At 49.6% G+C, this 71,246-nt stretch overlaps 3 protein-coding genes across 3 annotated transcripts in view; 2 read left to right on the top strand and 1 right to left on the bottom strand.

Annotated features, from left to right (window-relative positions):
- The window catches only part of MYH9 (myosin heavy chain 9), a 91,859-nt gene extending 87,356 nt beyond the window's left edge, over positions 1 to 4,503 (top strand). The window contains exons 36-41 of the mRNA XM_082849444.1: positions 229 to 317; positions 400 to 523; positions 821 to 1,029; positions 1,671 to 1,779; positions 1,885 to 2,057; positions 3,343 to 4,503. Coding sequence (XP_082705570.1) covers positions 229 to 317; positions 400 to 523; positions 821 to 1,029; positions 1,671 to 1,779; positions 1,885 to 2,057; positions 3,343 to 3,460 — 822 coding nt within the window. The 3' untranslated portion in view covers positions 3,461 to 4,503. The remainder of the gene's footprint in view (positions 1 to 228; positions 318 to 399; positions 524 to 820; positions 1,030 to 1,670; positions 1,780 to 1,884; positions 2,058 to 3,342) is intronic.
- Positions 4,504 to 19,695: 15,192 nt separating this feature from the next.
- On the bottom strand, positions 19,696 to 37,594 carry LOC309968962 (apolipoprotein L2-like; the record flags this gene model as incomplete). Its single annotated transcript, XM_082850462.1, has 4 exons — positions 19,696 to 20,899; positions 31,160 to 31,277; positions 37,291 to 37,409; positions 37,560 to 37,594. The coding sequence occupies 4 exons, from the start codon at positions 37,592 to 37,594 to the stop codon at positions 20,038 to 20,040; spliced, it is 1,134 nt and encodes a 377-aa protein (XP_082706588.1). The 3' UTR covers positions 19,696 to 20,037.
- Positions 37,595 to 45,347: 7,753 nt separating this feature from the next.
- LOC309968961 (apolipoprotein L3-like) lies at positions 45,348 to 46,197 on the top strand (the record flags this gene model as incomplete). The annotated part of the gene is given in 3 exon segments (XM_082850461.1): positions 45,348 to 45,485; positions 45,489 to 45,792; positions 45,911 to 46,197. Coding segments are annotated over 3 exon segments (729 nt in total), but the record flags the coding sequence as incomplete, so codon positions are not given.
- Positions 46,198 to 71,246: the final 25,049 nt, after the last annotated feature.

Here is a 71,246-nt window from a genome sequence, read left to right as displayed (position 1 = left end):
CACCAGGGAAGCCCTGGCTTAGTTCTTAGCGCTTAGGTATGGGGGCTGTGTGATCATACGGCGCCTAAGCTGTGGCCTCAGAGGGGCTCCTGGGAACGGGCTTCGTGGAGGAGGCAGGCCTGGGAAGGGGTTTGGGAAGAGGGGGCCAGGGGCTCAGAGTGCCGGGAACAGAGGAGGGCTGTTGGCTGCGGGCGGCCCCGGCGGGTCACATTCGGGTTCCCGTGGCAGGACCTGGCAGCTGCCGAGCGTGCCAAGCGCCAGGCCCAGCAGGAGCGGGATGAGCTGGCCGACGAGATGGCCAACAGCAGCGGCAAAGGGTGAGCCGGCGCGAGCGCGAGCGGGTGCGGGGTTCCCCGCTCTGGTTCGGCCCCTCTCACCTCCCCCCCCCCCACTCCCCAGTGCCCTGGCGCTGGAGGAGAAGCGGCGCCTGGAGGCCCGCATCGCACAGCTGGAGGAGGAACTGGAGGAGGAGCAGGGCAACACGGAGCTGGTGAACGACAGGCTGAAGAAGGCCAACCTGCAGGTGAGCGGCGGGGCTCTCTGCGCACCAGGGCGCCCTCGGTGACGCGGGTGGGCCTCCCCAGTGGCAAAGGCAGAGGCGGCCGCCCCCTGATGCTTAGGGGACGATGTCCTGGTGCCTGCACTGGCTCCTTGGTTCCTCTCTCTCGGGCGCTGAGCTGCTTCTGGACCCTTTACGCTGGGCAGCTCCCTCTTGTGGGAAGGCCTAGTGATCAGGGGCCCTGCAGGGTCCAGCTGCCCCTCCTCTGCCCCCGGCCGGGATCCCCGCCTTCCTCAAGGTCACCAGCCCTTCTTCCCACAGATCGACCAGATCAACACCGACCTGAACCTGGAGCGCAGTCACGCCCAGAAGAACGAGAACGCGCGGCAGCAGCTGGAGCGCCAGAACAAGGAGCTCAAGGTCAAGCTGCAGGAGATGGAGGGCACTGTCAAGTCCAAGTACAAGGCCTCCATCACCGCCCTCGAGGCCAAGATCGCACAGCTGGAGGAGCAGCTGGACAACGAGACCAAGTGGGTGCCCCTCGCCCGTCACCTGGCACCGTCTGCCGGCTCCTCTGTGTGCCCGTCCCTGAGACTGTTTCCCCCCATCCTGACGGGGCCTTTTGCCGGGGCTTGTGGAGTTTGAATAGGACCCACAGCCCACTTCTAAAGTTGGGGAGCCTGATGACTCTGTGAGGGCTGAATCCGAGAGGTGGGGTTCCCACCCACCTGGGCAGCCCATCTGTGGGCTCAACAAGACGGAGACCTCTTTGGGGGTAATGGGGGTCGGTCTTCCTTTTTGCTAGCTTTTTCTTTGGCTGCACTGGGCAGCATGTGCGATCTTAGTTCCCTTGACCAGGGATCGAACCCGTGCCCCCTGCACTGGAAGTGCAGAGTCTTTAACCACTGGATCGCCAGGGAAGTCCTCTTTTTCCTCGCTTTATATGTGCTCTCTGAGATGTGTCAGTTCCCTTCCCTGAACCTCAGTTTCCTTATCTGTGAAATGGGGGTAATCCCAGTGCCTTCATAAGAGTGTTCAGTAAAGGCGGTCTACCTTAGCATCAGGGGAAGTACCAGTGAGGCCCGGGAATGGGTGGCCCGGCCTGTGCATTTGTCGGCCAGACCTTCCGAAAGAGGGTGCCCCCCTGAGCCTCTGTGTTCATGCCTTTCAGGGAGCGCCAGGCGGCTTCCAAGCAGGTGCGTCGGGCCGAGAAGAAGCTGAAGGATGTGTTGCTGCAGGTGGATGATGAGCGGAGAAGCGCCGAGCAGTACAAGGACCAGGTGTGTTGGCGGCGGAGCGGGGCCCTGCCCCTTGGCGGCTGAGGGCGGGGAGGGCCACAGGCATGTGGGGTCGTGACCGGGGCCCCTGGCCACGCGTCTCCGCAGGCGGACAAGGCGTCTACCCGCCTGAAGCAGCTCAAGCGGCAGCTGGAGGAGGCCGAGGAAGAGGCCCAGCGGGCTAATGCCTCCCGCCGGAAACTGCAGCGTGAGCTGGAGGATGCCACGGAGACCGCGGATGCCATGAACCGCGAGGTCAGCTCCCTCAAGAACAAGCTCAGGTGAGCCCCGCCGGCCCCACCCGCCCCTTCACAGGACCCTTTCTCCTTCAAAAAGTTAGTTTGTCCTGAAGAGCAGAATTTGGAACATGAGGCTCCTATAAACTCAGTCACCTTTCTCAGCTAGATGTCAACGAGCAGGTGCTTAATGACGCCGAGAAAGTGCCGGTCAGAGAGCCCTTCCTCGTTCTCCTTGCCTCCTGGGCTGTAGCCCGGCCTTTTTTTTTTCTTCTTAAACTTACTTATTTATTTATTTATGGCTGTGCCGGGTCTTTGTTGCTGTGTGCGGGCTTTCTCTAGTTGTGGTGCGCGGGCTTTTCATTGCGGTGGCTTCACTTGTTGCAGAGCACGGGCTCTAGGCACGTGGGCTCAGTAGTTGTGGCACGTGGACTCAGTAGTTGTGGCGCACGGGCTTAGTTACTCCGCAGCATGTGGGATCTTCCCGGACCAGGGATCGAACCCGTGTCCCCTACATGGGTAGGTGGATTCTCAACCACTGTGCCACCAGGGAGGTCCTAGCCCTGGCTTTTAAATGAACTCTCCGGGTGATTTCTTCCCGTCCTGCCTGAAGAGTCTGTTCCTGTCGCAGCGCTAAACCTGCTGAGAACGTTTTCAGGTTTTGTCAACTGGAAGTTGCTTGAGGCAACCGGCCGGTCCCTGGCGCAGCTTTAGGCGCCGGGTGAATACGGGCATCTTCTAGCTCTGAACTAATGGAAAGGGCTGCTTGGCAATTCTCAAAGGAACATCACATTCAGGCAGCATGAAATGGTTGAGGCAGAGGGTCGTCTTGGTCGAGATTCTCACTGCTTCCCTCCTTTTCCCAGGGATCGTTTTTTAAAGCATAAAAGCAACAAGAGCAGACAGTCTGGTCAGTGTGTGATACCGATTTTCTTAGCGGGGACTGGAAGGAGACGCTTGTCCTTGTGCACTGTACACAGTCATTGTGTGTCTCTTGGTTTCGCCTGTTTGGTACTAAGTGTGGTCAGAGGGTGGCATCTTGCAGGGGCAGCTTCATCTGCTCTTTTGCCTCCCCGCTTTGAATCAGCCCCCATTACCTGACGGATTTTTGTTAGTGTTTTGGGTGAAAGTGGGAAGCTTCAGGCCGGGGGGGCAGGAGCGGACAGCCCTCCTGTCCCCGCTGGAGGCTGTGTCCCCGGAGGCCCCCCTCCCGCCGTTGCTTCTCCCCGTGGGATGTCAGGAGCCAGTTTCCTCTAAAGATCACTTTGAAACACATGAGCTGTACTGCGGCCGCCTGGCCAGCACTGCTGACCGCTGCCTCTGCCCCCAGGCGTGGGGACCTGCCGTTCGTCGTGCCCCGCCGAATGGCCCGGAAGGGTGCCGGCGACTGCTCGGACGAGGAGGTGGACGGCAAAGCCGACGCGGCTGAGGCCAAAGCTGCCGAGTAACAACCTCTTCTTCTGCCCGAGACGGACGACAGCACCGACTCCACTTCCCCTTCCCAGCCCCTGCAGCACCCCTCCTCCCTCCTGGGACTGCTGTGACCGTGACCCCACCTCGTCCCCCCAGGCCAGGGGACCTCAGGCCTCACCTCCCCGCCCATCCCGCCAGGCCTCCTTGAAGGGCTTCCGGCTTCCTCTGCTGCAGCCTGCTCCCCTCCCACCCCCCACCCCCCGCCCCCCGGAATCTAATACCAAAGAGTCAGGGTCCTGGGCCCTGGCCCGGGAACAGAGCGACCAGCAGTATCCCCCCCACCCCTTCCCTTGCCGAAAAGCACAAGATGGTGAGGTGAGGAGGGCGGGCCTCCGGGGATGGGCAAGAGAGTTTTCTACGAATCTATTTTTCTTCAGACTAAGGAGTTTTGCTAGCCCGACGCCCCAGAAGAGTTGTCACCTTCCCCCGCCTCCGCCACCCTCTCCCTTCTTTGCTGTTGGCAATCACACGCGGTGACCTCACACCCTCTGCCCCAGCGGCTCCCCACTCCCGTGGGCTCTGGGTGGTCCGGCATGAGCAGGCCCAGGGGGTCCACTTCTGTGCAGGGCACGGGAAGCTGGCGCGGGGAAGGAGGGGCGTTCCTCCCCACCCCTGCCGGGCAGCGCCACCACCACCTTCCTGATTCTGAAATGTCTCAAGTGCAATGATGACCCCTTTCCCTCCTTTGCCGAGGGCAGCCCACCCCTGCTGCAGCAGGGCTTCTGGGCTGAGAAGACAGGGCCCAGGGGCCAAGCTGGAGAGGCCAGCAGTGGCCTCTCCCAACACTCTTGGGGACCAAATATATTTAATGGTTAAGGGACGTGTCCCGAGCCTGACAGCCAGAGCAGTGGAAAGGGCCAGGTGATCTCGAACCTACTCCAGGACTGGGGCCCGAGGGTAGCTGACCTGCACCGTTGACTCAGTATAATTCAAGACTCTGCCATCTGCACAGATATTTTTAAAAGAAAAAAAAAGTTGTCTTTTCTCCCTCTAACTGTAATAAATGGTAAAATTCCAAGTCTTTATCACTGCCTTTCCTTTGGAACCACGTCTAGAAGAGAGTAGCTTGTCCTACACTGGTCTACACTGGTGGCTGATCCCTGTATTCCTAACTGTTCTGTATATGCTGCATTTAGACTTACTTATGGCAAAAAAGGCATTTTTTTTTTTTAAGGAAACAAACTCTCAAGAAATCATGAAGATATATAAAAGCTACATATGCCTAAAAAGCTCTGAATTCAGGTCCCAGTTGCTGTCACAAAGGAGTGAACAGAACTCCCACCCCTGCCCTTTTTTTATATAATGGAAGTGCCTTAGCATGGTTGCAGCCGCCACCACTACAGTGAGCTGGTTTACAGATGTTTTCCACTGAGCATCACAATAAAGACAACCTTGTGCTATGAGCCATGTGTCTGGGGGTGTCTCTGCGCCGGAGCAGGTGGCCTAGAAGGGACTGTACCTGGGCCACTGAGAAGGGACTGTACCTGGGCCACCTAGAAGGGACTGTACCTGGGCCACCTAGAAGGAACTGTACCTGGGCCACCTAGAAGGGACTGTACCTGGGCCACCTAGAAGGGACTGTACCTGGGCCACCTAGAAGCAACTGTACCTGGGCCACCTAGAAGGGACTGTACCTGGGCCACCTGGAAGGGACTGTGCTTTGCTTCTGCAGCAGGCACCTACTTTGTGCAATTTCTGGAAGCTTCCAGGAATGCAGCTCTGCTGGGGCACAGGCTCCAGTAGGGAGTGACCGTCACGCAGAAAGGCAGGCAGGCTGGCCAGATTCAAGGATGCTAAGAGTGTCTCATAAATCTTGGTTCCTTTCAGTTACTGAGTACCTACTATGTGATGGACACTGAGCTGGCCTGGGGGATAGAGATACAAGGCCCAGGCGCTGACTTCCAGAAGCTTTCTTAGTCATCAGACGATGCAAAGCCTGCCCTATGGAGGTTCATCCCAGGTACCATAGAAGGGGGAATGAGGGAGTCGGTGCCGAGGCCTGTGGGTACTGGGGCAGGGGCTCTTCACAGGACCGTCAGAGCCTTTGTTCCTTCCTTCTTCATGCTTTGAACAAAGGCTGAGCATAGACCAGGCCCCTTGCCAAGCGCTGGGAGTGCGAGGGCAGGGGAGACAGATGTCCCTGCAGTTGCAGGCAGGAGGGGGGGCAGGCAAAGACTCTCCTTAGAGAAGGGGTTTGGTGCCCACTTGATCCAAGGTGTGGACTCAGGCAGCAGGTCTGCATGCGGGCCCTCGGGGCCACTGTGTGGCTGGTCCGATTGCTAAGGAGAGCTGCAGGCTCCTGGACAGGGCACCCACCAGGCCTCCAGCAGCCGACCCATCCAGCCTCCAAGCAGGTGCACTTTCAGGCCCTGGGAAGGGAGCTGCAGGAGGTGATGGGAGAGGCGGGTGGGCGCCAGCGCTGGAGCCTGGGGTGCCACTTCCCTTAGAGACTCTGGGCGGGGGGCCTTCCTCGCCGCTCCCAGCTTGCGGTGTCTCCAGCCTTCCTTGGCTCGTGGCCACATCCCTCCGATCTCTGCCTCTGTCTGTTCGTGGCCTTCTCCCCCTACGCTGCTGTCTCTCTGTGTGTCTCTTATAAGGATGCTAGTCGTTGGATTTAGTGCCCACTTAGAGAATCATTGTTGATCTCAAGATGTTTAACTTAAAGGATTTCCAAACACCCTTTTCCACATAAGGTCACATTCACAGGTTGCAGAGATTAGGTCACGGACATACATTTTTTTTGGGGGGAAGCATCCATTGAACCCACTACAGGACCCAACAAATATCGGTTCTCCCCCCGTAAGGTCCTCTGGCTTGACGGTTCACCTTGTGCAGGGGAAGTACTGGACCAGGTGCCAGCCTCTGCCCACCAAGGGGGTGTAGTCCCCAGGGTTGCCTGACCACCCATCATGCATGAGCATGAGAGCCCAGGGGCTACTGATTCCAAAGTCCCCTGTGGAAGGGAGGGGTCTTTGCTCCGTCTCCAGCTGTCCACGTGCTCTCTGTGGAGGCTAAAGCTTGCTAATGCCCCTCCTCCTCCCAGCCTCTCTCTCATTACTCTTGGTCATCCCTCCTCACTGCTGGGCCCTAAGGTGGACCGTTCACCCTGGTCCCAGCATGTTCTCACCTCTTCACTTGCTTCCACTGTGCTGTCAACTTCCCCACTGGTCTTCGACTGGTGGCATTAGAGACCTCCTCATCCCTAATTCTGACCAGTTGCTTATTTTTCCAAACAATTCCAAATCTTCCACCCAGACTATGGTTATGAACACAAAAGCTGGCTTCTGCACATGGCCGGCCAGTGTCTGGCACAGTGGTTCTGTGCTGAGAACGTTAATCCTATGTGGTCAGTGCCAGGTCATTGCACAGGGCCATGTATAGGCAAGTGAAACTAGACTAATCACAAAGGAAGAGGGTAGAACTTATCACCTAGATTCCATCTTATTTCTCCTGGGGACCCCAGTGGGCTTTGCCAGTGACACCACTTTGACTTTTGGTATTGGAAGAGTCAGGGGTTTTTTTTGGGTTTTTTTGCAGTCCGCGGGCTTCTCACTGTTGTGGCCTCTACTGTTGTGGAGCACAGGCTCCGGACACGCAGGCTCAGCGGCCATGGCTCACGGGCCCAGCCGCTCCGCGGCATGTGGGATCTTCCCGGACCAGGGCACGAACCCGCGTCCCCTGCATCGGTGGACTCTCAACCACTGCGCCACCAGGGAAGCCCGGAAGAGTCAGTTTTTTAAAATAAGTTTATCAGTTAAATCTTGATTACTAATGGAAATGAAAGGGCGGGCATATGGATAATTAAAAATCGACGAACCGATGGAAGGGAGACAAAGTGGTGAAATAGAACGACCTTGAGCTCACTTCTCCTCATGAGCACACCAAAAATCACAACTAACTGCTGAACAACTATCAATAAAAAAGACTGCGATTGGGCTTCCCTGGTGGCGCAGTGGTTGAGAGTCCACCTGCCGATGCAGGGGACACGGGTTCATGCCCCGGTCCGGGAAGATCCTGAACATGAACTCTGGCTGGAGGCAGACATCTTGGGTCCTTGGCCCCGAGACCTGGCCTCACCCCAGTGCTGGGATGCCTTAGGCCAAACAGCAAACAGGGCAGGAATACAGAACCACCTTGTCTTTAGACGGGCTACCTAAGGAATTCCTGAGCCCACAGCCCTCTCTAGACACACCCCTTGATACAGCCCTGCTCACCAGAGGTCCAAGACCCAGCTCCACTCACCAGTGGGCAGGTACCAGCCCCTCCCACCAGGAAGCCTGCACAAGGATCTAGACCAGCCTCACCCACCCAGGGGCAGACACCAGAAGCAAGAAACTACAGTCCTGCAGCCTGTGGAACTGAGTGCACATACACACTCGGAACCTACCCTAGGACCAGCTGGTTCCTGGCCCTTGGGTGATGAGAGGGGAGTATACTGCTGGGACACAGAGGGCATCCCCTATAGAGGGCCACTTCTCCAAGGTCAAGAACCATAACTCACCCACTACATACATAAAAATATAAACAGAAATTTAAACAAAATGAGACAGCAAAGAAATATCTTCCAGATGAAGGAAGAAGATAAAATCCCAGAAGAACTAAGTGACGTGGAGATAGGCAATCTACCCAAGAAAGAGTTCAGAGTGATGATCATATAGATGATCCAAGAACTTGGGAAAAGAATGGATGAGCAGCGAGAAGTTACAAGGAATTTTTAGGAATGATAAAGAACAACCAGAGTTGAAGAATACAATAACTGAAATGAAAAATACACTAGAAGGAATCAATAGCAGAATAAATGAGGCAAAAGAATGAATCGGTAATCTGGAAGACAGAGTGGTAGAAATCACTGCTGTGGAACAGAATAAAGGAAAAAGGATGAAAAGAAATGAGGACCGTTTAAGAGACCTCTGGGACAATGTCAGAGGCACCAACACTTGCATTAGAGGGGTCCCAGAAGGAGAAGAGAGGGAAAGGGCCTCAGAAAATATTTGACGAGATAATAGCTGAAAACTTCCCTAACATGGGAAAGAAAAGAGTCACCCAAGTTCAGGAAGTGCATAGAGTCCCATACAGGGTTAACCCAGGGAGGAAAACGCTGAGACATGTAGTAATCAAATTGACAAAAATGAAAGACAAAATATTAAAAGCAACAAGGGAAAAGCAACAAATAATATACAAGGGAATCCTCATAAGACTATCAGCTGATTTTTCAGCAGAAACTCTGCAGGCCAGATGGGAGTGGCACAATATATTTAAAGTGATGAAAGGGAAAAACCTACAACCAAGAATACTCTTCCTAGCAAGACTCTCGTTTGGATTTGATGGAGAAATAAAAAGCTTTACAGATGAGCAAAAGCTAAAAGAATTCAGCACCAACAATCCATCTTTACAACAAATGCTAAAGGAACTTTTCTAAGGGAAGAGAAAAGGCCACAACTAGAAACAAGAAAATTATGAATGGAAAAGTTCACCAGTAAAGGCAAACATATATTAAAGGTAGGAAATCATTCACATACAAATATGATATCAAAGCCAGTAATCGTGATAGGAGGAGAGTACAAATGCAGGATATTTAAAATGCATTTGAAATTAAGAGCTCAGCAACTTAAAATGATTTTATGCTATACCAAAACCTCAGGGTAACGACAAACCAAAAATCTATAATAGATATGCACACAAAAAAGGAATCCAAACACAACACTAAAGATAGTTATCAAATCCTAAGAGAACAAAAGAGGGAAGAGGAAAAGAAAGACCTATAAAAACAAATCCAAAACAATTAACAAAATGGCAATGAGAACATACATATTGATAGTTACCTTAAATGTAAACAGATTAATTGCTCCAACCAATAGACATAGACTGGCTGAATGGATACAAAAACAAGACCCATATATATGCTGTCTAAAAGAGACCCACTTCAGATCTAGAGACATACAGACTGAAAATGAGGGGATGGAAGAAGGTATTCCATGCAAATGGAAATCAAAAGAAAGCTGGAGTAGCAATACTTATATCAGACAAAATAGACTTTATTTTATTTTTTTAAATTTTATTTATTTATTTATTGGCTGTGTCGGGTTTTAGTTGTGGCACATGGGATCTTCGTTGCAGCATGTGGGATATTTTGTTGTGGTGCATGGGCTCTTTGTTGTGGCACACAGGCTTCTCTCTAGTTGTGGCACGCGGGCTTAGTTGCACTGCGGCATGTGGGCTCTTAGTTTCTCAACCAGGGATCGAACCCACATCCCCTGCATTGGAAGGCAGATACTTAACCACTGGACCACCAGGGAAGTCCCAAAATAGACTTTAAAATAAAGACTGTTACAAGAGACAAAGAAGGACACTACATATGATCAAGGGATCAATGCAAGAAGAAGATATAACAATGGTAAATTTATATGCACCCAAGATAGCAGCACCTCAATACATAAGGCAAATGTTATCAGACATAAAAGGAGACATTGACAGTAACACAGTAATAGTGGGGGACTTTGAGTCCCCAGTTATGCCAATGGACAGATCATCCAGTGACAGAAAATTCATAAGGAAACACAGGCCTTAAATGACACATTAGTCCAGACGGACTTAACTGATATTTATAGAGCATTCCATCTGAAAGCAGCAGAATACACATTCTTTTTTTTTTTTTTTTTTTTTTTTTTGCTGTACGTGGGTCTCTCACTGTTGCGGCCTCTCCCGCTGTGGAGCACAGGCTCCAGACATGCCGGCCCAGCAGCCACGGTTCATGGGCCCAGCCACTCTGCGGCACGTGGGATCCTCCCAGACCGGGGCATGAACCCGTGTCCCCTGCATCGGCAGGCGGACTCTCAACCACTGCGCCACCAGGGAAGCCCAGAACACACATTCTTTTCAGGTGTTCATGCAACTTTCTCCAGGATAGATCACATGCTGTGTCACAAAGCAAGCCTTGGTAAATTTTAGAAAACTGAAATCATATCAAGCATCTTTTCCAACCACAATGCTGTGATATTAGAAATCAACTACAAGAAATAAACTGCAAAAAACACAAACATCTGGAAGCTAAACAATATGCTATTAAACGACCAATGGATCATTGAGGAAATCAAAAAATACCTAGAGACAAATGAAAGTGAAAACACAATGATCCAAAACCTAAGGACACAGCAAAACAGTTCTCAGAGGGAAGTTTATAGCAATACAAATTTACCTCAGGAAACAAGAGACGTCTTAAATAAATAACCTTACACCTAAAGCAGCTACAGAGAGAAGAACAAACAAAACTCAAAGTTAGTAAAAGGAAAGAAATCATAAAGATCGGAGCAGAAATAAATGAAATAGATACTAAAAAAACAATAGAAAAGTTCAGTGAAACTAAAACCTGGTTCTTGGAAAAGGTAAAGAAAATTGATAACCCTTTAGCCAGACTCATCAAGAAAAAAAGGGAGATCAATCAAATCAAAATCAAATTAATAAAGTCAGAAACGAAAAAGGAGAAGTTACAACCAACACCACAGAAATACAAAGGACCATAAGAGACTACTACAAGCAACTATATGCCAATAAAATGGACAACCAAGAAGAAATGGACAGTTCTTAGAAAGGTATAATCTCCCAAGACTGAACTGGGAAGAAATAGAAAATATGAACAGACCAATTACGAGAACTGAAATTGAATCACTAATTTAAAAATTCCCAACAAACAAAAGTCCAGGACTAGATGGCTTCACAGGTAAATTCTACCAAACATTTAGAGGCACCATAACACCTATCCTTCTGAAACTATTCCAAAAAATTGCAGAGGAAGGAACACTTCCAAACTCACTTTATGAGGCTACCATCATCCTGGAAGCAGACAAAGATAGCACCAAAAAAGAAAATTACAGGTCAATATCACTGATGAACATAGATGCAAAAATCCTCAACAAAAGACTAGCAAATCCAATGATACATTAGAAGGATCATACACCATGATCAAGTGGGATTTATCCCAGGCATGCAAGGATTTTTCAATATCCTTGCATTGAAAAATCAATCAGTGTGCTATACCACATCAACAAATTGAAGAGTAAAAACCATATGATCATCTCAATAGATGCAGGAAAATCTTTCGATAAAATTCAACATCCATGTATGATAAAAACTCTTCAGAAAGTGGGCATAAAGGGAAGCTACCTCAACATAATAAAGGCCATATATGACAAACCCACAGCTAACATCATACTCAATGGTAAAAAGCTGAAAGCGTTTCCTCTAAGATCCAGTCTTAAATGTAAGACCGATACTAGAAAAGTTCTAGATGAAAACATAGGCAGAACAACTCAGACATAAATTGCAGCAATATTTTTTGGTTCTGTCTCCTAGAGTAAAGGAAATAAAAACAAAAATAAACAAATGGGACATAATTAAACTTAAAAGATTTTGCACAGCAAAGGAAACCATAAATAAAACAAAAAGACAACCTACAAAATGGGAGAAAATATTTGCAAACGATGGGACCAACAAGGGATTAATTTCCAAAATGTACAAGCAGCTAATACAACTCAATATAAAAAAAAACAAAGAACACAATCAAAAAATGGGCAGAGGATCTAGACATTTCTCCAAAGAAGAAATACAGATGGCCAACAGGCACATGAAAAGATGCTCAATGTCACTAATCATCAGAGAAATCAAATCAAAACTACAATGAGGTATCACCTCACATCAGTCAGAATGTCTATCATCAAAAAATCTACAAATAATAAATGCTTGAGGGGGTGTGGAGGTAAAGGAACCCTCCTACACAGTTGGTGGAAATGTAAATTGGTGCAGCCACTATGGAGAACAATATGGAGGTTCCTTAAAAAACTACAAATAGAGTTACCGTATGATCCTGCAATACCCCTCCTGGGCATATATCTGGAGAAAACTCTAATTTGAAAAGATACATGCACCCCAGTGTTCATTGCAGCACTATTTACAACAGCCAAGACATGGAAGCAACCTAGATGTCCATCGACAGATGAATGGATAAAGATGTGGTATTTATATATGCAATGGAGTATTACTCAGCCATGAAAAAGAATGAAATAATGCCATTTGCATTATTTCATGGATAGACCTAGAGATTATCATACTAAGTGAAGTAAGCCAGACAGAGAAAGAGAAATATCATACGATATCACTTGTATGTGGAATCTAAAAAAAAAAGAGAGAGAGATACAAATGAACTTATTTACAAACCAGAAAGTCTCACAGACATAGAAAACAAATTTACAATTACCAAAGGGGGAGGGGTGTGGAGGGATAAATTAGGAGTTTGGGATTAGCAGATACACACTACTATACATAAAAGACATAAACAACAAGGTCTTACTGTATAGCACAGGGAACTATATTCAATATCTTGTAATAAACTATAATAGAAAAGAAAAAAAGAGAATTTCTGGATGTGCTTGGGGGAGGGTAGGCAGCGGCTTTCCCAAGAGTCTGTTACAAGTCAGGGCCCCAGGGGGACTCTTCCCCATGGCTTGTGGGGAGCTGACCACTTCCCCCCACCGGGCCCAGCCAGCTTCCTCCAAATTCTATGGCTGGGCCGTTACCCATCAGGCCATCAGTGGCCATGACGGTGATGTTTATTGGTCAATTCGATGTGGTGCTGGCCCCAGGCCTTAAGCCTCACAGCACAGACGCAAGGAAAACCCAAAAGAAAATCTGCCACGTGTGGGAAATTCAAGTGTTTCCTCGGGGCCTCGTCTGCCTGGTCTCAGGAGGTTTCTGCCTGTCTGTTGGCCTTTGTCTAAGCCTCTCTGACTTTTTCTCACACCTCTTTCTACTTCGTCTCTAACGTGCTCTCCCTCTCCTGCTTCTCTGACTCTTTTCTCCTGCCTCTTCCTCTCTGCATCTCATGCTCTCCAATCTTCTGTCACCCTCTGTCTCTGGTTCTCGCCTCTGCCTCTTTCTCTTTCTCTCGCAACCCCCTCTGCCTCCCTTCCCCTTTGCCTCCCTTCCCCTTTGCCCTGTCCTTCCTCTTCTCCATGCCTGCCTTCCTCTCTCTCCCCTTCTCCTCTTCCTCCCTCCTTCCTCCCCCATCCCTGCCCCCTCTCCCCAGGAGCTCCTGTGCAGAGACCCAGCCGGCCTCTCTGAGAGACAAGGCTCCCCAGGGGCCCAGCAGGAAATGCAGTTTCCCCTCTGACCCTGTCAGCTGGCCTGGGGGGCTGCAGCATGCCTCCCTCCCGCTCCACTCAGGCAGCCTGTGCAGGCTCCCGGGGCTCAGGAGGGAGGATCTCACTTTTGAGGGGCTCTGAGGACCGCCTTTCCCAGGAGCGTGGAGAGCAGGGAGCTGGACTGGGGCCGGGGGAGGGGGGGAGGAGAAGCCCAAGTTCACTGAGCACCTCCTGGGTGTTGGCACTGCATCAGGGCCTGGGGGCGGGGTGAGCATCAATGGCTACAGTCCCTTTCCAGGAAGACAGAAGGACCCATAAGGGCAAGGAACTGGGGGGCGGGGTGGCACGAACCAAAGCTTGGGGGCAAAGAGCTGTCTCTGCAGAGCTGGGGCTTCCGGGCCATCGGGGGGGGGGGGGAAGAACCATCCGCACGGGTTTGCGCTGTTCTTAATATATTTTTACATCCGCTGGATGACCCTTAGGAGAGGCGGTGTGGTGGTTAGAAAACGTCCAGGGGTCAGAGTCAGAGGTCTGGCTTCCGATTCAATTTCCACCTTGCTGCCTGCATGACCTTGGACATGTCCCATGACCTCTCCCAGACTGTTTCTTCATGTATGAAGTAGGTGCAAAAGACCTGCTCACTGCAGTGTTACAGAGTAGATGGGGGGATTAAAGGAGGGGTTATTGGAGAGAGCTCAGAGCCCTGACCCTAGAACCTCGGCCCCGTAGCCACCTCTTCTTTGCCTCCTGGGTACCCTCTGTCCAACTGTGGTGACAGGGGCGTGAAATCCCTGCAAAATGTCAAGTTTGTATTTACTGTCTTTTATAGGCTCTGCTCTGCACCTGCCCCCCTTCCTGATCTCCTAATTTCATAGAGATCTTTTTTAAAAATTTATTTTATTGAAGTACAGTGATTTACAATGTTGTGTTAATTTCTGCTGTACAGCAAAGTGACTGTTTTATATATGTAGATATTCATACATATATTCTTTTTCATACTCTTTTCCATTATGGTTTATCACAGGATAGTGAACACAGTTCTCTGTGATGTACAGTAGGACCTTGTTCTTTATCCATTCTCTGTATCACAGTTTGCATCTGCTAATCCCAACCTCCCCCTCCATCCCTCCCCCACCCCACCTCCCCCTCCCCTTGACAACCACAAGTCTGTTCTCATAGAGATCTTTTGTAGAGGAGTGGTCCCAGCACAGGCAGCACCAGAACCACCTGGGAACTTGTTAGGGCACTTGTTAGTTAGTTAGTTAGTTAGGCCCCTCCCCAGACTAACTAAAGCAGAAACTCTGGGGTGGGGACCCTAGGTTCTAAGGAGCCCTGCAGGGGCTTCCAATGTTCAGTCAATTTGAGAACCCTGGGATGGAGCATCTTCTCGAGGACCCCCACCTGCAAGGTAGATACGCTAATAGTATCCCCGTGGCACAGGTGAGGTTGTGAGGCTCAGGGAGGTGACTGGCTCACCCAAGGCCACGCAGGTAAGAGGTGGTAGAGCTCAGGTTGGAACCCGAGAAAAGTCAGTGCTCTTTCCACGTCGCCCTGCACCTCCAGCCCTGGACACTTCACAGGGCCCAGGGCACAGGTGCTTCCAGGGAAGTTCCACCCAGCCACTCCCAGGGCACAGCCCTGCCCAGGGACCTCTCCCTCTTCACCTGGCATGTGTCACTTGGTGCAGGGCCCTGCATTCGGCTCCAGTCTCAGGGTCTGATAACTAACTTACACTCAAGTAGAAATGGCTGATAATTCCTTCAGGGGTGCCTGCTGCTTTTTAGGGGCTGTTCATGGTAACCAGGAAGAAAGAGAGCTCATGGCAGGGTTCCAGGCTCCTTGTCAGGAACGCGTGTGTGTTTTTGTGGGAGGGCTGTGGACCTCCAAGCACAGGCAGAATGGTGTCAATGGTGTCGTGGAAACAGTACAGGCCCTGCCACAGCTGGGTCATCTCTGCCTAGGAGCCTGGGGCAAGCCACTTCATTTCCCTAAACCTTCATTTGCTTACCTGTAAACAGGCAGGATTCCTATCTGGTTCCCTTAGGAGGGTCCATGAGATAGGCTTTATCAGGTGGCCCTCCCCTCCCCGGATTGCCCTGGCAGGCTGCTGTGAGCAGAGCCCAACCAGGGCAGAGTCACCCATGTTATAAAGTAGGCAGGTCCCTTTCTGGGACAGCACTTAGTGCCACCCATCTGTGCCACCTGCCAAAGGACTGCCCAGGGTCTGAGTGCCTGGCAATCCCTGCTTCTGGAAGCCTTTTGTGTTGCTGGTCTGAGCTCCAGGCGAGCCCTGGGCTGGGAGTCGGCCCTTAATGTCTGCAGGGAGAAGTCATCAGGGAAGGCTTCCTGGAGGAGGTGGTACCGCAAAAGAAAAGTACTCAGAAGTACCTCCCTGCAGACATACATATAGAATGACCCCCCCACCCCACCCCCACACTTCTTTCCTTGCTCTAGTAATCCCCCCCCTTTCAGATCTGTCGGGAGGTTTTCATTGCTCCTAGCACAGTGCCTGGCACACCCAATAAATGGGGGTTGAATTCATTTGAATTCCAGTCAATCAAGAGAGGTAAGAGAAAGAGAGATGAAAGGGGTACCAGCGGCTTTCCAGAGATGGGGGCCACAGCTGGAAGGGGCTCTTTTCCAGGAAGGCCTGCAGATGGCAAACAGCTGGCCGAGGGTGTCTGTGACTCACCCCACTCCCACAGGCTGGTGGATGCTGCAGTCAGGCTGAGACAGGAGTCAAAGGCCTAAAGGAATTTTGATAAGGACAACACAAGCCCTGGAGTATTTCCAGAATGCAGGAGGTTAAGCGTGCAGGGAGCTGGGTCAGGACAAAGCTGGGTCAGGGCAAAACTGCCTGATTATGTTACTTATTTAATTTGTTTGCCTGGATAAAATATTCACGTGGTACAAAATTCAAAAGTTACAAAGAAGGCACCATGAAAAGTCTCCCACTCTCCCATTCCTGTCACCCAGGGCCGCTCCCCAGAGGCAACCTATGTTTCCAGTTGCTTCTACAGACATCCTTCCTCTCCTTTTCTCCACTCTTTTTTTTTTTTTTTTTTTTTTTTGCTCTACGCGGGCCTCTCACTGTTGTGGCCTCTCCCGCTGTGGAGCACAGGCTCCGGATGTGCAGGCTCAGCGGCCATGGCTCATGGGCCCAGGTGCTCCGTGGCATGTGGGATCCTCCCAGACCGGGGCAAGAACCCATGTCCCTGCATCGGCAGGCGGACTCTCAACCACTGCGCCACCAGGGAAGCCCCCTCCCTTGACCTTTGATGCTCATCGTGACCCTGCCTCAGCCCACCTGTCCCAGCTCATCTCCTGATGTTCTGGCCGCCACCCTAACAGGCCACCCCCTCTCCTTGCCTCCACACTTCCCTGCTGGGACACTTTGGGTCAAGTGGAAAAAGTCAGGTAGAAGAACTAGGTCCAAATATCCGTTCTGTTACCTGCTGTGTGACCTTGGGCAAGTCACTTCACCCCTCTGAGTCTCCCTTTCCTCAGCTGTAAAGTGAAGAAAGGTGTAAAGCCTACATCTCAGCCTAGCGCCTGCCACACTATAGACTAATTAACGTGCGATATTTGAAGGAAGGAAGGAAGAGGGGTATTTATTGTGCCCCCAGCGTGACACTGAGGAAGACACAGTGGATAGTGTGGTGAACACGCTGCTTCGCTGGAGATTTTTCTCGAATGGGCTGCGGATGTGGTTAATGGCAGCAGGCGGTGAAGTAACTGGGGCTTTGCAACCGTGGGCAGGATTCGCCCCCACCCCCACCCCCCACCCCCGCAGCGGAGCCGATGACCTTGGGCCAGGAATGAGGGTGGGGAATTACCCTAATGTGACAGCAGAGGAAAGGAGACCTTCCCAATCCGCCCTCCCCCAGCTCCCACCCCATTCACTCGGCTGCAAGTGGTGGGAGCCTGAACTCTCCTTTTACAGGCCACCCTGGCTCTCCCTTGCGTCCCTAGCACTTAGCAGTTGGAGGAGGCAAGGCCGGGGGCCCTCAGAGAAGGCGGTGAAAGGGGAGGCCGTCACAGGCCTCACGCCGCAGCGAGGCCCAGCCCAGCGGCCCTTGGCAGTGCCCCAGCCTCAGGTGTGCCCCTCGGCAGGGAAGGCCTGGCTGGGCCTCTCTCCTGCCACTCTCTGTGGGATGAAGGGCAGAGCAAACGCGCCCCAGTCTCGCTGGTCCCGCCTGGACTCTCCACCTGCCAGCGCTTCTCAAACCAGCAGCACCTGATGTAAAAGGAGCGGGAGGGCGCGGGGAGGGGAGGAAGGAGGGGGCCGCGGCTCAAGGACTAACCAGAGGTCCCCTCGACAATCCCTTCGGGGCTCCATTGTTTTCTTCAGAAACCTTGGGAATTTTGCTTTCCACTCCCTAGTACCTCAGTGTTGGTTTTCCTAGAACCCGATTCCTTCCCCTCCTGCCACGAAGGGTGGGAATAAATCTGACTGCAGAGAGGGTACCATTCCTTTCTAGCCGTGGCATCCCTCACGCCCTGGCACAGCCCCTGTCCCCACAGACACCCTCCTCCCTCCATACAAGCCAGCCTTTCCTTCCTCTCTTCCCAGATCTTACCCCGCACCGCGTCACCAAAGTCCTCTGAACCCCGACCTCCACTGTGCATCACGGTCATTTGTTTCTCTGGCTGCCTCGGCCTCCACAGTGGCCTCCCTCGAGGGCGGGGCCGCAGACTGCCTCCCATTGTGCCCCGGCCCTCAGCACAGGCCTAGCGCTTAGGTGGACCATGCCGGGGAGGGATGAGAGAATGAATGAATGAATGAACGGGAAGGGTGGCGGCCTCTCGGGGGCTGTGGTCGGCCTCCCAGAGGTGTTCCCATCCTAATCCGGGAAACCTGCAAATATGCTGCCTTATAAGGCAAAAGGAACCTTGCGGGTGTGTTTAAGTTAAAGATGCAGCGATGGGAACAAATTCCGCTGCGGACCACAGCTTCAGCCTGGGCCTGAACGTTCTGCAGGCCCTTCCTGATGGCCTGCCTTGCCGATTTCAGACCCGTCTGGACAGCTCCCACAGCTGCAGGACCCAGGTCCTTACCATCGGTCCATCCATCACTCAGTACTGTCCACTGAAAAAGAGCACACCCTGAAAGGTGAGAATTATGTTATATTCTGTGACCTTACTGAGACCACAGCCCGGGAGGCAGCCTCTCGGGTAGCTCTGAGGGACTATTGCAAAGAAGTAAAGGAGGAGCCAGGATATAGGAGTTTTTGCTGAAAACAAACGAACAACAAACGAACAACAAAAAACACATGTAGTCGAACATCAAAAGATTACTGCTAACCAGAAACTTATGGTTTCCAAAGGGGAAGGGGCATGGAGGGATAGGCTAGGAGTTTGGGATTAATATATACTCACTACTATATATAAAATAAATAATCAACAAGGACCTACAGTATAGCACAGGGAACTGTACTCAGTATTTTGTAATAAACTATAAGGGAAAAGAATCTGAAAAAGAATATATATATTCTTTTTATATATGTAAATGAATCAGTGTGCTGTATACCTGAAACACTATATATATATATATAATATTTTTTTATTTATTTGTTTGCACCAGGTCTTAGTTGTGGCATGCAAACCCTTAGTTGTGGCATGCATGTGGGATCTAGTTCCATGACCAGGGATCGAACCCAGGCCCCCTGCATTGGGGAGCACAGAGTCTTATCCACTGTGGCACCAGGGAAGTCCCACTTACACAATGTTGTAAATCAACTCTAATAAAAAAAATCCATGAACACAAAAGCCAGAAATTTCTATGTTCGCTTTCTGGCTGTGGTCCCCTTGGGGTGATGGAGGCCTTTGGTGAAATGCTCCGAGGGCCAACATGGAGGGATAAAGAAATATAAGAGCAAGAGAGATCACATCTGAGGGTATGTCACAGCATCTCCCATCTACACACCAACAACAGGCATTTAGAGGGACAGAGGATGAGGCCAGGGCTGGGTCAATAAACTTGGCTCCCTGATCATGGGATTGTTGGGCAAATAAAAAGGTTTTAGTTTCCTATTAAGGTTTTTAAAAACTACTGCAGTGGAAATTGATCTAGAGAGATGAACACAAAAGGTGACATTTATTCTGTGATTTTTTGCAATAATTTTTGAACAGGGGTACTTGAAGTTTTCTGACTCAACTCGAGCCAAGAGGGAGAATTTAGGGATGAAAATTACAGGGTTTGAATACAAGAGGGTTTAAGGATTTCTCTTCCGCTAGGAAAATAGCATAGTCCAGCCAACAGACCAAAACAAGAGTCAGAGAGAACAGCCCAGCTTCCCCACTTTTATCTTTTTATCTCACTCTCTTTTTCCCTCTAACAAGGTGCCTCTGCACCTTGGCCCTGCACGTGTCCCTGGTCCCTGCACAGCTCGGGGGGTGGGGGGGGGTGGAGTCCAGCCCTACTGCAGACTCTCATAGATGTCGGTGAGCTCCTCCAACTTCTTCTCCAGCTCCCGGGCCTTCTGCCTCAGCCTTTCAGCCGGCTCCGTCTTTGCCCCCTCATGCAAGTGCTTTGCCTCTTTCACCAGGAAGGCCACTTCCATCAGAAGGGAGAGACCTGCACTGGCCACACCCTGAATCCGGGCCTTTTGGGTCATTGCCAGAGCCGTGCCTCCAAAGGCTTTCTGCACCTGCTTGCCACGTTTCGCTGAGACTTGCCCCGTGGTCGTGAAGCGCTTAGCACTGGCTGCTAAACCAGGGTTGCCTTTGGCCACCTTGATAGCACGGACGTTGTTCTCAATGCCCTGCATGGCTTGGAAGACTTTCTCTACAGAGGACGTAAACTGGGCTGTGCTGTTAGATACAACCCCCTCAAACACCTCCTCTTTGCTGTCGGCCGTTGACGTATAGCGACTGGCTTCGGTTTCTAATGCCAACGTGCTTACACGTTCCACGATGGTGGTGGATACATCGGTCACAGCAGCCGCTGCTCCCAGCCCTAACCCAGTGGCTAAGAGTGCCAGACTGGCCCCCATTGTCACGGGTGCCAGAGACAGACCAAGGATGGTCAGGACTCCAGACACAGTGCCAGCAGAGTGGGCTGCCACATGGGAGATGGTACAGTCCCTGTGGAGCTTGTCAGCCTTCTCTGCGAGAGCATAGAGCTTTGTTATGCCCTCCTCCAGCTCCTCCTTCATCCGAGGATACTCCTCCAAAAATCTCTCCATGTCCAGCTGATCTTCTTCGAGTGTGTCTTGATCGCCCATGGCCAAGTCTGTTTTCAGCTCATTCAGATATTCACGTAGTGTATCTGCCTCTTCTCTGTAACAATGAAGGTCAAGGGATTAGAAAGATAGATTGCTCGGCCATAAAATAGGCTCAACAAGATCTATCCTACATAAATTATAGAGATTTTATTATAAATCAAATAGAAAAGAATTTTACAAATGTAAATTTTTTTTCAACATTAAACATGTTTTGTACCTTGTAGATGCTCCGTATACTTATTCAATCATGGAATAAATTAAAAAAGGTCATCTTAGGAGACTCTGTTTTTTTCTTTCTATCCTTATCTTTATTTAAAAAATTTTTTTTAACATTTTTATTGAAGTATAATTGCTTTACAGTGTTGTGTTAGTTTCTGCTGTATAACAAAGTGAATCAGCTATATGCGTACGTATATCCCCATATCCCCTCCCTCTTGCATCTTCCTTCAACCCTCCCTGTCCCACCCCTCTAGGTGGTCACAAAGCACCGAGCTGATCTCCCTGCGCTATGCGGCTGCTTCCCACTGGCTGTCTATTTTACATTTGGTAGTGTATATATGTCCATGCCACTCTCTCACTTCATCCCCTTACCCTTCCCCCTCCCCGTGTCCTCAAGTCCATTCTCTACGTCTGCGTCTTTATTCCTGTCCTGCCCCTAGGTTCATCAGAACCTTTTTTTTTTTTTTAGATTCCATAAATGTGTGTTAGCATACGGTATTTGTTTTTCTCTTTCTGTCTTATTTCACTCTGTATGACAGTCTCTAGGTCCATCCACCTCACTACAAATAACTCAATTTTGTTTCTTTTCATGGCTGAGTAATATTCCATTGTGTATATGTGCCACATCTTCTTTATCCATTCATCTGTGGACAAGGACACTCGTAAGATAGGGGTTTGATAAAGACGCCTCAGAGGCAGGTCAACACAATCACTTCCAAAGAGTAGGCAGAGTGGGAACTCCACAGAGAAGCACAGAGAAGTGGGATTGGAGCAGAAAAACCTTCATTCAGAGAACCTTAGTGTGTAGTGAGGAGTCAGCCTGCTCTTTGCCCTTGGCTACTGGGAAGTGGTCCCTGAGCCCCTAGAATATTCTGGCTGATAGGAGTGGCCTCGTCTGCCTGGGCCTTTAGCCACTGGACAGGCTAACAGGGTGACATGTGATGGGGCCTCTGGGTCATGTGGTATCACATCTGACCTCCGGAGGAGCTGGACACTAGGGCATTAGTCTGACCTCCGGGAGGGCAGGAGACAACCGCTCAGCTGTGCGGGCAGCAAGTGACTGAGCCCAAATAAAACTCCATACGCTGAGGGTCCTGTTGAAAAAGGTTCACTGCTCGGTCAAGTTTCATTCAGGCTCTTCTGAGCCCTCTTCTCCAATAGGCCTCAACCTCCGCCCTTTGTGTCCTGTCCTTGACGGTCTGTATTGCCCAGTCCCAGCAAAACTTCGTCCAAGTCAGTTTAGTGAGAAGCCTTCCCACTGTTTAGATCTTATCATGTTTGATATCTGATCAAACTCCTCATCTCCCACCTTTGATGCATACGTCCTTTACTTGCTTTTAGCAAGAATCCTGTCAGCAAATTTCAACAAGAACCCCCCTGCCCTCGATGTCTCCTCTCAGTGATTTTCCATCCCACGCCCCTCACTCTGATCATTGGCTACCAATCCCCACTCATCTTTGCTGTGTTCGGACGTGCGCCCATCTGCCTCCTCTGCTGCGATGGTCTTCACGCCTATCACGATAGTCCTGAAGAGACTCTTCCTTATCGTTTTAACAAGAGTCAGAATATATTTCTTTAAACAGGGTGAACGTCCCTGGCGGGCAGTGCTCCGTGTGCCCTGCCTCACACTGAATCCAGGACAGGGACATGGCCTGAGGACAATGGAAGCTTCCTGTGTGAAACCCGCCCAGACTCTGCCCTGTGGCTGATGGGAACCAGCATCCTTCCCTGTAATAAACCATAACTGGGATCGTGACAGTTTTCAGGGAGTTCTGTGCCTCCTTCTAGGGAATTCTCACACCTGATGGTAGCTTTGGGGATCTCCCAAATTTGCCATTGGGGTCAAATGTAAGGACAGTCCTGGGGACTGTGCCCTCAGCCTCTGCAGACTGGCTAATTCTGCGTACTTAGAGGTTTTTTAAACCTAAAATCAGAGCTAGAAGGAACCTTAACGATCATTTTGCCTGGCATCTGCTGTCTTCCAAGCCTGATGCCCTTGGCCTTCCCAGCTGAAGGTCACTAGGTCCCTCTGCTGCCCCAGTTGACTGGGAAGCAGGTGATATGCTATTAACCCTCGTTCCCCTTGGACTCTCCAGCCCGCCTCACTGATTCCTGACCCATCGCCCAGCACCCCCGACCTCTCAGGGGTCACCAGCCTAACTCATACCTTAGCTGGTGACAACTTCACATGCCTGCACACCAAGGCCATGTGCGACTTTATGGAACCTCTCAAAGATTCAAGAGACTTTAGGAAACATCCACATGAACTGCTAAGCCTGGAGAGACCTGCATTCGCACAAGCTGGTGGAGGAAGACTTTCCCTCTTTGGTGGGGACTTGTGAAGTCTCGTCAGAATCCCTCAGATGACACAAAATCGGCAGCCACTCATGGTGATGCTGGAGGTCTCACTAAGCCACACGGCCTTCCCACTGGTCAGGGCTACTCTATGTAGATTGGAAGAGGGTCCCAGATGGCAATGGAGAACCCCAGGTCCCAGGCAGGGTGTGGAGGACACAGTCACCCAGGGCCCTCTATGCTCAGCATGAGGGGATCGAGTCAGGGAGGGAAGAAATGTCCCCTCTCCCACTCACAGGACCTCTGCTAGGGTCACAGCCCCTTCAGTTTTGTGTCCTAGGGACCCACTCGCCTCACTCTAGTCCTGGCTCTGCTGCCCAAGCCTTGCTACTAGTCCTCCAACCTGGACCCCTCTGCTCCATCCTGACCCCTGGGTCTGACCCTGGTCCAGGCCTCCCTGGGCCTTTGGACGAGATGATTGCACTTGGTTCCCCGCCTCTGACCCTGCAGTTCACTCTAAGACCATCTGATTGAATTGCTATTCCCACTGGACACATGACAAATCTGAGACTCCAACTCTTAAGCTCAGAGTCCCAGAGCTGGGCAGGGGTACAGTCAGGATCCAACCCAGCTCCATGCAATTCCACTCCAGCCTCTCTGCCTTATGGGCCAGCAGGATCCTGCAGTGTTGGTACACTTCCTAAGATGGAGATTAAAAGGGCTCCAGCCAGAATCCCCGGGAACGCAAACTGATGGTGTCAGGATTTTCTGACTTGTCCTAAATAGAGTCCTGCTTGGGCCTCATCTCTAGGAAAAAGGCTCTTTGGCCCCATCTCTTCCCAACAAGCTTTTTAAAAGTTAATATTAATTGAGCACCTACTATGTGTCAGCCATCATGCTAAGCACTTTGCATACATTTTCTCAATTTCCTCACAATAAAGTTGAACAGATGAAGAAACTAAGGCAGAGAGTAGTTCAGTAACTTGTCCAAGGTCGTAACATGCCCCTTCCTTGCAGGTTTCATCTCTTCTCAACCTGAGGCTGTTCACTGCCAGCAAATGACAAGGAGGAAACTTTCCCCACGGAAACTTGAGAAGGAACATCCTCGACCCCAACCACAGGATCCTGCCTGGAAGAGGTGTGTCTGCCAGGAGGAAACGAGCCTGGGGCATGGGGCTGTGGGTGATATTTCTGCTGCATCCCTGCAGGTTACCTGGGCAAATCAGTCTCAGCTACAAATCTCTTCCAGCCTTCGTCTTCAGTGAGCAGGTGTTGCAGTTTTTCCCTGCTCACTCTCTCCCGGAAATACTTAATGACATCTTTTTCTTTTTCCTGCTTCACTGAGGGAGAAAGGAACCCAGGGCTTACATGGAGGGAACCCACAGCACTAACTTTGCAGGCAGTTGGATAGAGCCCGGGTCTTGTTGCTGAGATGAGGATCTCCGGGAGGCCTCACTCCGATTAATATTCCCTGGGGTCTGAGGTTCTCTGTTAGTCCAGCAGTTTGTACTCGGAGGTCCCACCACAGGAGCTCAGACCCAACCTCCGGTCTGGGTACCAAGATCTCACAAGCTTTGCGGTGTGGTAAAGAAAAAAGAAAGAAAAGAAAAGAAGAAAGGAGTAGTACAATGTCAAAGAATCAAAAACAAAATAAAAATAGAAAGATAAAAAATACATTAGGAAAATAAAACTATAATTGAAACAACTGCAACAAGGTAAAATAAAACCACAACAGAAAAAAGAAAAAAAAAGGGGGCGGAGGAAACAAGGCCAAAGGAGAGAACAATAGCAAAGTATAAAGAATAAAATTAGAAAAATAAAAGCTTTATTAGGAAAAATAAAAATATAAAAGAATCATCAACAATGAATCAACAAGGTAAAACAGGACCCTAATCTAATAGAGGAAAGGAAAAAAAGTCTTGGCTATGGGGGCGGAGTTTAGGCAGGGGTGGAACTTAGGCAGGGGCGGGGTTTAGGGTGGGTCGGGAAGTAGGGGGGGGTGACGTTTGAGCGTGGGGCGGGGCCTAGTGGGAGGGGATATAGGGATATACTATGCATATAGCTGATTCACTTTGTCATACAGCAGAAATTAACACAACATTGTAAATCAATTATACTCCAAAAAAGATGTTAAAGGAAAAAAAGAAAAAAAAAGAAAACAGTATTTAAAACATCACAAAAATGTAAACCCTCTGATTTTTTAAAAAAATCTAAAGTAAATTCATTTATGTGCAAGTCCTGGCTTTCCAATTTTGATTATTTTGGAGACTTTTTAAAATTGAAGTACAGCTCATATACAACATTAAATAATTGATAGGTGTAAAATACAGTGATTCAAAAATTTTTAAGTTTGTATTTCATTTATAGTCATTATAAAATAATTTTTATCTTTTAAAATAAAACACTTTAAATATGAGAAGTAAATGTACTTGTTAACCAATATAAAAATTAAATTACACTGCTAGAAATTGGGAGGTGAAGTCACTGAAGGGAGGGGGAAGATTAATACTTCATTTTTCAAAGTGGGGAGTCAAGAAGTACAGGCTCGGGCTTCCCTGGTGGCACAGTGGTTGAGAGTCCACCTGCCAATGCAGGGGACACGGCTTCGTGCCCCGGTCCGGGAGGATCCTACATGCCGCGGAGCGGCTGGGCCCGTGAGCCCTGGCCGCTGAGCCTGTGCGTCCGGCGCAACAGGAGAGGCCACAACAGTGAGAGGCCCGCGTACCGCAAAAAAAAAAAAAGAAGTACTGGCTCCATTTGAGGGCCTAAGAAATGAAGGTGTAAATAAAGTGCTTACAACTACAAAGTTTTCTATTAGAGGATATAAAACTAGTGATATAATGATACTAGGAGAAGGTAGGGAGGGATATAAGAAAAAGTAGGAAAATGAATGAAATCATTATCTTTCCTGGTAAAGTAAATAAATAATATCAAAATTTTAAAATCAAGAAAAAGAAAAAGACAATCCCTAATATCTATTAGCTATTGTGGTTGATGACTCCCCACTTTGTACCAGGCACCATTCTAAGTGCCTGGTATGCCTTCACTCACTTTTAGTTCTCACAACGACCCTGTAAGCAAGGAAACTGAAGCTCAGAGAGGTTAAGTAATTTACTCAAAGCACCCAGCTTGCGCTAGGGCAGGAATTCAAGTCCAGGTTCCTGTCTCCAGAGCACACACTCACACTACTCTCTCTCCCAATGTAATAATATCATTTAGAGAGATCGATTAACTGTCTAAAGAAAAGGCTTTTCCTTGGGAGGTAATGAGCAGAGCCCTCTGTATGAATTGGTTTGTTTTAACCATATGCACTTATTACTTTGTATTTTTTTAACTTTAAGAAAGCAGAAGTCACTTTAGTAAGTAAGCCACAAGAATGGGTTGGTTTCAGGCACCACCACCTTAAGGATGATGGAAGCAGTTGGATCAAGTGCCAATAAGAAATGAGCCTGATGTGTCCTGATGTGACAACGGTCAGTATAGGAGACACGTTCGTGTTGATGAAACCAAGCTCTCTCAGAAAAGTAGGGATAAGAACAGGGGTTCAAGCAGAATATCAGAGTGAACTGTCACCTTAAACAGATACATTTTCCAGCTGCATCTTGCCCACCCACATAGGCACCCATGGGCTTCTGTCCACTCAAGGGAAGCAAGACTCCTTGCAGGGGAAGTGAATTCCACGGGCCGGCATACCTGCTACTCCAAAGGCAAGGATGCTCTCGAAGATGTTCAGAGCAGTGTTTAGAAGGGGCACCCACGTATAATAATAATAATAGATAATGATTACTATGATCATGTTTTATTGCGCCAGGCTGAGTCTGTGAAAGGCCATGAGTTCATAATAATATTCAAATGAGAAGAGTTTAGATAAAGTGTGTCCAAAGAGGGAGACATAAAGGTCAAAAAAGGTAGCTATGCTCCAAAGAGGTGAGTATAACGGGAAATATTTCACTGTTAATTGAATTTAATAAGAAGAGGAGTTTTAAAGTGTATGGGGATATTCCCTTCTGTTTATTTACATGACCATTTATAAAGGATTGAGGAAGAAAACAAAGAAACAGCCTCTGACATCCCAGGCTGGCCTGGTATCACAACAGGGCGATGCTGTTCTCCGGTTGGATGTAGAGACTCTCAGAGAACACCAACCTCAGACCACGGTACCCTGAGAGCACGAGGAAATGAGACAGCAAACACCCATCACTGTGCTGCCCCCAACACAGCACTCCCTCCCTTGGCTGGAAAGCATGACTGTCCTTCTGTACCGATTAGACCTTTCTCCTCACTCCGTCTCCCCTCTCCATAGATGGATTTACTGAGACACCTTCAGTGTGAACTGGCCCCATTCTCTGCAGCACCCATCTACAGAGGCCCCATTTCCTTAGAGCCTCCCCCAAATGACCTGACCTAAGCCCCAATCCTAGAATCTTTCTTTCCAACGCCTTCTTTCTGCGATGCCCAGGGTTCTCCCTCAGGAAGAGTAACAAACAGCTTGTCCCCTATGGGAGTGTGCCTGAGGCTGCAGGCACTGACAGTGTGGGTGGAGGGAATACACCAGGCAGGCCGCCAGGGTAAGGTTGCCTAAGGCAGGTTCCTTTCGCTTTCCAAGCCGCCCCGCTCTGCTCGCTCCCGGCGGCCCCTTCCCGCTCCTGTGCTTAGTTCTCAGACTTGTTCTTAACAACACAGTGTTCCTGTGTCCTTGGATGCTTTCCTGCCCACCTGCTCTCCTGCAGTTCCACTTCCTCCAAAGCCACTCGCCTCCCCCCTCGACCCTTCTGCCTCTCGTCTCAGGGCCTGGACATCAGGTATGTGTTGCTGGGCCCCTCTGCGGCGAGGGGTGACCATATGACCCAGTCCTGGCGAACAAGGCACAGAAGAACTCAGCAGAGGGGGGCCTGGAGGCTCCCTGCTGTAAGGGACAGGTGGGAGAGGAGAGCTGGCTCGTCCCCTGCCGCCTCCTCTGCCTCGAAGCTGCACGAGCCCGGGAGCCAGGGCAGCCAGTTGAAATCGTGAAACACAGGGACCAGGAGGCAAGGAGGGGGCGGAGGAGGGCTCGGGCAGAAAGGCTGGATCCTGGATGACTCCAAACACCTGTAAACGGGGCTGCGCCCTCGACCTCCTCCTTCGGTCCTTCTCTGCCGCTCTCGGCCTGGCCCTGACCCTCGTGTGCAGCCCCAGCTGGGTGTGCATGCTGGACGGTGCTCCCTCCTGCTGGATTACTCTACGTGGTGTCCTCCTCCGTTAGCCTCTGGTCGATAACTTCCCGGAATAGTTGTTGGTGGGAGAAGCCTGTCCCCCACCCAACTGCATAGCCAGACATGCCCTCCCCTCCCTGGGAGCCGACAGAGATTCTCACCAAGCACCTCCCTGCATGTAGCTGCAGGGCATCCTCTTTGGTCGGGAAAGGAGGGGTTAAGACAGGATCAAGTTCAGAGTCCTTAGCCCAGCCTCCAGGCCCTCCTACTGCTCTAGTTCCGGTCTTCTCACCACTTCCTGCTTCCCTGGGCCTGGTCCAGGTGCCTGGAGGACTCCCAGCTGCCTGGCCTCGGATTCCCCCCCAGCCTCCGGGCGTTTGCTCGGACTGTTCCTCCCCCTGCAATGCCTTTCCCCACCTGTTTTACCAGGTGAAAGGTTACCTGTTCTTGGAGGCCCAGCGCCAAAGCCTCCTGCCGCTGCTTCCTTCCCCCAATTCCTCTTCAGGATCTCCTGGAATGTCACACTTTCCTGGTCCTGGTTCTATTTGTGTGGAGTTTCCTCAGGTCTGAACACCCCTCAGGGGCCCTGTCTATTCTCTGCTGCACCTTCTGCTCTAGGGCCTCCGGGGCACCCTCCGCCCTCCCGGGCACAGCCTGGCTAAAATAGGAGGTGTGGGACCATTACTGGGATTTGAAACAACCAGCTTCTCGATGACACAGCACAACCCCAGTTCCACCCGCGTGAAATTAGAAAGAAAGGGAGGGGGAAGGGGGAATAGAAAGAGGAAGAGGTGGAGGAGAAACAAAAAGCTTCTAATCAATGAAGGATTTAATCCCAAAGGGATCTGATTTAACCAGAAAGGAAAAACTACAAAGGTACTAAAAGAAACATTGAAAATAATGTTGATTTATGGAAACCTTTCTAATTCACACAGAAATCCCACAAGCTATAAAAGAACTTCTGATCTATTTGACCTCTTGAGAATTAAAAATTGTAAAGGACACCGTAAACCAGGTCAGAAAACAATCAGAGACCAGCAGGCACTGTTTGCAATACTTACAGTAGACAAAGTCAATATCCCCAACACACAGAGAGCCTACAAGTCCACAGGAAAAGGCTGAAACCAGTTTTTAAAAAATGGGTAAGAGATACGAACAAACAATTCCAGGGGAGGTGACTTGCCCAGGGTCACAGAGCTCTCAGTAGGCAGAGTGGAGGCCAACAGCAGACCTTGTGACACAGGTATGTCAGGGGTGGGGATGTGATTTTAATAACCCAAAAGTTTCTAGGTGTGTCTCTGCCTGTATACACGCATAGATCTAAGCTCACGCCCTACGCCCCCGTTACAGTCACATGTGATAAAAGAATTTTCACATATTGAGATATAGGGAGGTGATTCTGGCTTTTACGTGAGTTTAATTGACTTTATGCTAACTAAAACATTTGTTTTTGGCCTATCAAACATACACCATACATCGATTTTAGTTATTAAAGAAGACGGCGCATTGACCAGAAGTAAAGAATGTCCCCGTTAAAAATAAAGATGAAATGCCTCCCTTCCTGGGAAGCCAGTGCAGTGTTCCTTCCATGTTAGGATTTCCTTCCTAGGTACCAAGGCCATACTGACTCGCTGTGTACATGCTGTTCTGTATTTTGTGAAACCTTGAAGAAAACTATCCCTGACTCGTCTGACGGTCTTTGTTTTGACAAGACGTAAACCTGTGCTGAAAGCCACGCTTCTCCAGAGCGGTGTCCCACAGTTATCTGAGAGGCTGTCTTCTGGGCTAGAGGCCTCAGTTAGTTCAAAGAAAACCCTTTTCTACTCCTATTAAACATTTTTTATGGATTATTTTCTTTGACACAGGTGTACAGTTTGACTTTTCATCTCAAGATTGCACAACAGCAAACACAGTGCAGGTCTCTGCAGCCAGGTCATCCCACTTCCTCAGCGGGGCCATCTTCCCCTCACAGGGCCACCCATCACCCGCATCTTGAGCAGTGGGCCCGGTGAGCACCTGAAGACAAAGCCCTGCATCCCCTTGCTTGGTCTCCTGGCCCCCCCCCACAGGCCTCAGTATCTCCCCAGGGCCTGGTACTGAGCAGGCGCACAGAGACAGGGTGGGTGAACAAACCTTGATTCCTTGTATCTCCAAATAAATCCTTGAGCCCCTTCAGCGTCACCACAGCGCCCCAGGGGCTGCTTCAAGGTGGCCAGGCCACAGGAGGAGAGGTTCTGACATTCATACCCTCCTCCACCCACTCTGCTTCCTCCAAATTTCCCGAAGGACCGAGTAACCCCCAACACCCACCTTGCTCCTGGGGTCACCACTCATGTCTCGGGAGTCTGCATTTCGAGCTGAGCTCACCTGAGCAGGTGTCGCCCTCCCTCTGCACTGTTTAGGGGCCCAGGGGGCGGGAGGAAGCTGTCAGACAAACCTGCCTTCAAATCCAGGCTCTGCCCCTGCTTCACCTGCCACCTCGGGCCCATGACCTCATCTCTCTGAGCTTTGATCTCCCTTCTTCTGTAAGTCAGTGACAGTCATACTTTTCTCAGACAGTTGTCCTGAGGATGGGGAGATGGGTGGGGATCCTACACGCCCCTGCTTACCCAGGAATCTTCCTCTGGCCGAGTGTGAACAAGATCCAGTTGTTCTCAGCTATGCAGATGCAGCCACTAGCTGTGCGTCTCTGCAATAACCACACGCGCCCGCTGGGCCCAGATATACCTGGAGAAGCAAAAAGGAAAGTGAAAGCCCTCACCGCTAAGTCACTCAGGTCAAACACACACTGCCCACTAGGCCTCCCCCTGGGCTATTCTCACCCTGATGCTGACCCCCATAGAGAAACAAGTCCAGCCCTGGCATTCCAGGTCCTACTGGGCTCAGCACATCTTGCCTCGGGCTCCTTGAAGGAAGACCTTCCACCAACAGACTGTGAGGCCCTTGGCAAATCACTCCCCCCACACCATGGGCTTCTTCCACGCTCCCTCTGCCCTCTGCACCCGCCCACACTCGCCAGCCTGCCTGCCTTATCTACCTTCACGCCTCCAGCACTCGATACGGTGCCAGGACGTACCAGATGCTCACTGCATACTGGGTATATGGCTGCTGCTGTGTGCCACGCCCACACGGGTTCTAGGCATTTGCTCACCCAGGAACTTCCGTCAGGGACACCTCCTCCTACCAACTTGAAAAATCATGCTCATCTTCCAAAGCCTAAATCTGGCATCACCTCCTCTGAGAAGCCCTCCAGGACCCTCCCCTGCAGAGTCCACTGTGCCCTGCTCTGCTCCCATGGTACCCTAGAGAGGGGCCTAAGTTCACCCCTCAGCCACTCTGGCCACGACCCCCCTGCTCCTTTCGATCAAGTCTCTAGACGTGGCCCTGATGACAGGAACAGCACCAGTGCCTCTGGGTCCTAGTGACCCACACGAGGAGGCCCAGCCTTGGTGGTCAAGGCCATTTGGACGGAGGCAAAGTTTGTGGGAAGGGCTGAGAGCACCATGCTCTTTTCTCCCCTGGCTTATTTGCATTTGACAACAGATCTCTCCTCTCCAAACGGAAGACTTTTACAGGAAGGCCAGTGACCTGGCAACTCAGGAAAGTCTACAACAGAAAGCCAGTCCTGTTTTCTGTTTGGTTCCTGAGCAAAGAGCCACCGTGGATGGAGGGCTGAGTGTGTGTGTCAGGTGCTGTGCTGGTACCATCCACACAGTTCCTGTTTAATCTCCCATTAGCTCTAAGAAGTGTTGGCTCCATTTTACAGGGAAAGAAATGGAGAAGAAAAGGTCCCACAGCCTGTAAGTGGTGCAGCTGGACTGCTGGTGGACTTTTCTGCTTTGCCCCAAGCAGAAGTGGCTGGAGTGGGCCTTCTATCAGGGCTGCTTCGTCCTAGGACATGTCCCTGGGGCATCGTGACCAGCTCCTCCCAGCTTTTGAGGGAGGGACAGAGGAGTGATGGGTGTTATCCCATGAGGATCACACACACTGTAAGTCTGGTCTTACAATCACCTGTAACATATGCCAGGTATATAATGTGATTTTGCAGATAAGGAATCCGAGGGGAGGGGAGAGGCTGGAACTTTCTTCCACCAAATCAGGGGAGGGCCAAAGACTCAAACCGAGGTTGACATTTGACACTTGCAAACACTGCTCCTTGCTTAATGTTATTTTTTGTCATTGTTTTCTGTAAACTTCCTTCCTCCGGGTTCTTTTCCCTTTCACTAGCATGACTTTAGCCAAACAAAACCACTGTGAGATGCAGAACTGGATTAAACATCCACGTGAGCTGTAGCCAGGTTGACATAAATGTCCTCAAGGCAGAATGGTCGCCGAACATTAGTGACCTCCATAAAGACAGGCTCATGGCAGAGCCGCTAGACGGGGGCTGTAGAGTCAGACCGAGGTGAGGATTAAGCATCTCTTCACTCCAGGGTCATAAGCTGAGACCACCCCATGTGGAGACCCTGAAGATCTAGTGACTATAAAATCGGCCTCAGTGTGACCCCCAACATCACAAGAGAAGTCCCCCAGGATGGCTACAGCTCCAGGGTCGAGGCCTCGGCTAAAAGCTTTGGTCCACAGCAATTTCAGCCCACGGTGATGGCGATGCCAACTCAGGGAGGAAGTAACCAGAAAATTGCTTAGGAAGGTGCCTGGCAGACGTCACCAGCGTCACCTGGTGGAGCCTGGAAAGGTCAGAGCCAGAGGCACAGGGCCACGGCCCCCAGGAGCCCTGCCCAGCCAATCTCTCCATACCCGGGGGGAGGTGCGAATGGCTCCCACATGCTGGACGGCAGAGGTGTGTGTCCAGAACCGCGACCCACCTGCCCATTGTCATTTTTTTATATGGACCGTGAGAGTGATAGGGAGCTTCAGACTGAGCATGTGACCATGGGGGCTTTTGGGTCCTCCGAGTGGCTGGCAGAGACGGGCACCAGGCGCAGAGCACAGGGGATCACACTCCACGCAGACAGCATCTGGTGACTTCAGGGGAACTGGTCTCGGCCACTGGCTGCCAGGCCGCCAGCAACATCCACTGGACAATCCTACTGGTCTTTCCTCGGGTGGGAAAATTGGGCCCTGAGGGAGTTCACAGCTGTCAGCCTCTGGAAGGTTTAGAACTAAGTATAAAGAGGACCAATAAAATCAAGCCCACTTGGGCTTCCCTAGTGGCGCAGTGGTTGAGAGTCCGCCTGCCGATGCAGGGGACGCGGGTTCGTGCCCCGGTCCGGGAAGATCCCACATGCCACGGAGCGGCTGGGCCCGTGAGCCATAGCCGCTGAGCCTGCGCGTCCCGAGCCTGTGCTCCGCAACGGGAGAGGCCACAACAGTGAGAGGCCCGCGTACCGAAAAAAAAAAAAAATCAAGCCCACTCTTTTAATATTTTTATGTTGAAATCAAGACAAGTGTGTTTCGTTTTAACATACGTAGTGTCAGCTACAAATTGGCACCCGCCATGGGCACTTGCCATCTGCCTCTACAAGGTTTAAATCCTGAGCCGCTGCAGCCGCTGACCATCAACACCCCTGAAAGGAGTTCAGTGTGGAGATCAGGAACGAGGCCCTCTGTGCTCTGGGAAAAACTGGCAGAACAGGTCCTCAGATAGTTAGATATTTTCAGGAGATTTTATGAGCCCAATCCTTGCATCTCCTCATATCTAGAAAAGCACTAAAATCCTTCACGGTGACATATGCGGCTCGTGACTAGCAGAAACCTTCTGCAAAAAATACGTGCTCGATTGCATGTACTCCCCCTTCACCAAAATCACATATATGCTGACCTTCCCCCCGCCTCTTTGGAGCAGTTTCTCAGAGCTCTCTGAAACGCTGTCTCCTGGGCTGCAGTCCTCATTTCGCCCCGGATGAAACTTAACTCACAGCTCTCACGTTGTGCCTTTTTTTCAGCCGACAGTATAATGTTTAAGAGAATTGGACACATTCTCAGAGTTCACAACAGAGTTTGGATCCTAATTTAATACAGGTAATTGAGTAATTGATTTGGATTAGACGTTTGAAGTTGAAAGGCACTCTGCTAAGTGTCAACACTAAGTACTTTGCAGACAACCTTTACCTGGAGAGAGGAAATAGCCTCACGTTCAGCAGATCCCAAAACAGGAGGGGCGAGGAGTGGCGTGTGAGCGTGGAGGCGGGGCTGTGATGGAGGCGGGGCTGTGAGAGCCACACCACCAGACATCCTGGGGCATGTGCCACGCGGCACCACCAACCTCTATCCTCCTGGCAGTCAGGCAACCAGGGAGATCCTGGTCTGGTCTCACTGTTGTGCTAAAATATGGCCTTAAAAATAACAGCATCTAGCCGCTGTGGAAAACAGTATGAGTATGACGGTGCCTCAGAAACTTAAATGTAGAATTACCACGTGATCGGCCATTCCACTTCCGGCTATAGACCAAAACTAATTGAAAGCAGAGTCTAGAAGACATATTGGTACATTCCTGTTCATAGCAACATTATTCACAATAGCCCAAAGGTGAAGCCACCCGAGCTTCCATCAGTGTATGATAGGATAAGAAAAATGTGGTGTATACCTACAATGGAATAGTGCTGACATTAAAAAAGGACATTCGGACATGTGCTATAACATGATGAAATTTGAGGACATTATGCTAAGTGAAATAAGTCAGTCGCAAAAAGATAAGCACCATATGATTCTGCTTCTATGAGGCACCTAGAGAAGTCAAATTCATAGAGACAGAAAGTAAAATGCTGGTTGCCAGGGGCTGTGGGAGGGGGGAAGGGGAGTTAGAGTTTAATGAGTACAGAGTTTCAGTTTTGCCAGACGTAAAACGTTCTGCGATTTCGATGGTTATGCTGTTTGCACAACAATGTGAATGCACTTAATGCCATTGAACGGTACACTTAAAAATGTTTAAATGGTAAATTTTATGTTTTGTATATTTTATTCCAATTAAACATTAAAAATAAAACATGCTTGGGACTTCCCTGGTGGCGCAGTGGTTGAGAATCCGCCTGCCAATGCAGGGGACACGGGTTCGAGCCCTGGTCCAGGAAGATCCCACATGCCGCAGAGCAACTAAGCCCGTGCACCACAACTACTGAGCCTGCGCTCTAGAGCCCGTGAGCCACAACTACTGAGACCGTGTGCTGCAATTCCTGAAGCCCATGCGCCCTGGAGCCCATGCTCCACAACAAGAGAAGCCACCGCAATGAGAAGCCCGTGCACCACAATGAAGAGTAGCCTCCTGCTCTCCGCAACTAGAGAAAGCCCGTGTGCAGCCAAAAATAAATAAATATATTTATTAAAATATATATATATATCATGTCTCCTTACTCCAGCCATCATGATATATATATATATATATATATCATGATGGCTGGAGTAAGGAGACATGAGGAAATACAGGTGTTTCCTGCTACCTGAACATAGAGTGTTTCTACGAAACCTTTAGCAAACCAAGATGTCATAGATGCGGATGTAGGCCTTTAATCAAAGTTTACTGGCCGAGGATGATCTTTTGGAAAGCAAGGGATGCCGGTAAACAGAAACGTTCAGAAATGTGACAGCACTACCTATCCGAAAGAGCTTTTCGTGGAGACAGACTAGGAAAACAAATGAAATTACTCGACTGCAGGTGAAACAGGGGTTGTGCTGTGTCATCGAGAAGCTGGTTGTTTCATGTCCCCCTAACGGGTCCCACACCTCGTATTTTAGCCAGGCTGTGCCCGGGAAGGCAGAGGGTACCCTGGAGGCCCTGAAGCAGAAGGTGCAGCAGAGAATAGACAGGGCCCCTGAGGGTTGCTCAGAGCTGAAGAAACTCCACAATAATAGAACCACAAACAGGAAAGTACAACATTCCCGGGGAGCCGGTGGAGGAATTGGGGGAAGGAAGAAGCGGCAGGAGGATTTGGCGCTGGGCCTCCAAGAACAGTAACATTTCACCTGGTGAAGCAGGTGGGGAAAGGCATTGCAGGGGGAGGAACAGTCCGAGCAAACGCCCGGAGGCTGGGGGGGAATCCGAGGCCAGGCAGCTGGGAGTCCTCCAGGCACCTGGACCAGGCCCAGGGAAGCAGGAAGTGGTGAGAAGACCGGAACTAGAGCAGTAGGAGGGCCTGGAGGCTGGGCTAAGGACTCTGAACTTGATCCTGTCTTAACCCCTCCTTTCCCTGACCAAGCAGGATGCCCTGTAGCTACATGCAGGGAGGTGCTTGGTGAGAATCTCTGTCGGCTCCCAGGGAGGGGAGGGCATGTCTGGCTATGCAGTTGGGTGGGGGACAGGCTTCTCCCACCAACAACTATTCCGGGAAGTTATCGACCAGAGGCTAACGGAGGAGGACACCACGTAGAGTAATCCAGCAGGAGGGAGCACCGTCCAGCATGCACACCCAGCTGGGGCTGCACACGAGGGTCAGGGCCAGGCCGAGAGCGGCAGAGAAGGACCGAAGGAGGAGGTCGAGGGCGCAGCCCCGTTTACAGGTGTTTGGAGTCATCCAGGATCCAGCCTTTCTGCCCGAGCCCTCCTCCGCCCCCTCCTTGCCTCCTGGTCCCTGTGTTTCAAGATTTCAACTGGCTGCCCTGGCTCCCGGGCTCGTGCAGCTTCGAGGCAGAGAAGGAGGCAGGGGACGAGCCAGCTCTCCTCTCCCACCTGTCCCTTACAGCAGGGAGCCTCCAGGCCCCCCTCTGCTGAGTTCTTCTGTGCCTTGTTCGCCAGGACTGGGTCATATGGTCACCCCTCGCCGCAGAGGGGCCCAGCAACACATACCTGATGTCCAGGCCCTGAGACGAGAGGCAGAAGGGTCGAGGGGGGAGGCGAGTGGCTTTGGAGGAAGTGGAACTGCAGGAGAGCAGGTGGGCAGGAAAGCATCCAAGGACACAGGAACACTGTGTTGTTAAGAACAAGTCTGAGAACTAAGCACAGGAGCGGGAAGGGGCCGCCGGGAGCGAGCAGAGCGGGGCGGCTTGGAAAGCGAAAGGAACCTGCCTTAGGCAACCTTACCCTGGCGGCCTGCCTGGTGTATTCCCTCCACCCACACTGTCAGTGCCTGCAGCCTCAGGCACACTCCCATAGGGGACAAGCTGTTTGTTACTCTTCCTGAGGGAGAACCCTGGGCATCGCAGAAAGAAGGCGTTGGAAAGAAAGATTCTAGGATTGGGGCTTAGGTCAGGTCATTTGGGGGAGGCTCTAAGGAAATGGGGCCTCTGTAGATGGGTGCTGCAGAGAATGGGGCCAGTTCACACTGAAGGTGTCTCAGTAAATCCATCTATGGAGAGGGGAGACGGAGTGAGGAGAAAGGTCTAATCGGTACAGAAGGACAGTCATGCTTTCCAGCCAAGGGAGGGAGTGTTGTGTTGGGGGCAGCACAGTGATGGGTGTTTGCTGTCTCATTTCCTCGTGCTCTCAGGGTACCGTGGTCTGAGGTTGGTGTTCTCTGAGAGTCTCTACATCCAACCGGAGAACAGCATCGCCCTGTTGTGATACCAGGCCAGCCTGGGATGTCAGAGGCTGTTTCTTTGTTTTCTTCCTCAATCCTTTATAAATAGTCATGTAAATAAACAGAAGGGAATATCCCCATACACTTTAAAACTCCTCTTCTTATTAAATTCAATTAACAGTGAAATATTTCCCGTTATACTCACCTCTTTGGAGCATAGCTACCTTTTTTGACCTTTATGTCTCCCTCTTTGGACACACTTTATCTAAACTCTTCTCATTTGAATATTATTATGAACTCATGGCCTTTCACAGACTCAGCCTGGCGCAATAAAACATGATCATAGTAATCATTATCTATTATTATTATTATACGTGGGTGCCCCTTCTAAACACTGCTCTGAACATCTTCGAGAGCATCCTTGCCTTTGGAGTAGCAGGTATGCCGGCCCGTGGAATTCACTTCCCCTGCAAGGAGTCTTGCTTCCCTTGAGTGGACAGAAGCCCATGGGTGCCTATGTGGGTGGGCAAGATGCAGCTGGAAAATGTATCTGTTTAAGGTGACAGTTCACTCTGATATTCTGCTTGAACCCCTGTTCTTATCCCTACTTTTCTGAGAGAGCTTGGTTTCATCAACACGAACGTGTCTCCTATACTGACCGTTGTCACATCAGGACACATCAGGCTCATTTCTTATTGGCACTTGATCCAACTGCTTCCATCATCCTTAAGGTGGTGGGTTACCAACTACTCTAAAGGGACTTCTGCTGTCCTAGAGTTAAAACAATCCAAAATAATAAGTGCATATCTTTAAAACAAATCGATTCACACAGTAGGTTCTGCTCAGCCCTTCCCAGGGAAATCCACTTTAAGTTTTTTGCTTTTTCTTTAGGCAGTTAATCAATGTGTTAAAATAACTTCTTCCTTTGGGAGAGAGAATAGTGTGAGAGTGCACTGGAGACAGGAACCTGGACTTGAATTCTGGCTCTGCCACTAGCTGGGTGCTTTGAGTAAATTACTTAACCTCTCTGAGCTCCAGTTTCCTTGCTTCCAGGGTCATTGTGAGAACTAAAAGTGAGTGAATGCATACCAGGCACTTAGAATAGTGCCTGATGCAAAGTGGCAAGTCATCAACCACAATAGCTAATAAACATTAGGTACTCCATGTTTGATATTATTTATTTACTTCCTTCCAGGAAAGATAATAATTTCACTTACTTTTATACTTCTTCTTATACCGCGCCCCACCTTCTCCTAATACCATTGCATCACTAGGGGCGAACAAAGTTTCAGGAGCCCTGCACGTCATTGACACTGGATCGTTATTAATTATTACCCATTAGTAAACACTAGCGCTCCCAACCTCACGTAATTTCTAGAGTATTCCCTTCTTATCTTTTTTTCTGTATTTGGTTTTATTGCTTCACTTCTATAACTTTGCAGATGGCTGTCTCCCGTCTGATTATCTTCTCCTTGTGCCGCAACAGGAGAGCAGGACTCTGACTGGGCTTGGAGGCAGCTGACGGGAGATGAGTAACTTTCCTTAACTAGCAGCCAGCAGAGCCCAGGAGACAGAGAACCTCTCTGGGTTGAGTCCACTGTGGCACTGGTGGCCGTCCCAGGGGAACCCACCAGAGAACTCGCCCCTCGCTGTTCCCTGCAGCCACTGCTCACTCACAATCAAGCCCACAGTCTGTTTTCTCTTTCCCAAGGGTGAAGCGACACCTCCTTCCAGCCTGACACAGGCGGGAGAGCTGAAGGGAAGACTCTGAGACCCCAGCTGCTGCCACCATGAGCACAGTGACCTTCTGCTACTTAGGTAGTCAGCTGCCTCTTCTCTGGCTGCTTCCTACTTGTGACCTAGAATTGAGGGTGGTGTCCCCAGGCTGAGTTAACCAACAGAGGAATCAATAACCAAGAACGGGATGGATAAGCATCCTCGAGCCCCCACGAAGGGCGAAGAGGAGCTCCCCAAACCCAGGGGTCTGTCCCCACAGCCTCCTTCCCGGCCCCGCCACCCCCAGGGAGCCAGGACCAAGATGCTCACTTCCTCACCCCCTAGTCCTGCACCGCCATCCAGCAAGTGACTCAGAAGTGAGGACAGGACAGCCCATGGGGGGGGGCAGCAGATGGGAATCCTGGAGGCCGGGCCAGGTGGGGAGAGGAGGTCCGCCAGCATCCCTGGAGGCTTCTCCTGGCCTCTCCCTTTGTCCCAGCAACGTCCCTGCTCCTAGACCCTGAGGCGGTACCATAGAGCCTGTTGCCTTCAGCTCTCGCCCTGCTGCCAGCCCAGCCGCTCTGTGGGGCTCAGCGGACCCTGAACTGAGCCCCCGCCTGGCCTTGGCCACCTCCCACCTGTGTGACCTGGAGCACCTTACCTGACCTCACTTGTAAAATGAGAATAATATTTCCCTATGTTGTTTTGAGGATCAAATGTAATGTGTGTTCGTGGCGTGGGCCAACGCCTGCCACACAGCAGGTCCTGCCTAGGTGTGGTTGCTGTCCCCTCTACCTGGAATTTGTTAGTTTCAGGTTGAAACCTCCCCTCCCCCAGACTTCTCACCCCCTCCGCACCCCCCCCACCCCCGCAACTGCCTGCAGCTCTGTCAGGGCACCTGCTTACCAGGTGTAACTGCCTCAGGCAGGTACTGGCTCTATGGATCTCAATACCCCTGCAGAGACGCGGGTGCTCAGTTATTTCCCCCATCCACCCCCATCCAATCAATGCATGATTTAGTGCTGTGGGTTCCCTGCATGTAAGCCCTGGGTTCCCTTCTCCCTTAGTGAAGGGGGAAGACGCACCCACACGAGCACTGCGTTTGCTTGAGTCTCGTTTCCTCAGGATTGCTTCTCCCCCATCACTGCATTGCTCAGCGACCAAATCACGTCCTCCCTGGAGCCGCCCTGAGGGCAAATTAGTCAAGCTGAAGGGTAAGGGAGGGGAGAGCAGATTAGAAGCCAGGAGCCGCCATCCCAGCAGACTGGGATCCCTGAGGGAGGGCTGGGCTGGTGAATTCCTGAGGCTCAACTCTCCTCTGGAACCAGGTGATCTCCTGTTTATCAACAGTTCAGCTTGGGTCCAGTGGAGCCAGTGGGGAGCTGGGTCCCCTGGGGCCAGCCTGGAGAAGAGAGAGGTGATGGGGATTGATCACAGGGTCAGAGCCAGGGGTCCCACCCCTCCCCCACCTGAGAATCGCCCTCCGCTGCCCAGCCTGGAGTGTCTGTGATTAGCAGGTGGAATCCTCTCCCTCCCATGGTAGTTTTACACAATGGCGTGTGGTCTGAAACTTTGTTTTTAATTGAGGTAACATCGGGTTATAACGTTCTATAAGTTTCGTGTATACAACATTATATTTCTACTTCTGTATACACTACAGAAATTACTTGCAAAGAAGCCCCATAGTATACTACAGAGTAGAATGAAGAAATCACAGTTTTTTAAATACAAGGAGGCTTCAAAAAATTGTCTTGATGGGCTTCCCTGGTGGCGCAGTGGTTGGGAGTCCGCCTGCCGATGCAGGGGACACGCATTCGTGCCCTGGTCCGGAAAGATCCCACATGCCGCGGAGTGGCTGGGCCCGTGAGCCCTGGCCGCTGAGCCTGCGCGTCCGGAGCCTGTGCTCCGCAGTGGGAGAGGCCACAGCAGTGAGAGGCCCGCATACCACAAAAAAAAAAAAAAAAAAAAAAAAATTGTCTTGATGGTTGGCCTTGGATTCAACCTCTGACCTTTCTGCTTGCGGGCCTTGGGTGGTCCCTTATCCTGTCTGAGTCTCACTTTCTTCTTCTGTGATATAAGAATAATACCTCTTTGTGTGGATATAGAGGGAGATCGATTTTACATCAAGTCCCAGCCCACACATAGAGACACACTGGTCGCCAGTCTCTTATCAGCAATTCTATCACCTCCAAATTTCTGAAACACACACGTGTGTTTGGTAAGTCATCTGGACAGTAATCTTGCCCTGTACTGACCTGAGCTTATTTATAGTCATTACAGACTTTTCCCATTTAATGTGAATATTTGTTTGTTTCACTGCCAAAACGTGAGAACATTCATTTATCGGGTGCTTTCCAGACTCTGCTGGAAGTGGTCAGGCTCTCCTGGAAATGGGGTGTCACGCCCTTTTGATCCTTTTTTGGTCAGCATCTTCCGGTCATGGTCATCCGTAGGTGTGTCATCTAGTAGCTAATGTAGTAAAATCAGCCTAGAATGAGACTGAGGGTCTGGTGAGGTCAGATACCTTGCCACTTTGGTTCCAGCTGGTTCTATCCGGTTTTGGTTTGTCTCTTCCTATAGCTTTCTCCGTTTTTCTCCAGACCCTGTGACTCCAACACGTTCACCTCCAAATGGAAAAATCCTTTCCCTGCGTGAATAAAGGTGGCCATTGAGGTGCAGCGTATTCTATTTCAGGGAACCTGAGCATCCAACACTGCGCCACCACTATTTAGACAACTGCTTTGAAAAACAGTGTCTACAGGGAATTTCCTGGTGGTTTAGTGGTTAGGATTCGGAGCTTTCACACTGTGGCCCAGGTTCCTAATGTTAACTCTCAAAAGCTGTTGGGAAGAGACAGGAGTCAAGGGTCTTCTTCCTGTAGATGAGGCCCAAGCAGGACTCTATTTAGGACAAGTCAGAAAATCCTGACACCATCAGTTTGCGTTCCCAGGGATTCTGGCTGGAGCCCTTTTAATCTCCATCTTAGGAAGTGTACCAACACTGCAGGATCCTGCTGGCCCGTAAGGCAGAGAGGCTGGAGTGGGATTGCATGGAGCTGGGTTGAATCCTGACTGTACCCCTGCCCAGCTCTGGGACTCTGAGCTTAAGAGTTGGAGTCTCAGATTTGTCATGTGTCCAGTGGGAATAGCAATTCAATCTGATGGTCTTAGAGTGAACTGCAGGGTCAGAGGCGGGGAACCAAGTGCAATCATCTCGTCCAAAGGCCCAGGGAGGCCTGGACCAGGGTCAGACCCAGGGGTCAGGATGGAGTAGAGGGGTCCAGGTTGGAGGACTAGTAGCAAGGCTTGGGCAGCAGAGCCAGGACTAGAGTGAGGCGAGTGGGTCCCTAGGACACAAAACTGAAGGGGCTGTGACCCTAGCAGAGGTCCTGTGAGTGGGAGAGGGGACATTTCTTCCCTCCCTGACTCGATCCCCTCATGCTGAGCATAGAGGGCCCTGGGTGACTGTGTCCTCCACACCCTGCCTGGGACCTGGGGTTCTCCATTGCCATCTGGGACCCTCTTCCAATCTACATAGAGTAGCCCTGACCAGTGGGAAGGCCGTGTGGCTTAGTGAGACCTCCAGCATCACCATGAGTGGCTGCCGATTTTGTGTCATCTGAGGGATTCTGACGAGACTTCACAAGTCCCCACCAAAGAGGAAAAGTCTTCCTCCACCAGCTCGTGCGAATGTAGGTCTCTCCAGGCTTAGCAGTTCATGTGGATGTTTCCTAAAGTCTCTTGAATCTTTGAGAGGTTCCATAAAGTCGCACATGGCCTTGGTGTGCAGGCATGTGAAGTTGTCACCAGCTAAGGTATGAGTTAGGCTGGTGACCCCTGAGAGGTCGGGGGTGCTGGGCGATGGGTCAGGAATCAGTGAGGCGGGCTGGAGAGTCCAAGGGGAACGAGGGTTAATAGCATACCACCTGCTTCGCAGTCAACTGGGGCAGCACATGGACTTAGTGACCTTCAGCTGGGAAGGCCAAGGGTATCAGGCTTGGAAGACAGCAGATGCCAGGCAAAATGATTGTTAAGGTTCCTTCTTGCTCTGATTTTAGGTTTAAAAAACCTCTAAGTACGCAGAATTAGCCAGTCTGCAGAGGCTGAGGGCACAGTCCCCAGGACTGTCCTTACATTTGACCCCAATGGCAAATTTGGGAGATCCCCAAAGCTACCATCAGGTGTGAGAATTCCCTAGAAGGAGACACAGAACTCCCTGAAAACTGTCACGATCCCAGTTATGGTTTATTACAGGGAAGGATGCCGGTTCCCATCAGCCACAGGGCAGAGTCTGGGCGGGTTTCACACAGGAAGCTTCCATTGTCCTCAGGCCATGTCCCTGTCCTGGATTCAGTGTGAGGCAGGGCACACGGAGCACTGCCCGCCAGGGACGTTCACCCTGTTTAAAGAAATATATTCTGACTCTTGTTAAAACGATAAGGAAGAGTCTCTTCAGGACTATCGTGAGAGGCGTGAAGACCATCGCAGCAGAGGAGGCAGATGGGCGCACGTCCGAACACAGCAAAGATGAGTGGGGATTGGTAGCCAATGATCAGAGTGAGGGGCGTGGGATGGAAAATCACTGAGAGGAGACATCGAGGGCAGGGGGGTTCTTGTTGAAATTTGCTGACAGGATTCTTGCTAAAAGCAAGTAAAGGACGTATGCATCAAAGGTGGGAGATGAGGAGTTTGATCAGATATCAAACATGATAAGATCTAAACAGTGGGAAGGCTTCTCACTAAACTGACAAAGTTTTGCTGGGACTGGGCAATACAGGCCGTCAAGGACAGGACACAAGGGCGGAGGTTGAGGCCTATTGGAGAAGAGGGCTCAGAAGAGCCTGAATGAAACTTGACCGAGCAGTGAACCTTTTTCAACAGGACCCTCAGCGTATGGAGTTTTATTTGGGCTCAGTCACTTGCTGCCCGCACAGCTGAGCTGTTGTCTCCTGCCCTCCCGGAGGTCAGACTAATGCCCTAGTGTCCAGCTCCTCCGGAGGTCAGATGTGATACCACGTGACCCAGAGGCCCCATCACATGTCACCCTGTTAGCCTGTCCAGTGGCCAAAGGCCCAGGCAGACGAGGCCACTCCTATCAGCCAGAATATTCTAGGGGCTCAGGGACCACTTCCCAGTAGCCAAGGGCAAAGAGCAGGCTGACTCCTCACTACACACTAAGGTTCTCTGAATGAAGGTTTTTCTGCTCCAATCCCACTTTTCTGTGCTTCTCTGTGGAGTTCCCACTCTGCCTACTCTTTGGAAGTGATTGTGTTGACCTGCCTCTGAGGCGTCTTTATCCAATACCATTTTTATTTTTGGCCGTGCCACGTAGCTTGTGGGATCCTACTTCCCCAACCAGGGATCGAACCTGTGCCCCCTGCAGTGGGAGCGCAAAGTCCTAACCACTGGACCTCCAGGGAATTCCCTCAAATACCGATGTTAAGTTAAAAGTATCCTAAGATGACTTTTGCATATTTATTCCATGATTGAATAAGTATATGGAGCATCTATAAGATACAAAAATATGTGTTTAATGTTGAAAGAGAAAAATTTACATTTGTGAAATTCTTTTCTATTTGATTTATAACAAAATCTCTGTGATTTACAGAATAGATCTTGTGGAGCCTAGTTTATGGACAAGCAAACTGTCTTTCTAATCCCTTGACCTTCATTGTTACAGGGAAGACCCAGATGCACTGCATCAATATCTGAGTGAGCTAAAAACAGACTTGGCCGTGGAGTACCAAGTCACGCTCCGAAAAGACCAGCTGGACAGGAAGAGGTTTTTGAACAGGTTTCCTCTGGTAAAATGAGAGCTAGAGGAGCTCATAGGAAAGCTCCACGCGTTCGCAGACAAGGTTGACAAGGTCCACAGGGACTGCACCATCTCCAACATTGCGGCCATCTCCACTGGCGCTGTGTCTGGTGTCCTGACCATACTTGGCCTGGCTTTGGCACCCATGACAGCGGGGGCGAGTCTGGCACTCTCGGCCACTGGGTTAGGGCTGGGAGCAGCGGCTGCTGTGACCAGTGTGTCCACCAGCATTGTGGAACACGTCAGCACGTTGTCAGCAAAAACCGAAGTTAGTCGCCTGATGTCAACTGGCGTTCCTGGAGGCACTTAAGATCAGCCCCCGAACTGTTAGCACAACAAAGAAATTCACAGAAGCTGTGCAACGCATTGAAATGAATATCCGTGCCATGGAGACGGTCAAAAGCAACCCTGGCTTAGCAGCCAATGCAAACGTCTTCATCAGCAGTGGAATAATCTCAGTCCAAAGCAGCCAGCAGGAAGAGGTTACTTTCAAAGGCACGGCTCTGGCAATGACCAAAGGAGCCCGGATTGTGGGTGCGGGCACTGCAGGTCTCTCCCTTCTGATGGAAGTGGCCTTCCTGGTGAAAGAGGCAAAGCACTTGCACGAGGGGGCAAAGACAGAGTCGGCTGAAAGGCTGAGGCAGCAGGCCCGGGAGCTGGAGAAGACGTTGGAGGTGCTCACTGGCATCTATGAGTGTCTGCAGTAGGGCTGGACTCCGCCACCCCCCGAGCTGTGCAGGGACCAGGGACACTTGCGGGGCCAAGGCACGGAGGCACCTTGTTAGAGGGAAAAGGAGGGCGAGATAACATAGATGTAGCTAGGTGTTAGGAATTTGGCATTTCTGTAGCTGAGCACAGCAGGGGAGGGATAAATGCAGGTGGCAGGTGGGAGAGAGAGAAGGAAGGAGCATGGAGCCTGACGAAGGGAGGAGAGGGGCCTAGAGAGTGCGGGGAGGAGAGAAGCCACTTATTTTGGACTAAAGAAGACACTGGGGGCAGAATAAAGGGAGAGGGAGGGGGAACTAGCAACAAGAGACCAGGAATATGAAAGGGTTGAACATGGGAAAAAGCCCAGGAGTAAGGATTGTTGGGCTCCAGGAGAAGTAGCAGGGGCTCCTCTCTCACCCCTCCCCAGGGTTTGATGTCTCTGGTGGTCTCTAGCCCTACTTTTCCAGTATCAACTCACCTTTGATTCCAGCAGCTTTATCTTAATTAGGCAGTGATTTCTTTTTGTTTGTTTGTTTTGCGGTAAGCGGGCCTCTCACTGCTGTGGCCTCTCCCACTGCGGAGCACAGGCTCCGGACGCGCAGGCTCAGCGGCCTTGGCTCACGGGCCCAGGCGCTCCGCGGCATGTGGGATCTTCCCGGACCGGGGCACAAACCCGTGTCCCCTGCATCGGCAGGCGGACTCTCAACCACTGCACCACCAGGGAAGCCCTGTTTTGTTTTGTTTTGTTTTCCTGTTTGTTTTTTTAATGACGCATAGTTGATTTATACTGTTGAGTAGGTTTCCAGTGCACAGCAAAGTGTTTCGGTTATACATGTAGCTCCCTGTGCTCTATACTAAATCCCTGTTGTTTATTTTTTGTATGCTAGTGTGCACCTGCTAATCCCATACTCCTAAGTTATCCCTCCCCCACCTTTCCCCTTTTATAACCATAAGTTTGTTTTCTGTGTCTGTGGGTCTGTTTCTGTTTCGTGAATAGGTTCACTTGTACTATTTTTTAGATTCCACATATAAGTGATATCATATATTTGTCTGTGTCTTTCTCTTTCTGACTGACTTCACTTAGTATGATAATTTCTAGGTCCATCCAAGCTGCCCCAAATGGCATTATTTTATTCTTTTTATGGCTGGGTAATATTCCTCTGTGTGTGTGTGTGTGTGTGTGTGTGTGTGTGTGTAGGCGAAGGTTTTGAAGAAACCCGCACAAAACTAATCACAAAAATAATACTTAAAATGAATACAATATATGTCATCATTATTCTCACATGGACTCCAACCATGACCAATGACATGAAAAATCATCGTTGTCATTCAACTACAAGAACACCAATGACCAACACCCGAAAAACCCATCCACTAATAAAAATCCTCAACAATACATTCACTGACCTCCCTACCCCATCAAATATTTCACCATGATGAAATATGGGTTCCTTACGAGGGGTCTGCCTAATCCTACACATCCTAACAGGTCTATTTCTGGCAACACACTACACACCAGACACAACAGCTGCCTTCTCATCAGTAACACATCTGCCGAGACATCGACTATGGCTGAGTCGTTCGATACATACACGCAAAGGGAGCTTCCATATTTTTTTATTTTTATTATTTATTTTTTTTTGCGGTACGCGGGCCTCTCACAGCTGTGGCCTTTCCCGTTGCGGAGCGCAGGCTCCGGACGCGCAGGCTCAGCGGCCATGGCTCACGGGCCCAGCCGCTCCGCGGCATGTGGGATCTTCCCGGACGGGGGAACGAACCTCCGTCCCCTGCATCGGCAGGCGGACGCTCAACCACTGCGCCACCAGGGAAGCCAGCTTCCATATTTTTCATCTGCCGTTATGCCCACGTAGGACGTGGCCTATACTATGGGTCCTATACCTTTCAGGAAACATGAAATATTGGAATTATCCTATTACTTATGGTCCTAGCCACCGCACTCATAGGCTACATCCTACCTTGAGGACAAATATCATTCTGAGGTGCAACTGTCATCACAAACCTACGCTCAGCAATCCCGTATATCGGCGCTACCCTCGTCGAATGAATTTGAGGTGGCTTTTCTGTAGATAAAGAAACACTAACACGATTCCTTGCCTTCCACTTCATTCTCCCTTTCATCATCACAGCACTAGCTGCCGTCCACCTATTTTATTCCTTCAGGAAACAGGGTCCAACAACCCCATAGGAGTTCCATCTGTATAGACAGAATCCCGTTCCACCCTTACTATACAGTCAAGGATATCCTAGGTGCCTCACTATTAATCTTAGCCTCACTAATATGAGCTCTATTCTCATCCGACCTGCTCGGAGACCCCGACAACTACACCCCAGCAAACCCACTCAGCACACCACCGCATATCAAGCCAGAATGGTGTTTTTTATGCGCGTATGCAATTTTACGATCAATCCGCAACAAGCTAGGAGGAGTCTCGGCCCTGCTGCTCTCAATCCTAATCCTGGCATTTATTCCAATTCTCCATACATCCAAACAACGAAGCGTGATATTCCAACCCTTCAGTCCATTCTTATTTTGAGTACTAGTAGCAAACTTACTAGCGCTAACATGGATCGGAGGACAACCCGGGGAACACCCATATATGATTATCGGACAACTTGCAGACATTTTTTTTTGTTTTTTTTGTTTTTTGCGGTACGCGGGCCTCTCACTATTGTGGCCTCTCCCGTTGCGGAGCACAGGCTCCAGACGCGCAGGCTCAGTGGCCATGGCTTGACGGGCCCAGCCGCTCCGCGGCATGTGGGATCTTCCCGGACCGGGGCACGAACCCGCGTCACCTGCATCCGCAGGCAGACTCTCAACCACTGCGCCACCAGGGAAGCCCCTTGCATCCATTTTATACTTTCTTTTAATCCTAATGTTAATACCAGTAACTAGTCTCATTGAAAACAAGTTCCTAAAATGAAGAGTCTTTGTAGTATAACACAATACCCTGGTCTTGTAAACCGGAAAAGGAGAACAACATATCTGTCCGAGACACTTGGAAGAAGCACTAAACTTCACTGCCAGCACCCAAAGCTGAAATTCTATATAAACGGTTCCCTGAAAAAAAAATATTATAAGACATTCATAAAACGACAGTGCTATGTCAGTACTAAAAATAATTCATTCTACTACATACATGCTATGCGTATTGTGCATGGCTGTTACCGCCACATAACCGCTATAATGTCTCTTTCCCGTGTATATATGCACGTACATTGTATGTATAATCGTGCGTTGCATTATTTACCACATGCCTAATAAGCATGTACATTATATCATGAATATTACATAGTACATATACATTATTGGTCGTACATAGCACATTGAGTTAAATTGGTCCAAGCCAACATGTTTGCAATCCTGTCCATTAGATCACGAGCTTAATCGCCAGGCCGCGTGAAACCAGGTGTCCCTCCTCTCGCTCCAGGCCCATGGCTTGTGAGGGTTTCCATTGATGAACTTTATCAGACATCTGGTTCTTACTTCAGGGCCATCTCTCCTAAAATCGCCCACTCTTTCCCATTAAATAAGACATCTCAATGGGTTAATGACTAATCAGCCCATGCTCACACATAACTGTGACTTCATACATTTGGCATTTTTTATTTTTGTGGGGGAAAGTGCTTAGACTCAGCTATGACTTTAAAAGGTCTTAACACAGTCAAGCAAACTGTAGCTGGACTTGGATGTATTTGTTATTTGGCAAGAGCCAATCAGTTAATGGTTACAGGACATAGCGCTTTACTGTTCCCCCCACGGCTTAGAACAGTTAGATATCCCAGTGAATCAACCTCACCCCCCTTCCTATCATACAAAGGAGCTACTTAGATATTCACCACCCATATAGACAGACATCCCCCTAGATTCGCCAACCATTTTATCAAAAATCTAATACTAAATCTGACATAAGCCACGTAATACAACCATACAAGCATCACCTCTGTGCAGCAAGTTAAAGTTGCTCGAACATCTCATAAAGCAAGACACTGAAAATGTCTACATGGGCCCACTAGCCCCATGAACGTAAAGGTTTGGTCCCAGCCTTTCTATTAGTTTTTTTTTTTTTTTCCTATTAGTTTTTAATAGAATTACACATGCAGGTATCCTCACCCCGGTGAGAATGCCCCCTAAATCACTATGGAATTAAAGAAAAAAAAAATGTCATGAAGAACCTAGGGGTAAGACAGGAATAAAGACACAGACCTACTAGAGAACGGACTTGAGGATATGGGGAGGGGGAAGGGTAAGCTGTGACAAAGCGAGAGAGAGGCATGGACACATATACGCTACCAAACGTAAGGTAGATAGCTAGTGGGAAGCAGCCTCATAGCACAGGGAGATCAGCTCGGTGCTTTGTGATCGCCTGGAGGGGTGGGATAGGGAGGGTGGGAGGGAGGGAGACGCAAGAGGGAAGAGATATGGGAACATGTGTCTATGTATAACTGATTCACTTTGTTATAAAGCAGAAACTAACACACCATTGTAAAGCAATTATACTCCAATATAGATGTAAAAATAAATTTAAAAAAAAAGTAAAGGAGCAGGTGTCAAGCACGCCACACCAGCAGCTCACAATGCCTTGCTTAGCCACGCCCCCACGGGAGACAGCAGTGATAAAAACTGAGCCATAAACGAAAGTGTGACTAAGCCATGTTAATTAGGCTGGTAAATTTCGTGCCAGCCACCGCGGTCACATGATTGACCCGAATTAATAGAACTACGGCGTAAAGCGTGTTAAAGAACCATACAAGATAAAGTTAAACCTTAATTAAGCTGTAAAAAGCCGTAATTGAAACAAAAGTAAACTACGAAAGTGACTTTATTAATATATTCTGATCACACGATAGCTAAGACCCAAACTGGGATGAAATAACCCGCTATGCTTAGCCCTAAACCCAAACAGTCATAAGAACTAGACTATTCGCCAGAGCACTACTGGCAACAGCTTAAAACTCAAAGTCACACCCCTCTAGAGGAGCCTGTCCTATAATCCATGAACCCCGACCAACCTCACCAACCCTTGCTACTCCCGTCTATACACCTCATCTTCAGCAAACCCTAAAAAGGAGCGAAAGTAAGCATAATTATAACACATAGAAAGGTTAGGTTAAGGTGTAACCTATGGGGTGGGAAGAGATGGGCTACATTTTCTACACCAAGCACACCCTTTATCCACACGAAAGTTTTTATGAAACCTAAAAACTAAAGGAGGATTTAGTAGTAAATTAAGAGTAGAGCGCTTAATTGAATAAGGCCATGAAGCATGAACACACAGCCCGTAACCCTCCTCAGGTGCCATGACAAAGCCACAGTCCATCAACACATGCTAAACAATTATATGAGAGGAGGTAAGTCGTAACAAGGGGAGCATACTGGCAAGTGTGCTTGGATAAAACAAAACATAGCTTAAATAAAGCGCCTAGTTTACACCTAGATTTCATGATCTATGTATGTCTAGAACTAAACCTAACCCACGCCTTTCCCACCATACTGACACAAGCTAGTCAAATAACACATTCACCAGACATCTAAAGTATAGGAGATAGAAATTTAAACATTGATGGTGCTGTAGAGAAAGTAAGGGAATGATAAAAGAAATATTAAAAGTAATAAAAAGCAAAGCTTACCCCTCGTACCTTTTGCATAATGACTTAACTAGTAACAGCTTAACAAAGAGAACTTAAGCTAAACTACCCTAAATCAGATGAGCTACTTATGAACAGTTACTAGAACAAACTCATCTACGTGACAAAATAGTGAGAAGATTTGTAAGTCGAGGGGACAAGCCTAACGAGCCTGGTGATAGCTGGTTGTCCAGGAAAAGAATTTCAGTTCAACGTTCAATAATACTAAAAACCATAATAAGCTTCAACGTATATTTGAATGTTAGCCTGAAAAGGTACAGTCTTTTAGAGATGGATGCGACCTTAACTAGAGAGTAAAAGCAAACTATACCATAGTTGGCCTAAAAGCAGACATCAATGAAGAGAGCATTAAAGCCCAACAACAAAACACATTTCAATTCCAATATGAAGTAAATCAACTCCTAGCCTTAGTACTGGGCTAATCTATGACTACAGAAGCAATACTGTTACCATGAGTAACGAGAAATATTTCTCCTTGCACAAGCTTACCTCAGCAACTAATAACATACTGATAATCAACAGTAAGTAAATACAACCCAACACTAAATCATCTATTAAAAACACTGTTAACCCAACACAGGGGTGCACTCAGGGAAAGATTTAAAAAAGTAAAAGGAACTCGGCAAACACAAACCCCACCTGTTTACCGAAAACATCACCTCTAGCAACACCAGTATTAGAGGCAGCACCTGCCCAGTGACAATCGTTAAACGGCCGCGGTATCCTGACTGTGCAAAGGTAGCATAATCATTTGTTCTCTAAATAAGGACTTGTATGAATGGCCACACGAGGGTTTTACTGTCTCTTACTATTCATCAGTGAAAACGACCTCCCCTTGAAGAGGTGGGGAAAACAAAATATAGACGAGAAGACCCTGTGGAGATTCAATTAATCAACCCCAAAACCATAATCTTAAACCACCAAGGAATAACAACATTTCACATGGGTTGACAGTTTCGTTGGGGTGACCTTGGAGCACAAAAATCCCTCTGAGTGATTAAAACCTAGACCTACTAGCTAAAGCATAATATCACTTACTGATCCAAAAAATTGATCAACGGAACAGGTTACCCCAGGGATCACAGCGCAATCCTATTCTAGAGTCCATATCGACAACAGCGTTTAGGACCTCGATGTTGGATCAGGACACCCTAATGGTGTAACCGCTGTTAAGGGTTCATTTGTTCAAAGGTTAAAGTCCTACGTGATCTGGGCTCAGACCGGAGCAATCCAGGTCGGTTTCTATCTATTATGCATTTCTCCCAGTACGAAAAGATAAGAGAAATAAGGCCCACTTTAAATAAGCACCTTCTAAACAATTAATGATCTAATCTCAACCTCATAAGCACAGACTAACCACCCAAGGCCAGGGTTTTGTTGAGGTGGCAGAGCCCGGTCATTGCATAAAACTTAAACCTTTATATCCAGAGGTTCAAACCCTCTCCCTAACAAAAGGTTTATAATTAACAGTTTAATGTTCATCATTCCTAGCCATAGCATTCCTGACACTAGTAGAACGTAAAGTCCTGGGCTATATACAACTCCCAACTCCGAAAAGGACCAAACATTGTAGGCCTTCATGGTCTACTCCAACCCTTTGCCGATGCAATCAAACTATTCGCTAAGGAACCGCTGCGACCAGCTACATCTTCCACCTCCATATTTATCATCGTACCCATCTTAGCCCTAACCCTAGCTCTCACAATATGAATCCCTCTACCCATACCATAACCCCTCATCAACATAAACCTGGGAGTATTATTCACACTAGAAATAGCAAGTCTAGCCATATACTCCATTCTATGATCTGGCTGGGCCTCCAACTCAAAATACGCATTAATTGGAGCCCTACGAGCAGTAGCCCAAACAATCTCATATGAAGTAACGCTAGCAATCATCCTCTTAGCAGTGCTCTTAATAAATGGATCCTTTACCCTGTCAACCCTAACCGCAGCACAAGAACAACTATGGGGCTTCCCTGGTGGCGCAGTGGTTGAGAGTCCGCCTGCCGATGCAGGGGACACGGGTTCGTGCCCCGGTCCGGGAAGATCCCACATGCCATGGAGCGGCTGGGCCCGTGAGCCATGGCCGCTGAGCCTGCGCGTCCGGAGCCTGTGCTCCACAACGGGAGAGGCCACAGCAGTGAGAGGCCCGCGTGCCGCCAAAAAAAAAAAAAACAAAGAACAACTATGACTAGTCTTCCCTTCGTGACCACTCGCCATAATATGATTTATTTCTACCCTAGCAGAAACCAACCGAGCCCCTTTTGATTTAACGGAAGGAGAATCCTAACTCGTATCCAGCTTCAATGTAGCGTACGCAGCAGGCCCCTTCGCCATATTCTTCCTGGCAGAATAGGCCAACATCATTATAATAAATATATTCACAACAATTCTATCCCTAAGAACATTCCACAACACCTACACACTAGAACTATACACAATTAACTTCATTATTAAAACACTACTACTAACAACATCCTTCCCATGGATTTGAGCATCCTCTCCTTGATTTCGATATGACCAACTAATACACTTACTCTGAAAAAACTTCCTTCTTCTGCGAAGAAATGTCTATTTAGATTTTCAGGCAGTGACTTCTAGATAATGATGCTGCTGATGGTGGTGGTGGTGACAACACAGTGGATGGATCGTTTGACAAGTTACCATTTGCTCTTTGGGACCAGGGTGCACTAAGAGACCAGTGAAGTTCCCATAAAATTCCAAATGTTGTGTTGGAACAGAGGTCGATTTGAAAAACACACAAAAAACAACAGAAAAGAAGGAAAGAAAAATAAAACCAGATGGCAGCAACAAGTCAAGAAACTTTGCAGTGTGTCAAGGAGATGAACCAGCCTGGGGCCAATTGACACGGCCTCTCTGACCCTCAGTTTCTTCCTCATTTAGGGGTAGGGCTGGGCAAGACATTTCAGGTCCATCTGGCTCTCCCCAGGTTGTGTTCTACAGACTTTGGTTCAATAAATATGCACTGACCCACTGAAGCTTCTTTGTGTTGATTGACAGCTCAGCTGGGCTCCAGATGCCCGGTTTCCCTTCCCCGGGAGCCTGACTTCCAGGAGCTCAGGGAGCAAGTCCTCCATCGCCCCTCCTGCTGCCCACTGGGCTCCCATCCAGTCATCTCCCTCAGACCCTGATGCCCCGCAGGCCCCACTGGGACACCTGGGGGAGCCCGTGCACATCTGGCTTGGACAGAGCATAGGTATGTTCCTCCTCCAGCACCTTGGACCCAGGATGGACACGTGGCACCCAAGGCTGATTACGGTCAGAGGGCTTGTTTGCAGGTGTGAGAGAGGGTCAGCCATAAACAGAGGGGCAGAGAGAGATAGCCAGACAGCAAACAACCTCACCCAAGCTTCCTTCACATTTCAGCGAGGGTCCTGCATGAGCTTCCAGAAGGGTCTTCCTGTGTTTAACCTTGTGGCACTGCCCCTGCCCCCCACCCCATCTATTCCCCACATGGGGCTAGAATGACCCTTAAGAATATCGATCTCGGGCTTCCCTGGTGGCACAGTGGTTAAGAACCTGCCTGCCAACGCAGGGGACACGGGTTTGAGCCCTGGTCGGGAAGATCCCGCGTGCCGCGGAGCAGCTAAGCCCGCGCGCCACAACTACTGAAGCCCGCACGCTTAGAGCATGTGCTCCGCAACAAGAGAGGCCACCGCAATGAGAGGCCCTCGCACGGCAACCAAGGGTGGCGCCTGCTCGCCGCAACTAGAGGAAGCCTGCACGCAACAACGAAGACCCAATGCAGCCAAAAATAAAAATAAATAACGATCTCAGCATCACCTGCTTCCAACTCTTCCACGGTTGCCCATGATTCTTAGCACAGAAGCCCAAAGCCTCCCTGCGGCCCAAAGTAGCCTGCTGGAGCCTGGGGTCCCCCGAAGGCACAACTGGAGGCCAGGCCCACTTGATCCCTGGGAGCAGGACTGAGAGGCTGGGGGAAGTTAAACAGGGAAGGAGGGAAGTCCATATGAGGCCATGTTCTGACTTGGTCACCCATATGGGGGATTGCACCTGCCAGGACCTTCCCAGGAACCTTCAAGGAATGGCCTCAGGTTCAGCCTCTCCAGGGAGGAAAGAAGGGAGCGTCTGATGTTTGCTTTCATCCCCACGGGCCTGCTCTCCGGAGCATTGACTCTCTGTGCTTCCATGTGTGGAGCATGTCAGCCCCAGACAGGCTCCCATGTTGGGCACCCAGGGCAGGAAGCAAGTGACCTGGGACACGGAAATGATCCCAGGACATCTCCTAAGTCACTCCGCACGTGCTGCAGTGCCTTCTCTGACCTTTTGTACAAACCACCCTCGCAAGACTTCTCTCAGTTCCTCTAACTCCCTCTCAGCCTGTGTTTCCCTGAGGCCTTCAATGGGCCCTTCCATTCCTTCCTGAAGACGTCAGCAGTTGTGGCCATCCACCTGCCTGACCCCAGAATCATGAGTTCATTCCTTCGTCAATTCTTCCTCAGTTCTTGGAGAATTCCCATTCCTGCACAGACTCGGTCTGGGCAGTGATTCAGGTATTGAGTGATGGAGCCATTCAGTATCCACCACCTTGTCCCCCCAGACCCTTAGAGGTGGACCCCATTGTGCTCAATGTGCCTTTATGCAATTCCACTGTGACCCCTATGTCAGGTGTTGGTTCCAAGCAACAGAAACTGAGATTGGCTAAATGGGCACAAAAGAGGGTCCTTCGGGAGGGAACCAGGGCAGGTGAGAGAATGGAAAGAATAACCAAATCTGCACAGTTTAGGAAGGACAGGAAGGAGGGCAGGTCCCCTTCCAGGAGCTTATGGTCTGTCCCCTGAGGCCCCTGCCAGCAGGTGGCTTAGGTCCAAACTCCTGGAATCCCAGTGTCAAATTTCCAGGAGACAGGCGGGTATTGGGTCAGGGGACTGTATTCTTCGACCAGTAAGGCAGGCTGAAGGATGAGGAAGAAGAATGTGTAATAGGGACACGACCCCTGCGGGGAATGTGTCAGGTCAAGAGGAACCAGGGACTTCCCTGGTGGCGCAGTGGTTGAGAGTCTGCCTGCCGAGGCAGGGGACACGGTCTGGAAAGATCCCACATGCCGCAGAGCAGCTTGGGCCCGTGAGCCATGGCCGCTGGGCCTGTGCGTCCGGAGCCTGTGCTCCGCAACAGGAGAGGCCACAGCAGTGAGAGGCCTGCGTGCCAGAAAAAAAAAAAAAAAAAAGAGGAACCAGATTTAGTGCTTTCTGGATACACACGTGCAGTCTTCTCAGACAAAGAAAAATGACTCTCCTTACCCTGTTCTGGATCCAGTCAACCCATATACAACAGTAAATGAACTCCCACTTGCCCTGTTGTAGACAAATGCGAATAATCTCCACCTACTGCATCTTGCAGGTGTCACGAGGCCAGTGATTCTCTTGCTCTGTTGGGCTCCTTGCCCGATATTTTGCATATATATTATAAATACGTAGGCAGCAAGGAGGTGCAGTAGAGACCACGGCCACCATGAGCATCGCTCCACTGATACAAGTCTTTAACTTGGGATCCCACTCAGTGTTCCTCTTACCTGTGGGAAATTTCATTCCTGTGAACCCTGAACCCTCTGATGGTCCTGGTTCAGTAAGGCTGTGAAATCCTCTCTTACCCTTTGTTATCTGCTACGGTCATCCAAGAAGGATTCCTACAAGAGGTCCGTGAGTAGAAGAGATCCCTTGAGTTCCACTCATGTTCTTTCTGCCCTCCTGTGCGGCAACAGTATGCATTTCTCTTGATAATCAAGGTCCATTACCACATCCAACCCATAACCTCGTTGTTATCCACAAATCAAGGAGCATGAGGAATAATATATGGCCACTCGATGAAACCGATTTTTTGTCTGCCTTCAGGGAGGTATTCCCCTCTTAAATACTAACACCTCTAGTCCAGAAGGTCCCAGAGACATGGGTATTGAAAACAAAAATTTTGAAATTGGCCTATTATGAGTAATCATGAGATCTATCACCTTCATCTGAACTTCTTAATTCCTAGATCCATAAAATATGGTTTGGGAGCAAAGGCACTAAATACTGGCTGTGGATTCAGAGCATAACACATTTCACGAGACAACAACTCAACCTCTCAAGGTATTTTCTCCCAGTTGACATGGTGCTGAGTCCCCCTCAGGACAGTTCAGTGGTATCTCAGGCCATCACTTCTGGGGGTGAAGTTCATTAGGCATCAAGTCAACCTTGATGAGGGACAGTCCGTATTGTGTGGTTAGACGTAGCCTCCCTACCAGCAGCCATTTTGTTACAGAGCCCATTTTGAAAGCATTAGGCTGCCTGGGGAAGGATTCTCTTATATTCTTTGGGGTTCACAGAACTGCTTCTTTTTTTGGCCTCTCTCCACACGGCTTGCAGGATCTTAGTTCCCCGTCCAGGGGTCGAAACTGTGCCCTCGGCAGTAAAAGAACAGAGTCTAACTACTGGACCACCGGGGAATTCCCTCACAGAACTTCTTGAATATGTAGATTTAGCTCTTTCACCAAATTTGAAAAGTTTTCAGCCATTATTTCTTCAGATATTTTTGTCCCACTCCATGTGCCCTTCTCTTCTCCTGAGATCCCAATTCTTCAATTACCCATTACCTTTAGACTGTTTGATATTTTCCTACAGGACCATAAGGCTTTATTATTTTAAACGTTTTTCTATTGTTTCCTTAGATTGGGCATTTTCTTTAAAAAATCTGTGTTTAAGGTCACTCTTCCTCTGCCATCCCCATTCTGCTATGAAGTGCAAACATTTCATTTTAAAATTTCAGATACTGTATATTTCAGTTCTAAAATTTTCTTTGCTTCTTTTTCTTTTTTTTTCTTTTTGGTATTTTCTGTTCCTCTGCTGAGATTTCTATCTTTTCATACACATGTATTTTTTTCTTATCTCATCAAGCATAGTTATAATAAATGCCTTTAAATGTGTGTTTATTAATTCCCACATCTGGATCATTTAGGGTTGACCTCCGTTGATTGTCTTTCTTTTTGAGAATGGGATACATTTTCCTTGTTCAATGTCAAGTAATTTTTTAAAATATCCTGGACATTATGAATGTTATGTTGAAGAGACTACGGATTCTTTTATTTTTAAATTTTATTTATTTATTTTTGGCTGCATCAGGTCTTTGTTCCTGCACGCGGGCTTTCTTTAGTTGTGGCGAGCGGGGGCTACTCTCTGTTGCGGTGCGCGGGCTTCTCATTATGGTGGCTTCTCTTGTTGCGGAGCCCGGGCTCTAGGCGCGCGGGCTTCAGTAGTTGTGGCACGCAGGCTCAGTAGTTGTGGCTCACGGGCTCTAGAGTGCAGGCTCAGTAGTTGTGGTGCACGGGATTAGTTGCTCCACAGCATGTGGGATCTTCCTGGACCAGGGCTCGAACCCATGTCCCCTTGCATTTGCAGGCAGATTCTTAACCACTGTGCCACCGGGGAAGTCCCACTATGGATTCTTTTACAATATATTCCTCCAAAGATGATTTTTTTTCCCTTTGGCAGGCAATTCACTGGGTTAGACTTAAATTGCAAATCTGTCTTACCTGTGAAGAGAGGCAACTACCATCTCATTGCAGACTTCTTTTAGTCTGCTTAATGCATACATGGTTCAGGACCCGTCAGACACTGGGGTTGAGATTATGCACAGAATTTGGAGTTTCCCTTCTTTGGCTCTCTCCTTTAACACTTTCTCCTGTCTCTCCAAGAGTCATGGTTGCCCTGGGCTCTGTCCTCTGGTTTTTTTCAGGCCAGAAAGATGGCAGGTTTTCTATCAGAGTTTCAGTCATTTCTATGTGTGCAAGACTGCAGCTGCCTTCAATGGCAAACTCATTCTCTGCCCATCGTTTAATCCATGTTTCGACTCCCCTCAAAATCTTCCTGCTTCTGTTCCTTTTCCTGAACGCTGAAGTAGTTGTTTTGTACTTTGTCTGGAGTGTGTGGTTGTTATCTGCAGGAGAGTCTGTTTGTTAGGAACTTAACTGAAATTACTTCTGAGCCTTAGTTCTTTTGCTGACTTGCTCTGTGATCTTGAACAAGCCACATCCCTGCCTTTGCCTCTGTTCCCCTACCTACATAATAAAATAATAATTCTGAAGTACATGATAAAAAAAGTAAATGAATTGCAAATTGCAGAGTGCTCTTCTGATAGAATCATACCCGTCCCTCCTTCTGTCCCTCTACAGGCTATCAAGGGTCCAGGATGCCCCATGACATTTATCCTAGGGAAGAGGCCCTTATGGAGAGGGTGAACCTGGACCCCAGTATTCCAGCCCTACTCCCATCCCCTTCCCCTGGGAGGTAAATCAGAATGGTTAAGATCACTGATTTTGGAATCAGGCCTGGGTTTCTGTTTTTATTTATATCTCTGAGATCTCTGGTAAGTTGTTTCCCTCTCTGAGCCTTGATTTCTTGTTCCCTCCTGGAGTGGATGTGAAAATTAAGTTTGTAACTGCTTGTGAAGACCTCAGCAGGACTTCCCTGGCGGTCCGGCGGTTAAGACGTCATGCTTCCAATTCAGGGGCACAGGTTCAGTCATTGGTCAGGGAACTAAGGTCCTAGGTGCTGCACGGAGTGGCCAGAAAATAAAAAAGACCTCAGCATCGCAAGCCTTCAACAGTGACTTGCTGTTCTCCACAACCACCAGGCAGGAAACAGGATTTGCTCTCCTCCCTCAGCCCCTTCTGAGTTGAATGCTTGCCACTCCCTCAGCTTCCTCTGTTTCCTGAGAAAGGATGTGTAGTCAAGCAGAGATAAGCTGCTGCAGAAAAATCCAGGTTTCCTGTAAACAGGCTCCCACAGCCTCTGTGTCCATCCGAGCATCACTCTCCACCAACCCCTGCTTTTTACTTTCTTCTTTAATTTAAAACGCAATTCACCTCTGCTCACTTGAGCCTAGGTTTTGCACAGGACACTGGGGACATAGATGCCCTTGGGGAAGCCTCAGTCTAGTCAGCAGAGTCCAGTAGAAGGAGACAGACCAGGAAAGAGGACATGCGGCTAGGTTTAAGCACCCTCGGGCACCACTGGAGCACCAAGCTGGTGACGGTCAACCCTGTCGGGGAGGTCTCTGGAAGGTTTCTTTAAGGAGATTTTGCCTGCTTTGGGCCTTGGAGGAGGACCTAGATCTTTCCAGATAATGGCAGTGTTCCTCGTAGAGAGCATAGCAAGAGCAAACACCTGGATGCACTCAGGTAGGTAAACGGCATTCAACACAACTATCAGTACAGCTGTTTCTGATCTGACACCCCATGTGTGTTCCTGCACCACAGCTAATAGGGCTTAGGAGAAAGATGAGCTGGGAAAGACCCCTCGAAACCTATGAAATTTCGTAACTAGCACATTAACCAGAACAGTAACGATCCTGATAAAAATTCCTCCCTGGTTAAACCTCCACCAACTCGCGTATCTGGTGTCAGAGGCCATCAATGCTTTGCAGACTTCAGTCCTCGGGTTCCTTCCGGATGTAAGTACTGGTGAGCTTTGCTTTGCGTAGAGACTATTTTTGCCAAAATAAAAATCAGATCCCGGGTGTAGCCTTCTGGATTAACCCATCCAGCGGCAAATGACTTCACAGCTCCCCAACCTGCACTCACAGCCTCACCGAGTGTTCAAGTCGTGGAAACCTCAGAGGTTCTGGAGCTGCTCCGCCAGCCACGACTTGCACAGAACGGGGCAGCCGGGAGCGATTCAGGTCTGCAGACGTGACAGGAGGAGAAGGTGGTCCTGTGTGTCCTGCAGATCGTCACCTTTGGCCAAGTGTTTCTGTTTGATTGTGAGAAAACTGGCCCCAGATTGGTTTCAAAACTGAAATGTGCTGGGAAACCTGCTTTATACCGACGTCATTCTACTAGAGGTATTTGAGAGGAAAAGAACAAAAGAAAAGCCACACAGCAAGAGTCACACACTGCAGAACTGAGCGCCTCCCGGGCTGTGTGCTGGGGATGCAGTGGGTTCGGGGCTGGAGAAGGAGCGGCAGGTGACCAGCCCAGAGTGGAGAGGCAACTAAGGCCGCACAGCCACGAAGTGCCAGGGCCTGTGCGACTGCAGCAGGTCTGAACCTAGTCTGAACAGTGGCTCTGGACCCAGGCTGTCCTCTGAGCTGGCCAGCTGAGGGGTGGGCTGACGTTGAGGGTGGTGCCCGGGGACTTACTTCTGTGTGATCTAAGTTTTCCTTTCGGGTGTATCTTGGATGCTGGAGAGAGGGTGTGGTTATAACTCAGTAACCTGCAGCCTCAGACTGGGGACTGGGATTTACAGAGGTGATAACAGCTAGGCCTCATTGGTCAGTGATCCTGCGGGCGTGGGGACAGGGGGAGGAGGAACATGGCCTTCCTCTCGCCTCATCCTCAAAATAACCTTTTGAAAACAGGATTATTGTCCCCATTTGACAAATGGAGAAACTGAGGCACAGGAAGTTTAAGTAACTGGTCCAAGGTAGCAGAGCCTGGATTCAAACCTCGTCTGACTGCTCCTTCCACGCCCCTGTGCCTCTGAAGGGTAAAGGAGGCGGGGGTGATGACTGAGAGATATCCGGGCTCTGCACGGGTTCCCGGACCACTTGGGGCGTGGCCAGCTGACCCCAGAAGGCAGTAGCCATGGGACATGTGCTTTTCCCCAAGCACCAGTATTCCCTAGTAAGGATGGATCCTAATTTACCTACCTATGCCTGAATGTGTGTATTGTAACTCAGTTTCCTCAATTTTTAAAAATGTAGGGACAATGCTGGATTGACAATTAGCTTTGGGGGGATCGTGGGCCTCTTGGGAAACTGCCCTGCCCAGAGCATTGGGTTTGCCTTCCCTGGCCTCCAGGGAGGGCCAGATCCCCATTGACAAGAAAACATCTGCTCTCCTTGATACAAGGAAGGTGTGAGTCATCCGTGGCAAACAGAGAGCAAAAAAGGTTCCTTTCCTAGCCACTCAGGTCAACACATCCATTTATCTACATTAGTGCATTGGGGCGAACTAGAAACACACAGCAGCTTCTCACCGAGGCCAACGCACCTGACAGGCCTGCATCTCTCCCCGAAGATTGCAAAGGATGTGTGAGCAACTTGCTTCCGGCGAGGTATCAATCCTCATGAGGAATATGGAGAATTTGTTTGCTGTTTGGAAATGCTTTTGACCAGTGGGTGTCTCTTCTTTTGCACCCTCTGTTATTACCTACCAATCCAACATTAAGGGGAAAGATCTTATATTGGGGGACTTCACTTCGTTTGGGAAATCAAGGAAGGCTTCCATGAAGAAGTGGCATTTGAGCTCACATTTGAAGATGAGCAAGGGTTGAGGAGGCTGGAAAGGAAAGTGGTGGTAAGAGATTTCAAGGCGTAGGCCCTGGACCTGCTAAGGTCAAAAGAAGACCCGAGGTCCAGAATCCGGAAGGTGGCCAGCGTGGGTCAGAAAGGAAACTGATGGGGCTACCGTGTTGGCCACTCCAGCTTCCCTGTGCCAGGACACATGCCGAATCCTCTGCAAGGGCTGCAGTGGGAGATCGGGGACACTGTGAGCACCGGACATTGCCAGCAGCCTCTGAAGGGACGGGAGGTGGCACTGTTGGCACAGACATCGCTGCAGTTGGAACTACACGTCTGCAGCCCCAGGGGACCTCGGAGGACAAAGCCAGCAGAGCAGCTGCTTTTGACGTCAAGCAGTTACAAAAGAGGCAGAGCAGGCAGGAGCCCAGGGCTGGTACCCGGAAGGAGCCACGGCGGAGGGGGGGGGGCCAGCATGGTGGCGCACCAGAGGCACTGCCTGGGGGCTCCCCAGACCCTTAGAAGAATCCGATAGGCCCTGGGATCCAGCAAAGCAGGAGGGGTGGAGCTAGAGAAATACTGCTTTGTGACTCTGTTTTGCCCACAAACTGGAGAACCAGGGAAACAGATTACACACAGCTTAAGCATTCATGCGAGCGTGTGGGACTCTCACCTCCTAGCAGGGCTGGCTTGCTTGCCGCCAGATCAGAACGGGCCAGGTTCCGTTTGGGTTGGGTCCGGATGAGAAAGGCACCCAGAGCTCTCTGGCTTCGGTCCTGCCCGTTGACCTGGGGTTGCCCCCCCAGGTGGGGCCCATCTCTATATCCCTCCTTCCCCCCCGGCTCCTGCCTCCCTCTCACTGTCCAGCCGTCCCTCTGGGCAGGGCAGTGCTTCTCAAAAGCATCGTGGCTGTCAGTGGGGCTGCTGGCCGCATTTTTGTGATTTCCCCCCTTGCCTTCCAGACACAAGGTAGGATTAGACTTCCTGTCCTCCTTATGGTGAGGCAGGAATGTGTAACCAGTTCTGACCAATGAGTTTTGAAGGCAAATGTTATGTGTCATTTCTAAGCCATAGCATTTAATGCTGATTAAAAGACGCTTTTCCTCTACCATGACAACCAGTAATGTTCCAGCAAATGGCTGCTCCCTTATCCTGGGTTCGGGAGGGAAGACGATAGGAGCGGAATTGCACCTGACCCACAGTGGACATGTAGTATGAGCAAGAGGTGATGAAGTGAGAGAGTGGCATGGACATATACACACTATCAAATGTAACATAGATGGCTAGTGGGAAGCAGCCGCATAGCACAGGGAGATCAGCCCGGTGCTTTGTGACCGCCTAGAGGGGTGGGATAGGGAGGGTGGGAGGGAGACGCAAGAGGGAGGGGATATGGGGTTATATGTATACGTACAGCTGATTCACTTTGTTATACAGCAGAAACTAACACAACGTTATAAAGCAATTATACTCCAATGAAGATGTTAAATAAAAAAGAAGAAATAAATGTTGTTGCTGTAAACGACTGAGATTTGAGGGTTGTTTGTTAACTGCAGCATAACCTTAAGTATCCCGGCTGATACAAGCAAACCCCCTAGAAATCATAGCACTATTTGTAAAACACTGTCAAAGGTGCCTATCTTTTATTTTTTACATAAAGTAGAATTATTAGCAGTAATAATGAGTATCATTTATTGAGTGCTTACCACGTGTCAGGCGTTATACTAGGTTCTTTGGCAAATGTTTCCTCTTTAATTCCCACCATGGATTCAGTATTGCCGCCTCATTTAGTATAATTACTCTCATCATAGAGATCAAGGGATGGGGGCTCAGGGAGAATAAAGGTCAAGACCATAGCTAGTAAGTAAGAATTGAGATTCAGATACAGGGTCCTCTGACCCCCAAATCCTCACTCTTTCCACCGCTCAGCTGCTATTACATGTAAAGTAGAACTAGGCCTAACAAGAAGAAAACCCATGCATTTAAAAAAGAAACGATCTCAACAGGAAAAACATTAACATCTGCCTTTTTACTAAACTGAACGTGAAAGATGATCTTGACAGGCTGAACAAAGACGCTTGCTCTCTGGTGTGATGTTTGACAAGGGAATCTTTGCTCGTTTTCTCCCATGATTGGGTTCTACCGGATAAGCAACAGTGGGCACAAAATGTTGAAGAAAAAACTTAAGGCGATAATTTTGTCCGTCACTTAACACTCGTATGTACAAGGTGGGAAATAGCCTGCATTAAGCATGTTGGCAATGGGATGGTCTGAGATCTTGCGGGCCACCAGGGGGACTTTGGGGAAAGAAGACCCAGGCGCCCTGCTTGTTCTTGCTATCCTGTGTGCCTCGGACACCCTTCCTCTCACCTCTGAGATGCTGCTGCTTGAGAACTCAGCTCCACTGTTGCTGCACTGGAAGTCCTCGCTGGCCTGCCACGTCACCCCACCGCGATGTACGGAAGTGACCTGGGCACATGAGGTGGGGTCTCGTTCCCTACGCAGGAGCTCCTTGCAGGCGGGAGTGCACTCATTCTTTTTTTTAAATGAAACTTTATTTTGCATCTGTACCCTTTACCCAGTTTCCCTCAATGGTAACATCTTGCAAAATTTTTAAATGTTGGCAAATAAACATTTAAATGCTATATTTGCAAACAGACACACACACACACACACACACACACACACACACAGATTTAGTACACACGCAGCCCGTTCTCCAGTTTAGCCTTTGGGGCTAAAGGCTGCTAACTGTATTTTGTTGTACAAAATGCTACTTATTTTGCCTCCTCTTTGATGTCACAGCCAGGATACTGACACTGATGGAGTCAAGGTACACAGTCTTTCCATCGCCCCGAGGATCCCTCATGTTGGCCTTTTATAGCCACGCCTACTTTTTTTTTTTTTTTTTTTTTTTTGCAGTACGCGGGCCTCTCACTGTTGTGGCCTCTCCCGTTGCGGAGCACAGGCTCCGGACGCACAGGCTCAGTGGCCATGGCTCACGGGCCCAGCCGCTCCACAGCATGTGGGATCTTTCCACATGCTACACTCGAGCAATATTTATTGTGTTCCTACTGTATGCATGCCATGCTCTGATCTAGGTGCGAAGAATGCAGCATTGAATAAAACAGATAACCCCTGTCCTTATGACAGGTAATAACGTAAAAGAGGAAGCCCTAATCCTAATGTGGATTAGGACACATGGACGTGACTTACTCAGAAAGAGGGAGCAAGGCCACACAGTGGGTAGACCCAGGAGAATGTGGCCGTGCCCTCTTGCTGTAGCTTTAAAGAAATAAAATTGGTTCTCATCGTCCTGGCTTGCTCAGGTGTGGTCTGCTTACAGGCAGGGGGATGCACTTTTTTTAAACATCTGGTCCTCTCCCCACCCCTACCCCACATGCTCCCTGCTTTGTCATGTGACTGGGGGACACTACGCTGCTGTCACAAAAGGTAACTGGACCTGGGCTCCAGAGCAGCTTTGCTCTTCTCACCTCCTCCTGTGCCCAAGGCCAGCGACCGGTGGGAGAGGGGCAGTCCAGCTGCAGTCCGGCCACGGGTTGCTCCCAAGAGCCATTAACTGGCCCATGACCTTGGCCTCATTAGCTCGGCGTTCTCCACCTGAGCTGCCTGGATCCGGGCCAGCCAGGGAAATTAGCTCAGACCCACAAGCCCCTGGGAGAGGTGTCAGGCAAAAATAGACCAGAGAAAGCCAGAGAATCCTTGAGCAGGAGGCCCCGTGGAGGTCACCGGCTCCAGCACCATCCTAACTCTACAGATGGAGGCTGAGGGCAGGGAGGGGAAGGGGCCCGACCAAGGTCATCCTGAAGTTCGTGCAGAGCTGGGGAGAGAATGGGGGTCACCTGACTCCCAAAGTCACGTTCTTCCCTCACCTGTGCCTCCCATCAGGCTGCGGCCAGGGAGGGATGGAAGGAACCAACAGACAATAAGAATTACAGATAAAGAAACAATTCATCAGAGGTCATTTGTTGTTTCTGGTAGGGGTGTCAATTGCACAGCAAGAGTAAGAAGAACCGCGAACGCCGACTTGCTCCACTGGGCCCTCTCCCCAGAAGGAATCTGTGTTTACAATTCCTCATGGATCCTTACAGGAGATAACCCATGCATACACAAGCACGCACACGTGTGTGTGTGTGTGTGTGTACCCATGTATGTTGACCAATAGCCTTGCAAGTGTGGCATTAGAGCGTCCTACTTCACACAGGTTCTGTACCCTGTCTCACCCAATTCCTAACATATCTGAACATCTTTTTTATCATCTGGTTCAGGTGTATCCCCTTCTTTTTAATGACAACATGGTATTCCATTCTATGGATGGGCCGTAATGTGTCTAACCAGACCCCAAGAGTAGATGGTTGCAGCACGTGGGCGTGGTTCGGCGTAGCTGAAATGGAGAGAGTTACAGGAAAACAGGTCACAAAAGCAGGTTGTGGGAAAATTGCCACGGGCTTCATTATCAGCTATGCAGCTTCACGCAAGTGATAGATTTCACTCATGTATTGAGTATCAACTGTTTGCCTCATTATCTGTAGGCCTTACAATGACTTGCTCGGGTAGATTGCCATTAGAATCCCACTTACAGTGAAGCCAAGAGATGAAGTTAGTTCCCCCAGGTCACATGACCAGCAGGGCCAAGGAGTGTGGCCCAGAGCCCATGTTCTGTGCCCACGTGCTGTGGGAGGTCTGGGCTTCCTTCTGTTCGGAGTGATGAGCCCCCTCCCACTACTGCCTTCTCTAAAGGCCCCTTCTCAGCGATCAGATCGTTCTCTCCCAGCAGCATTGCGCCAGGGCCGGGAGCTCCAAGCGGCATGGATGAGCTCAGACCCAGGGCAAGGTGGGGGAGTGTTGTTAAGACCAAGGCCTGTTAGTCCAGTAGTGCCCAGCTGGGGCAGGAGCAGGGGCAGGCAGTAGGGGGCTGGGGTCTCTGCTCAGACCCCAGTCACTGTCCAGCCTGACTCCTGGCCACCTTTGGAAAGCAGCTCAATTCACCAACTATCTTGACTGTCTAAGAGGCCACTGTGGAGCCACCACGGTTACTGAAACTATATTCCCTCTTGTCTGGATCTTCCATTCTTCACTAAGGTCCTCCTCCCTCCCTGCAGCCTCACCTAGGGACCACCTCTGGCTTAGTCAAACCTACTGTCTTTGTGTGGGGTGGGAAGATTCCTCCATTAGCTTTAGCATCAGGACCACTTCTGATATACCTCTCCTCCCACAGCTCGTTGCTGGAGCCCTGTGTCCCAGCCTGCCCTGGCTTGGTTTCTCCAGCATGAGACTATCTCCCAGCACGTCTGCAAACAAGGGGTGAGTACGCAAAGAAAGAAAATGAAAATAGATCCCTCCCTCACACCATATCAAAATCAGTTCCAAATGTATGTGAAAGGCAAAACTTTAAGACTTTTAGAAGAAAAATACATAATATTTCTATGACCTTGGGGCAGGGAAGGATTTCTGAAGACATAAAAAGCACAACTCATTCAAGAAAAAAGATCAGTAAATTTGACTACATAAAAATTCATCAAAAGATGAATTTCCCACCATAAAGGGAGGGGGGAAAACGAACTAATAACAAACTAGATGAAGATATTTTCAACACCTAAGTGACATAGGATTAATATCTAGAATATATAAGGCATTACTCAGATCATTAAGAAAAAGACAAACTAATGGAAAGAGACAAAAGGCATGAACAGGCATTCAGAGACAATGGCCAATAAACATCATTGGAAAGTGGGAAACATCATAACCATAATATGACCCTGTACTGCCTGGGCCTTGTCTCTCACTGCTGCCCCCTGGTGGCTGTCAGGGACCTGGAGATGGAGTTACTGAAAAAAGTTTCAGCACTGGGAGGGCATGCGTCTGAGATGGTCCACACCCCATACCCTTCCTGGAATGTTGAGATGAGCAGCCGCTCCTGTTCTTTGTTGCCTGGACTCAGCTTTCCTGGCTTCCTACGTCAGCCCTTGCTTTTTCCCCCAAATTTTCATTTGGAAAAAAGAACACTTGGGTTACAATCATCATTAGGTAACATTTGTTATTAATTATCATTAATTTTATTATTGTGATTAATATTTTTGCTGAATCGTTTGAGAGTACATCATAGGCATTTTGACCCTTTGGCCCTTAATGTTTCCATGTGTGTTTCCTGGGAAGATAGATGTTCTCTTGTGTAACTCAGATGCTTTTATCCAATTCAGGAGATTTTATATTATGTAATAATATTACATAATGTCAAGGGTTGCTTGATTTAGTAAATTAAATTTACAGTACACCAAGTTAAACGTGGATCTCACATAAACAACAAATGATTTTAAGTATGTCCCAAAATATTACATGGGATATACTAAAAAATTATTTATTTATCTGAGATCTGCATTTAACCGGGCATCCTGTATTTCATCTGGCAATCTTATATTATTATCTAATATGCAGTCCCTGTTTGGGTTTCACTGTTTGTCTTAATGCCATTTACAGCAACCTTTTCTCCAATCCAGGATCGCACATTGTGTTTAGTTGTTGTGTTTCTCCTAAGCCAGCTTTTGATGCCCGTACTGACCCTTTTGCTTTTGTTTTCCCACCCAGACCCCCTATGTCTAGGATTATGAAGACTCAGCTACTGTTGTCTGAGATAATCCTGCCTGGGTGGGATAACCAGGAACCACTGCATAATGAGGTCTAAGGTAGGGGTAGAGTAAGGGGGTGGTGCTGGAGCCCTGTGTCCCAGCCTTTCACATACATCTGGAACTGATTTTGATACGGTGTGAGGGAGGGATCTATTTTCATTTTTTTCTTTGCGTACTCACCCCTTGTTTGCAGACGTGCTGGGAAACAGTCTCATGCTGGAGAAACCAAGCCAGGGCAGGCTGGGACAGAGGGCTCCAGCACCATCAGCTCTTTGGGAGGGGTGGTGCTGGCGAGGGTTTGTCTCCAAGGGGGCACTACCTGCAATGAATGTGAGTTCCACCTTCCACACCTGGGAGGCCTTCAAGCACTGAAGGGGAAACTGACCATTAGCAGAGAGAGAAATGCCCTCAAAGAGCAGTAGGCAGTCATGCGAGGTGGGGTGGCCACGGTACTGTGGCTCTGAGCAGCCTGCACCCCCCCCGCCTAAGCCATCCTCGACTGGAGAGGGAAGAAGTGTCCTCTCGCGCAGGTCAAGGACTCCCTCCGACGTCGGGCTGTGGTTCTTACCGGCAGTGACCGTGGCTGCAGGGGAGTGAGTAGGGCCATCTTCCAAGGCCCTATTCGAGGGACAGCAGAGAGAGCCCCAAGGGTGGCTCCAGAGCTGGGAAGGGGTGTCCGGCACAGCCTTCTCCTCTGGCCGTCCTCTGTCTCCTCCTCCCCTCCCACTGGAGACTGTACAATTCGTGTCCATCTCCTCTGGACCTGTCTCAGAAATGTTGGTAACTGGAGATTCTGAACCTGTCTCCAAAAACATTCCCCCATCCCCCCAGCAGAAAAATTCCAAGCCAAAGCAATTTCCCAACCTGGCAGGAAACTGCCTGCCTGGGCAGAGGTGGGAGGACAGCTTGGACCCAGAGAAGGGTCCAGAGGCTCTCCAACACACATGGGGCCCTGACCCTCATCTCCCACCCCCCGGGCCTGCCCTACCTCCCCTCCCTTCCAAACTTCCCTTGGCTCCCAGCCTCTGGGGGGAGGGGTGCTTCTGTTGGCTTAACCCTTTCCTCCCCTGGCTCCCAGTCCCCCTATCTGCTCTGGGTAGTGAACAGCTCCCTGAGGTTCCTCTTCTCCTCTCGACAATCCTGCAGGGTGACTATTACATTCTTCAGTCTGGGCTCCCCCATTTCAAAACCGGGAAAGCCCAGACTAAAGAGGTCAGAGGCTTTACCAGGTCACATCACTAGGAAGCTGTCTAGCCAGGGTTTCACGCTGGAAACAGCAGGAGTCTGTCCTGTAGGGCAGCACAGCCCCATCTCCTTGTACCCCACAGGCCCCTGCGAGCCGCTGCTTCATGCATTGGCGAAATTAGAGTCATGAGATGCAAATGTGCCTCTCTGGTCAATGGCAAGGTCATCAAGAACAAGGACCAGGTGTTATTCACCTTCACCTCCCCAGGGCCAGGCAAGGAGGGACACTCAGAA

This window comes from Leucopleurus acutus (assembly GCF_964270905.1).
Source record: "Leucopleurus acutus genome assembly, chromosome: 11".
NCBI classification, from domain to species: domain Eukaryota; kingdom Metazoa; phylum Chordata; class Mammalia; order Artiodactyla; family Delphinidae; genus Leucopleurus; species Leucopleurus acutus.
Note: the sequence above shows the minus strand (reverse complement) of the source record. Positions and strands in the feature narration are given on the sequence as shown.